Below are 72,089 nucleotides of genomic sequence, written 5' to 3'. Positions count from 1 at the left end.
ATTCCTTTATAGCCTGTTTCATCGATGTGTCCCATTCTTTCTTCATCTTCATATATTTGATTTCTTCTTGATTTCTTGATGTATGGTTTTGGTGGTTCTAGAAAGTTATTGGTGACGTACTGATGTAACAAGTACGATTTTCCATCTCTGTTACTGTAACTTATATTAAATAATATCCATAAAATAAATATATTAAATAACAATTCCTTTATAGCCTGTTTCATCGATGTGTCCCATTCTTTCTTCATCTTCATATATTTGATTTCTTCTTCGTTTGCTTCCATATTGTCTATGTACAGTCGACCTGAAAGCAAAAATCCAAATAATCGCAAGATGTAATAACGTGATGCAATAATGGATTTAAAGGATCGGGGCATTGGGACTTAACCATCAACTTATTATTCTAAAGTTATGTAACGTTCAAAGTAAATTCGATATTTAATATGGTGAATCCGTTGTGCTGTATGCGGGAGTAGATTTTACTAATTCCTTTACACTGAGGAATGCCAGGGGCGGATCCGGGGGGGGGGGGGCATCGCCCTTCTCCTTCTCATGCTCAATTTAGGGAGTCCGGGGCCCGAAATAGTCGGAATGTTTATCTACCATGTCTTGAATAACCAGTGATTCGTCTAGTCTACGGCTTAGCTCAATCTGACGTTGGGCAAATTTAGGTATCCAAGATGGTGGTAGCTTTTGTTCACTAGGTGTGTTTAGATTACGTTTGGATACCACACGGGATTTCCTAAATAACGTTACGATAACTATAACCGGAACTGTTGAGAGAACTACGCTTACGAATGCAATGTAGATTTGATTAAAACTGAAACGGATTGGACCAACTTCAACAAAATCTTGCTGAATTCTTCCTTTCTGTTCGTTACTTTGAAAAAACATGGCCTTAGCTATCATCGCGAGCACCAACAGTGTAAAGCAGGTGGCTATTCTCTGGACTCTTGTAAAATGGCTTTTCACTGGTCTGAAGAAAACGGATAACCACAGATGGTCATCTGTAAAATGTGTTCTCATGTTTTCTGAAAACACAATCTTGAAAGATTTTAAATTTGATATACCGCAGATCGGCATAATTTTATTCAAACAACCTTCATCCACAGACAACCACTGATCACACAGGAAATCAAATCTAAAATTAAAAAAACACACTGATATATGACCATTGTTCTGGACAGGTATGCTATTCCGCGAATAGTTAAAAGTAAACAGCCAACATGATGAACTGAAAACGGCAAACATCTAACCTCCACTCAACCATTAGATGAATTACATGGATTTATTTTTCTTAGAAAAAAGGCACATCGACTAGAATGTAGAAGGTTTGAATCCCCGTGTGGGTTCAAAAGAAACTTAGGACCTTTTAAGTCGGTTTCGCACTTGTAATTGGCGCGCAGTTAACAGAATACGGAATTCGAATTAGGGTAGATACAATCGCCACTATCCATATAACGTAACCCCTAAAGCTCGTCGTATTGTACTATCATAATTCTTACAATTTTACTTTGAAACCTATAATTAAAGCAAATCTGAGCATTACAAGCTGTATTAAATACCATAGTTTCTATAATATTTATTCAAGAAACAATGACACGGTTGAGGAAAATATTGTACTAGAACCAATTGTCTTTTTGTGTGGCATCCTGGCAATTTAATATAATACACATCTTCCCCTACCTCTCAATTGTTTGTATATCATGGACTTCAACTCTGTTTAGATACCAAGACGCATCGGTTCCCTTTCCAGAATTATCATGCCAGATTTTCATGCATTGCAAAATACCCAGGCACCGTGATGTAGACATCAAGAAGTGGAGAACACTGCCAGACTTAAATTCCTTTAAATAAAAAATGTGTTAGTTTTAATAACTCAAATTAGATTAAATGACAATAAGAGTGGTGGTATGGAGGTACATTTCAAAAGTTTCGTATGTGGATTTTAAAAGAATTAAATTTAACGTTATTTCTAGTTTTTTTTAGGCAAATATACCAGTGAAAGTTTAGTAAAATTATTCATTTCAAACGATATATTAGAAATAAACATGGAAATACTCCCAAGACTTTTAATATATCGCAATTCCTGGCTATTATTACAGAATGAATCATATATTCGTTCTATTAAATGAATGAATAACTGGTACAGATACTTCTGTATCTACATCTCTGGTATTTTCATACAGTGAATCAGCTAGTCTCGATAACATTGTATCCATACCCTAGTATTAAAATATAATGAACTATAATTTCCTCAATATGCATTGAAATGGATATTTAACTTCCTATTTTTCCACAAACCTGGCTAATGAAGACGGGTAAATGCCACGAGGAAAATTGTGCCCGTACCGCAAAGTCATCATCGAATGAGATTATAAATGATTATACTTCCTCCATAATGTATTATCACCACATAGCCTAGTAATGGGAAAACTAATGTTTCAATTTACATAATAAACACACGTGTCTGTTTATTGATAAAACACAAAAACAACTCGAGAGAACTTAAGGGAGGGCCGGATTTAGCTCGAATGGTGCCGTCGGCTGAAAATGTCTCTGGAGCCATTGTATAAACAGTGCAAAGAAGGCATATTCTTGACATTGTCAGTAACACTCGCGCAAATGCATTTTATATGTCAGTAAGGAATATATATTTACCACAAACATATACATCATAATAAATACTGGGACCACCGGTTAATATGGGGGCCCTTGGATATAGTCAAGTCAGCACCACACTTAATCCGGGTCTCCTGAAAGCAAACTTTTTTGAGGGGATCATTTATTTAAATTAAATATCAGATATGATTTTTGAAACAGACGACTGTAGTCATAATATAAATATTGTAAATAAATAATAATAAACCTTTGTTAACAGTTCTTGAACCGGGTCAACATTCTTAAAAGCATCTTTGAGTATTTTGGAACCCAATTCGGCATCATTGTCTGGAACTAATTCCACATTATCTATAGCTGTTTCTTTAAATGGCTGTTAATCCGAAAAGTTCATAATAATATATTTAGCAGCTGACAACAGCGCCATTTACAAATATTAAATATTTATAACTCAGCTTGACCATGCAAACAATGTCAGCTTTCAACTTATGCAAGCACAAACAAAAAAGAAAGGTTTTTGACTAAAATGGATTAATCTAACACTTCCAATCGGATAGTTAGTAAAATCTCACTTCTTTATAATAATACTGCAATTTATCGATCAATCTAGAAACTGTTTGTCTAAAATATTTTATTTCTCAGTTGTAAATGGTCAATGCGCGTATTGGAACAATTTTTCGACGCGCCTCATATGACAAAACGTTTTCCAAACGAGCTAATATAAAATCTTATGTTTATGTGTTCAGTCGTAATCTTACCGTTTAATAGACAAGTAGTGAAATTTGAACACTGAACAACATTTACTGGTCTAAATATATAATAATAATAATAATAATAATAATAAGAGAGTTCGATATTATGAACTAAGAAAACTACTCTATATTACCGTTTATCATGGTCGTAACAGGGAGACAAATAAAAACTTTCTTTAAATACTTACTATACTGTTAAATACAGAAGCCACGGATGTAGTAATTTGGGTTGTTTTTCCAGCGTCACCTAATTGTATTGTTACATCCATTGTTAGTTTCGATTCTTCAACGTACTCAGACAACTGCTGTAGAAACATTGCTTGATTTTCTTCGGTGTTTCCATACTTTCCCACTGACTCGGTAGTACTATTACTCAACACTGACATGTAATCTAAGAGATCTTGCACTGGGGACCTTACCTGTTTACGGAATAATATAAGAGAAACTATAGCACGAATCGTAACAGCTTCACCAGATTGGAACTCGGTTTCCAAAGACGCGAACCTAATGGCTTTCACACTCCACTTCCATGTAGGAGTTAGCAACATTTCTACTATATTGCAAGAGGACCACACGTTTATGATAGCAATACAAAATAATCCACAACTAGCCAGGAGCTGTTTCAGAAAATATTATTTAGAGATCAAATTTAATTCCTATTCCGTTTTTTTAATATATATAACAAGCCCATATCTGTAAATAAAAACCCGTGAAGGGTCGTGGCTGAGGTAAAGATACATTATGGGAGATTAGATAAAAAAAACCCTGGCAGTTCTCACTATAATAGTTAAAAACTAGATTCTCTAAAGGGAATTTGCTGAAAATTTCAGTCAAATTGATCCACTATGAACTGAGATTTTAGCGATTGATTTTCGGCCTAGCCCCGAACATCATTACTAAAGTCGGTAGGATAAAAAACATAGCCTCAGTTAACCATTTCATGATTAAATTATGACTGGAAATCGAACAGCAAATAGGAACCTAATCCAATAAACATCGTAGGCTAGCGATGCCATCGAGAGTAGATTATGGTCTGGATAAGTTAATTAATGTCTACTTAATAATTTAGATAACATTTCAAGCCTATAGAGAAAGAGCTTCAATAGACAGATTTAGCTCTTGCATAATGTATGTTTAAGTGATTATTGTTATACACATCTATTAAAACTAATGCCAACTTCAAACGACCATAATGTATGTTTAAATTGGTCGATTTAAATACAAGTCCTTAGTGCGAAATTGCGCATGGTTATATACTGGACTATCATTTTGACAATTGCCCACCATTCCGACAAATTAAACTGCCAAATGGTCGCAATTTATGAATTTGTTGGTAACGTCACTTGAGGAAACTACAATATTAAGAAAGATGGTTAATTCTATATCATGTTTAATTATATACTTACTTTAACTGAAAATACAACTATGGCTCTACTCTTTAAATAATCGAATATCCTTACAGTCACATTACACACGAAATCTGTCGTTTCAGGACATAACATCAGTTTAAAGGGTGTTGTACTTTTCTCACCTAAAATAATGAAACATCAGTTTGAAGCAGTTTTGATGTCAGTAGTAAGCACTGATAAATTCTGCTATTAAATAGTTCGTCTAAGCCTTACCGGATCCAAGGGAACCCTGTGTATCGAATTCAAAAAGTCCACATTCTTTAGAACCCTCTTTACGAAATAGTATGCAATTGTCAAAATCCAGTTGTCAAATTAAATGTTCAATGGAAGAAGAACAAGTGGTTGTCATGAACATCTTTTGATCATGATCATATCTCGCAAGTCTTGTCAGGGGCTGACAAGGAAAGCTGTCTAGTCGTTCGGATGGGACGAAAAACCGAGGTCCCGTGTACACATTGGCGTGCACGTAAAAGATCCCTTGGCAGTTGGAATTCGATATAAGAGTAGGCCGTAGTGCCGCTGTCCGGGCAAAATTTCCCTCATAGCACACTGTATGGCGTATGCCCGTCTTCATTAGCCCAGGTTAGGAGCAGAAAAGTAGGACGTTAAACTCCATTTCATTTCATTTCATTTCATTTCGCAAGTCTTGTCAAAATCGGACGAAAATTGTGGCCTATCATTGAGGGTCCACATACTTTGTACATGTATAAAATTTTGCGAAAAAGCAGGGGGGGGGGGTGTCTTAACCCCAGAACAGAATATCTGAGGCACACCAAAATCGAACTCATCCAGACTGCTTTAAGTTTCATCTAAATCCAACAAAACTTTTTACTGGAAATTTCTCGTATATAGTATCAGGGGCAATAATCCATGAAGTACGGTCCGAGATCTCTGGGATATAGACATATCTTTTTTTTTTAAATTTTATCAAAATCGGATAAAAACCAGAAGAATGTTCACAAAAGAATGTAGGCGGGTGGTTGAACAGAGGCGACGACATAAAACGTTTGCGTTTAAAAATTGACTCACTGTGGATATTATATAAACTCATAAAGATATTACACTAAGATATTGGGCTGATAAAAAAAAGTTTAAGATTAATATCGAATTCCACGTGCATTTGAAACAAGCTTAGTGATCGTACATACCGCCTGTATAAACAACAAAAGAACTATTTCCAGACTGTTGCTCGACCTGGTATATTAAAGGCTCTCGTCCATCGTTATTATTGTTACGTTTAGTTCGTGTATACTCGTCTTTCCAGCCATCACAGAATACTTGGAAAGTGTCTAAGCCAGCCAAACCTAAGAACAAAAAAAAATATTTAACGCTTACTAATTATACATTAAAAGTGCGCTTATGTGTCGATCAGTCTTTGATCCCATCATGTTTGGGCCGATTTCAATATTCGTACGCAAACTAGTAGGCCTATTACATAGCAATACCTTGCAGTGGCGAAAGTTGACATGTTCCTCCGTGTGGGGTCCAATTAACATCTACATGAACTGCTGCAGATCCTTCAACCCGTCCAGGTATTGTTGCTCGAGCTTCTATTCTGTACCGCCCACCTTCTTCAAAATAATTGGCACCAGCTATGAAATCTCTGTCTCCTCGTCCTGAATTTTAAATCAAATGATGTTAGAAGATTCGCAATTCTTTGGATTCTTATCGCTATAGAAATTATTTATTTTGCTACCAAACACATGATTTTGGCGACACGAAGTAGCCCCAAAGGACATTTTGTCTTGCGCCTTTTATATATGTTTTATCTCCCTTTAATCAACTGTTCAAGGATTAGTGATAATTGAAAAGCGATCGTCATGAGTATATGACGCCACAATTGAACAATGGGATTTCTCATGAGTTAAACTACCAAGTCTATCGGTCACATATGTCATTTTTGCACATTCTGGCGTTTAGTTTGTCTACTCAAACGCAATTTTATCAACGAAGTACCCTGTGAAATCGTGGACTATACCTTTAAGATCAATGGATGTTAATTCAAAGATAGAAGCCAACTCTCATATGATCATTTAGTTCAAAAAAATTTTCACAGAGGTTTGTAATACATACCTGCCATTAACTTTTCATCGCTTCAATCAGGTGCATTATCTATAAAAACACCATCGACTACTTTCATCACTGACCATTTATAAACAGCGAACTCAAGCTGCTTATCTGAACAGGTATCACACAATATCTCCGTGAAGAAATGGCTGATATCTTGAGATAAAATTTTATCTAAACAATTTAATACACAACTGAAAAACAGGAAAAGTTATATTTAATACACTATGCTGTTTATTCTTTAACGCATAATTACATGTATTTTGCAGGATATATGTGTATATAAGGACAATGTCGCCACTGAGCGAGACATTTTAAAAATTGAGCGATATAAAATGTATAAGTACATTTAGTATAATACAAACTAAATCTAGAAGGGACAGTTATGTTACTAGCACCCCTACGCACGACGTACTTACGTTAATGCTAACTGTGGAGGTGGTAATTGATGAATTTTTTGTACTTGTACACCAACCGCCTCACGAACATCCTTTCTCACTATCACTTCCATCACAACCCACGTATCTTTTGTTAGTGGTTCTGCACTAAGTTCGACCAAACCAATTGGTGGTATAGTCAGTGAGCATTCTGGTTTCTGACGATACGTTGGTGATTCTATATCAGCAAGGTGGTTCAGGAGATCTATGTGATCCGTAAAGAGGTAACAAGACAACTCAAAGCCGAGTCCTGGGTCATTTACACCTTCTCCAATTTCTTCATCATAAGACAAACTTTTGGCATCAAGACGTAATATCCCTTCTCTCCATACTTCAATTTCTGTTCCTCCTTTTATTTTAGCAATAAGAGGCGGAGGTTGCAACTCTACGTAAATAAAGTGCACTACAAAATCACTTGGACTAAACGGAAAATACATGAGCAGCTCTAGTCTGTAGTGGCCTGTTGACAACAAAATCTTTTGGACTTTAATCGTGTTGGATTCCGGTTGAGGTATGACATATGGTTGAAAAGATAAACCGTCGCTCTTTAGGACAGTCCATACATAGGTCAGGTTTGTCATGTTGCGGCATTCGTCACTTACTCTCGCGCGGCCACTGATCGTTGTCGCAATATGTGTATAAAGATTCAGAGGTGTCAGCGGATCTCGGTAATCTCGATCGAATAGTTCGAAAGTATGAAAACATTGGCTGTAAACCAAGTAGGTCATGTTGATGATTTGATATGATAGGTAGTTGGAGCAGTTAGCAATGAGTGTATATTTATCAGGATACGGATACCTCAAAGTAGTTGAGATGTTAGAGGTCTCGATAATGTTTCCGAACTCAGTAAAGTTAGGTCGAAGTGTGAGATCGTCAATGTGTTCATAGAAGCAGGTGACGTTAATAACCGGAAGGCAATCTACTAGCCCCATTTTGATTATTGGCACAACATCATCCAGCATACCATACTCGGCATCAACTACTGCCTCCAGATTCCGTATCTCATTTTCTATATAAAGTGATTCCGACAAATCGAGCACCTCGACCCCTTGATCACTGGTGGAAATAATTTGTGGAATCACTCATCCGGCCTGTACGAATATATGGGATATCGTTTTAGGATCACCATTGATCATCATGTCATCTGTGTAAGCCGTTAGATGATTAAATATTAAAGAATCATGTGTACCATCCCCCCAATCGATATTTACTGATACTAACAAATTAACCAAATGATTTGTTATTTCAAATGTAAACTCGGTTGTATCTGTTTGTCCAATATAAAAATCGGACATTTTCTTGAAAGTTAAAGAACCAACCTTGATACTGGGTGTGTAGTGCCTGATGTCATCATAATACAAAAATGTTGTATTGATTGGCATTACTTTGCGTTCAGTGTATATTATTGAATCATTTAAATGCACCATTTGTGACAGGGTGTCATCTTCGGTAGGAAAGAACAGCATAGTGTAAAAGAGATCTGGTGGAGGAACTGTTAAGTTTATTATAGTATAAGAAATATCAAATCTTACAGGCACCGTGTTGTTCATCAGAAGAACTATTTCATGGTTAGGTTCGATGATTTCAACATTCATAAAACGAGCATCTAGCCAGGTTTGCATTGAAATGTTTGAGACAGAATTCGTACAAAATATATCCACATGCATAATATCCTCGGTGGTGTAGGTGTAATTAAAAGTCAAGCCTGGTCCTTGGGAATCAAAATTAAAGAGGACCATGGATATTTCAGTAGTGTTTCCGTCTCCCCAATCAAAAACACAACTAACGTTTGTTGGTTGAGGTACTGTAACTCCTCCAAGGGCGTATACACGGAATGTAACATCTCCGGGAGGGACCAACAACAAGCCATTGATGTTATGAGTTATGTAAGAATCTGGCAGCGCATACCGAACCGAAATATTAGAGGTTGAGCTCCAGGACGATAATGGGTTGCTAGCCTCTATAGTAATATAGTACACCCCAATATCGTTGTAATTTAGAAGAGGTGTGGGAATATCACTGCTGGTAAATTTTTGAAGGATTAGACTTCCATCCATAGATTCCATGCGTGTTCCTTCCCCGAAATTTATTTTGTAATTAAACCCGAAGTCAGGTAGGTTATGGAATTCCATGTTTGGTTGATGACCCACGATAAGATAGTCACTGGACGGTTTAAGGGTTATGTTTAATGTATCGTAAACACGGAAGGTGTGATTGTAAGTCTTACTTTCTGCACCGGTATCGAGGGTAAGGAATACGGTTATCTCTCCCGCATTTGGTAAAATGCATCTTAAATCAACCGTTTCTCCCTGGGTACTTGGCAAGAGGTTAAAGTTAGATTGTGTATTCCGGAACCAAAGGGGAAATCTGCACTGCTATCTGTTGATGCTGTTAAGAATACTTCGTCGCCTGGTTCAATCCTCCCATCCTTTGCCGTTATTATTACACCACGAATTGCATTAACCACATAAACCGCCACTTCCCTTTCCGAGATAATGCTGTGCATTCCATTAAGCATTACGAATTTTAACTCACCAGTTCTAGGAAAGGTTAAACGCATCAGTACACTCTCGGGCTTGTTACAGTTTGTAAAAACTATGTCGTTTGATGTAACCGGCTGTTCGGTAATGTCGATGTACAACCGATCATGATTTCTTGGAATATTTGAACCTCTAACGCCTCATTTTTCAAAACAAAAAATTCTCTTGTATAACCTTTAGGGTTATCGTATTTTCCTCAATTCAGGCTTCTTAACGTAGAAGACGAAAATGCTTTAAACAATCACACGTAAACCACTTGAGAAGTGCTTTGTACGATCCTCAAAGTATTTTGGGTATTGGTTCAACGCCGCAAGAATATTCCTTCACTCTGTTCGTTCGTTTGACACATCCCACTCTGTTCGGATAAGCTAGTGTGATATAATACATAACTCTTATTTATTAAAAAGATATTTTAATACTGGATAACATATTTACAGGTACATAATAACATCATTTGGTTGGGTAAAGTTACGTCTAGCTATAGCTGCTTCCCCTCGGCCTCACAGGACCCCTCTGCCTGGTGTCGAGGGCAGACCCTCTCCCGAGGTCCGGAAGACCTCCCAGCCTCTACGGGTCTCTCTTGTCCCTCCTTTTGTACCTCCTTTTGCCTGCTTGTAAACTAGGCTTTTTATATCGGTTAAGGCACGCCATAGTTAATACCATTAGTAATCAGAACAATGAAAAGTAATTATTAAGATTCACACATCTTATCTCTAGACAATATGTGTTAATGCTTGTTACCTAAACCTTATATCATAATATACTTGTCTAAGACAAGCCGGCTATACATTGTTTGGGTAACCCATTATATCTTACATAATACTATGAAATAATCCTCACACACCTGATGCAGATTACATTTTACAATTAATCTGTCACATGTCCAAAATGAGTTACAAATGAAAAATATAATTTAAAATATGAATTCAAAATACAATAATAAAATTTAGATCCCAAATGATATTGTATTACACTAGTGATTTGGCGCCAGGCAGTATCTGGTTAGCTCTATTTATCTCGACGACCAGTTTCTGAAATACTGCCAGGCTGAATTTCCGGCAGTCTATTTCTCAAAATATCGTGGCGAAAATATTCATTTCACTTTGATTCACTCACTCCGTTCGTTTGACACTTTCCCCTCTGGTCGGATAAACTAGTGATTTGGCGACAGGCGGTAAGCTCCAGTTATCTCGACGATCAGTGCCTGAAATGCTGCCAGACGGTAAATCCCTTCAAAATTTCTAGCAGATGATTGTGACATATTTAGGCGGTAAACCCGTTCAAACTTTCTAGCGTATAATTGTGGCATATTTAGGTGATAAATCCCTTCAAAATCTTTAGCAGATGATTGTCACATATTTAGGCAGTAAACTCCTTCAAAATTTCTAGCAGATGACTGTGACATATTTAGGTGGTAAACCTCTTCAAAATGTGTAGAAGATGATCGTGACATATTTATTCGTAAATCCTTCTACAAATTTTGTAGAAGATTTTTGTGGCTTATTTAGGCGGTAAATCCCTTCAAAAATTTCTAGCAGATGAGTATGGCATATTTGCGTTACGTCTAAATAACGTAAATACATGTATGTAATTTATATCCCATTTTTGTATTATATGTTTAATTTTTATCATATATATGTTCAAATATTTGTAGGTTAATTATAATTAAGATAGTAAGTTGGTGATGGCGACTGGGTATGAATATAACAGACGAAAAACGGACAATTATGTTCATTCGTTAATAAACCCAGTTCGAATAATTTTTACTTCATTCGTTAATAAACCCAGTTCGAATAATTATTACTTCATTCGTTAATAAACACAGTTCAAATAATTATTTGTTTTAATTGTGATTTTAATATCTTTATTGTATTTTGACGTTCATTCGTTAATAAACCAAGTTCGTTAAAAATTATTACTTATGTTTCTTATAGATTAATTTTTCTGGAATAATAAAGTTTTAATATTGTGAGCTGCATTGTGCTTCGACGTGTTAGAGCTACGCATCCCGAGCATAAAGAAGTCCTAATATACGTAAGGTTAATGATCCCAAAAGTTACCTTATTACAATTATAGTTTGATATACCATAATACAAATCGAGTTTCAAGTACTATGAACAATGCAGTCTCAAAAATTGTATACTGTTCCTTTTAAACATTTCCAATAAGAAAATGAATAATATTAATAATCGACTGTCGAAAACAATACCGTGTCCTAAACACAATTTTTATTCGTAATTTCCCAGGCGAATTTGTACACGTCATATTATTATGAAAACAATGAATAGAGATTCAAACTTGAGAAAGAATTCTAAGAAATATATACATCTTTCATGTTCATGCGCTCAGTTCAGGCCTTGGAGCTTAAACGTGCCACATCTATATGATATAATGTTAGATTAGTTGAACACTGCAAATGGTAATTGTGTAGATTGTCTTAACGACATCATGGCTCGGGTAGCCGTTATATTTCTCTTCTTATGGCTAATGTCCAGTAAGTATTGACAGGCTATGCGCCTAGCTACCCATTTAAGAAACATTTTTCGGGTAGATTTATTTTGCAATTTAGAAGGTCCGCGTATTTTTCTTGGAATATACTTACATTTGTTACATCAAAATACACCGTTCTTCGTATTGTATCTGAAACACACATTGCTTTAGAGTAAACTAAATTAAAATAAAATTGCACACTCCGAAGACAAATAATTTTGAGATTTGACTTTGCGGATTAACTTGGATGCATTCTTTTGCTATTTAAAGTCATTTTGTGTCATTTTTGGGACAATGTCTAATTTTTCGGGAAAATCCTTAATCCGGCAATGCTAAGACTCTGCACCAATAAAACGTATATATAGGCAAGTTTCATCATCTGGGAGTTCAGCCATTTAGGTAAAACATAAATTAACCATTAGATGTCAGAACTACTCAGAACTAAAGTGGGCGTCGTTTTCGTCCATACCTCAGGACGCACACGCTTGTTTCGGAACCATGGTGGCTCAGTGAGTAACCTGGAGGTGAGGTCACGAGTTCGATCACAATGTTGGCAGAGAAAGGGATTTTTCCAGACGTGTACACATTGGCATGCACGTAAAAGAAACCTTGACAGTTGGAATTCAAAAATAGCAGGACGTTGAGCCCCTATCCGGGAAGATTTTCCCTCATAACACTGCATGGCGTATGCCCGTCCTCATTAGCCCAGTCTGAGGAGAACTGTAGGACGTTAAACCCAGTTTCATTTCATTTTGTACGCGCTTATTTGTTTAGTTTTATAGATAATAATTTGTGTCTTTTATGTTAATGAGTAAGTACGATCAGGAATATTGTAGTATGTACTTAAAGCATCGACAACGTACTCAACATTATTCGCTTTATTTGTGCAATTTATACAATGATATAAATATGTATTTGTATAAGTTATGCAAATTTACATATCTATTTGGTATAGAAAGTTATCTAAACTGTTATATTTGGTGTATTCATAGTTTCATAAATTGTTATACATTATATTTGTACAATTCAGTCTCTGAGAAGGTTTTTTAATTGTAATTTCTAGATTTAGTAGATGCTGTATCCGTGGATCTAGGTACCGTGACATTTAGCGACGACTTGGATCAAAATGGAGTAGCGAACATCGTCCCTAATCTCAAGTATGAGTTGTTTTTCATTGAATATGGTACCGGCAATAAAATTGAAATAATTGACGGAAGCTTTACTATTAATTCATTTGGGGTAGTGGCTACGGGTACCTTTGATTATGGTTTCATCAGATTGGGCGTTGAAAGAGAAGGTACCCGGATTGAGAGCAATATCTAATAATAAAACACTAATGTAGACCGCTATTTCTTTTATATTTTTAGTTCAAATAAACACTAGATCTACTAAATGAACACATTATTCCACGTTATTAGTACAGCCTATCAAATCACAATCACTCTTGAAGCTTAGATTCCGTACATACATGAGCATTCTTAAATATTTAATAATAAACCAGATTATGAGTAATTAAATCATTCAAATTTCTTCTCTTTTTTGACAGGGGGGCGGGGGTAGTATATAAATCTGATCTTTATTACTTATTACTCGATGCCCGAATGTCTCATTTCACGGCCTTAATTTTGTACAAAAAATAAAATTTAAAATAATCAATACTTAAAACATGTATCGAGGCATTATATCATTTCATTGAGATTTTGTCTCAATGATTACTTTCGACACCTTCAAAGAAGAATCACCCTTGTAGCCTAGAATCTATGAAAATGAGCAGATTTTTTTTTTAACTTTTATATCTAACGACAATCATTCTTGTTTTCTAAGTATCACATCAGTTAAACCTTGTTGGTCAGTTCTTGTATAACATTCCAGGCAAATATCACGTGATCTATTGTCGTAGTTGAAGCACAAATGGCGAATCTTAGATAATATGTTCCTTTCATTGTTGAAGGTACAATATGTATTCTACCATCATCGTTTATCAATTTTAATAACATTTCATTCTTCTCATTTGTACCCTGTAATATACAAAAAATATTTTAGACTGAATGCTGGATAGGACGACTCGGTATATAGAAAATAAACACAGGCACTTGAAGGGATTAAAATAAAACTTCTTACTACTGCTTGGCTATATATTATAGTATATAAGAAGGTATTTCAGCCGCCATCTTTGTTTTCTCGTCTTCAAGGCATTTCATCTGCTAACATCTCGCAATACTCACTAGTTCTAACACTACCCGTTGTTTTTATTTCTTCGTAGGCTCGATCATTTACCGACCAAATTTCGAGTAACGGATAGGTTTATGAGGGACTGGGTGATACAGACTGCTACAAACTAAACTTATTTCCGGGCTGATGAAGACGAATTTCGGCAAGTGACAGCGCTTCACGTTTGATTTGTAATTAATAACGCTGTTAAATGGTCAATTTAATTACATCGGAAGCTGAATAATGATCAAATAAGGTCTCGCTGGCAATAAAAACGACGGGTAGTGTTAGAACTAGTGAGTATTGTGAGATGTTAGCAGACGTAATGCCTTGAAGACGTGAAAACAAAGATGGCGGCTGAAATACCTTCTTATATACTATAATATATAGTCAAGCAGTTGTAAGAAGTTTTATTTTAATCCCTTCAAGTGCCTGTGAAAATAAACTCTCGTCCTCTTGCTGTACTGCGATATCACACTATGTGGAAGCGGGTGTTAGCCCCGAACTAAACTAGTCTTTTCCACGCCTTTTTGAGAGTGACAACGTCTTGGCATGGCATGGCATTTGAATTTTTTAAAATATATTTTTGGTGATGGTGGGGGTGAGGGTGTTGTTGTTAATCCGCAATCCCACCCCTACAACCTTTCAGAATAAATTACCTTTAGTTTAAAACAAACAAGTGCCATCTTAACCTCTGACGTAACTTCAAACCTTGTGTCTGCTAGAACTAATTTTTCAAACTCTTTTGCTAAGTTGACATCCTGTAATTATAAACACATTTTATAAGATGATAGAAATACCTGTACAGTCACTTCCTGCTGCAGTGAGTATCTTTCAACCCATCGTTTATTTGAACTATTGCCTACCGTGTCTGCTGATTCATGCAATGGTTAGTAGACGTTCAGTAGACGCCTGTAGTGACGCCTATTTGTGAGCAAATGACAAAAATAATCTATGAGGTTGGAATAGTTCGGCAAAATGTTGTTTATTTTCTGGACTACTTTACGTTTGAATTGAAATGAGTTATATATCGACTGTCTGCTGAAGGAATATATATCTATAAATTAATTCCTATCTATATCCATGTAAACATGTTGAATCAAGCCTACATACATGGGTATCATCGTATTATGTTGTCTGAATATTGTATCGGATATTCTCTTGTCAGCAAGTAATTTTAGTAATATGTCACATCAATGTCAGAAAGAAAACCAGCGGTTGCCAGGCAGGATATGCTCACATTTTGCAAGAGATCGATAGAGAACAAGCTAAAAAAAAGGGCGATTTTTCGTATAATCAAGGGCCATTAACTAGGAAGTTACGGTCTGAAATGCGCAAATATCGAAAGAGACTGAGATATTTGGGATATACAGAGATATATTTTAAGTTTCAAAACCTTGGTATTACATACTTTTACATTATTTGCACACAAGGCGCAGCCATTTTGTTAGGCAGTTTCGTTCCAATTTTCACGAAATTCGAACTCAATCGTCATTGATATGTGACGGTAATACATTCAAACGTTTTTTTTAAAAATAGAATAAAAATTATGACCTCTAGCTAGAGGATCCACAAGCTAAAAGCCTGATTTTCCGTACAATCAGGGGCCATAATCCAGGAAGTTACGGTCGGACATGCGCAAATATCGAAAGGAACCAAGATCTTTGGATTATAAACATACATTTTAAGTTTCATCAAAATCGGATGAACGTTGTGACTTCTAGAGTGTCCACAACCTTGGTATTACATACTTTTACACTATTTGCGTACAAGGAGCGGCCATTTTGTCCGGCAGTTTAGGTCAGATTTTTATGAAATTCGAACTCAACCTTTATTGATATGTAACGGTGATATATTGAAACGTTTGTTAAAATTGAATACAAATTGTGACTTCTAGCGGGTCCACACGCTAAAAATGCGATTTTTCGAACAATCAGGGGTGGTCATAATCCAGGAAGTTACATTCGGATATGCACGATTATTGACAGGAACTGAGATCTTTGTGATATAAACATAAATTTAAAGTTTCATTAAAATCGGATCAAAATTGTGGCCTCTAGTGTGTCCACAACCTTGGTATTACATAATTTTACACTATTATTTTGCGTACAAGGAGCGGCCATTTTGTCCGGCAGTTTGGGTCTGATATTTACGAAATTCGAACACAACCTTCGTTGATATGTAACGGTGATATATTTAAACGTTTTGTTTTTTTTAAATTGAATACAAATTGTGACTTCTAGCGGGGTCACAAGCTAAAAATGCGATTTTTCGAACAATCAGTGGCCATAATCCAGGAAGTCACTTCGGATATGCGCCATTATCAAAAGGAACCGAGATCTTTGAGATATAAACATACATTTAAAGTTTCATCAAAATCGGATCAAAATTGTGACCTGTGAGTGTCCAAAAACAAATTGTGGACGGACGGACAGGGGCTACGGAATAATACGTTCACGTGAAAATATGGGCGTATAAAAACATTACCTTTACGATAGATTCTTGAAGTTTCCTTTGTCCAAATAATCTCAGAACAAACCAGAGCTTCAGAGACCGGAAACGTCGCCCCAATGGAATGTGCCAGTGCTAAAATAGAGTTAAACCTCACATGCAATTATGAAATATAAAACCGTCTACATATGAAAATAAACTCCTAATATAATACAATTAAAATGCGGGGTGTCATTGTATTTTAATAAATGGTAAAAATCCCCGGAAGTGGTCGGTGTGACGCATCACATAAAACGTGATTAAGGTATCAGGAACATATTGTTGTTCTTCCCATAGTGTGGCGTTTTGGACTATAGCTGATTACAAGCGATTATGCTATTTTGGGTTGTTGGGTTTTTTTTGGGTTTTTTTTTTTTACTTCAAACTATTTCATGAAATACCAGTACCCCATACAACCAAATCTAAAGAGGGTTGTGAGTGACCCCACCACAAATGACTAAAGGCATATTTAATAAAACTTACCCTGTAATCCGGCATAGCACCTTCATTTTCATGTTTTAGATAAAGAGGGTCAACTACAAAAGCTTCAGATAATAAACGACTGTCTTTTACCCTGAATATATAAATCATTTTTAAAACTGAAATTATTATCGCAATAAAATCAAATGATAAAAAAGATTAATGGAGAGACTTGTCGACCACTTGGCACACTTGCGTAACTTTGGGACTAAAATGGTATGATATCGCATTGTTTATACACGAGCTTGTAAAGTGGAAAATAGCTTTCAGAAGTCAAATCAAGCTATTTACGGACGAGGTTTTTTCTTCTTTTTTTTTAAATAACAAAATATGATTGGTTTATCGAAAAATCTGCACATGGAGGTGTCAATATTAAAAAATGAAATAGACCCTAATTGTTATCTTACACGTGACAATGTTAATGAAAAGCATTGCTTCGGGAATATGGACATCTCCAGAAACTATTAAACAATACTAACCAGAGAGTTGAACAATCAAAGTTGACTTGTAACCATTTATGAGGATTAAAATTAAACGACATTGCATACTGAAAAAAATGAAAAAAAAATGTAATGTATACATAATACTATAACCTATAAAGATTAAGTATCCTATAACTTTTACTTTGAAGATTTAGAATTTCTCAATTTTAAAGATAGCCTGTGTCTCCAGGACATTCGAAATCTTTAACTTATAACAATAGATTGGAAAATTTTAATCTAATCCGAACTATGAATTGTATAATCTACCCTTTAAGAATTGTGTAATTCTTTAATTGACTATGAGCTTAGTATCATTTAATTATTCCTGGCTATACCTGAGTTGTGTGAATCGAATAGGTAAAATTATCATGCTCGATGGAACATAGTTTTAAGATTTCTACGTTGATTGTAAATCTCATATTATATTTTTTATATACTTTTTTTTAATCCGCTTTTGAATTTGGGACTATAATGTGGCCATTAATATTTCAATAATGTACAATATTAAATACAGTAAAAAGTGGGATATTTATTACATTACACAATTTTTGAAATGAGGGATTGTCAATGTTGTCCTTGATAAACGCAAAATCTGCACATGCATATGGCAAAGGAAAGGGCGAGGACGCCGCAGATGGGTTTTATTTGCCATGGAGCAAAAGGCCCAGCTGAACAAAGGGGTCCATACGATGCATAGTATTGTAATAAATAATGGTAAGATTGGTAACATTGGTAACATTGGTAACATTTATCTAGTATTCTAATCCTTTAATTAATGGTAAGATTGGTAACATTGGTAACATTGGTACCATTGGTAATATTTATCTAGTATTCTTATCCTTTAATTAATGGTAACATTGGTACCATTGGTACCATTTATCTAGTATTCTAATCATTTAATTAATCGGTATTTGAATGAATTATCCAGGATTTTGCCACCAGTAAATAAGTTATTTGAATTTCAGAATACACGTAAGTAAGTTTTGTTTAATTTCAAAAGTTAAAAACATATTTAAGTGTTTGTTATCGTTATTATTGTCAATTCTGGCCCTGTTTCGGTGTCCTGTTTCCATAGCTCCTTATCGCAGTTATCCCACAATTATTATATAGTTTTCAGAATATGAAATTCTTCAAACCTCTACTCCATCTAACAGTGGTCTAAATTCAGGACAAATAAAAGAACTTCCAGCATAGGCAGCGTCTATATGCAACCATATACCTTCTCTTTCACCTGAAATGAAATAATTCTTTTTGTAGAAAATGCATTTTAAAGAATGTAACCTTGGCTCAGTGAGTAAGGGTTTGATCCCGGTTTTCGTCGAGAAAGTTCCTCGGGATTTTCCGGTTTGGCAGAGGTACAGGACAGAGCTCCTGGCATGGGACAATATCTAGAGGTTTGACTAAGAAAAAAATGTCCTCTTATAAATGATTCAGGAATGAGGTTGGGGAAAAAGAACGTTAAAGATCACGGGACAGTTCAAAATCGAAATAAGAATAAACAGTATTGCAAAATTACTATCAGAGCACACTGCATGGCGTATGTCCGTCTGTATCAGCCCATTTAATTCCGTTTTAGATTCCAGATTTTGAACTGATCTCGTGTCTTATTCCGTCTGGATAATTCATTAATGGTACATGGGTAGAAAGATCGTTCAGTCCAAATCTGTTTCAGTTAGGGCAGTAAACGACGAAATTACAAATCTCAGTGAGATCGGACGAGCTGTTTAATCGTTATTTGTGTTTACCGACATACAAAATCTGTAATGAAGGAGAAAATGCAAATACTTACAAATGGGTCCTAATTCTTTTATATTATCAAAAGCACAACATCCTGTCGTACCAAGAGTAGCACAAACCTAAAATTAATCATAAATATTACATAAACCTAAAATTAATCATAAATATTACATAAACCTAAAATAAATCATGGTTGCACAAACCTAAAATTAATCATACCAATTACACAAACCTAAAATCTAAAATTAATTATAACGGTTACACAAACCTGACATTAATCTTAGACATTACACAAAACTAAAATTAATGATAACGATTACACAAATCTAACATTATTATTAGAGATTACACATACCTAAAATGAATTATAAAGATTACACAAACCTAAAATAAATCATAAAGGTTATAAAAACCTAAAATTAACCATGTCACTAAGTCAAAAGCAAACATTAGATCACGTCACTATCTAGATTAGATGATACATACATGGGGGGGGGGGGGGTCATCGAGCTAAAAAAATTGTATTGTACTTATATAATTAGGAAACCTAGACGATGTTATTACGGCTGCTGGTCATAGAGATTACCTTATGACAAACTTCTGAAACCTAGCTATAAGTAGAGGTTGGTGTCATCAATAATAAAGGGTATGGCCCACCCACGAACATCCGACAGAAAATGTAAAAATCTTACGAAAAATGGCACTAGTCCGTTAGCCTTGTCAGTTTTTATTGCTGTTTCTAATGCGGCACCACGGAAAGAACCCTTTTCATCTGATTCTAATATTCTTAATTTAACAACACCGACTAATCCAGCCTTCTCTACTGAAGAATGAGCCTACAACAAAGAACACAAAAAAACATTGATAATAATTAACAGTATACATATAAGCATTTCCGAAAAGTAATCCGGTCTTCGCTACGGATAAATAGGTCTACAACAAAGACCACCAAGAACCCATAAAAACAATGATAACTAACAGTGTACTTACTGGGATTTCCAACAGTGGCAGATGTAGGGCATACATATCAAAAGGTCCTTTGAATGTACCGTAATGTAATATAGATTTGGCAAGACAGATAAGGATCTTGCTATAGCGTCATAATTAACTTTAATCAAAATATACTATTCAAAAAAAGTAGGGGATATTTGATTTTGGGGGCATAATACTAAAATATGCAAATGACTACGAAAAAAGTCACTATAGAACCTAACAGAAGAAACATTTCCAGTTACATGTGACGCCCAAACGCACCAATAGCTACCGCATGGAATGCAGGTGATGCTTGGGATCATCATGGGGGTCCAACCCAAGATTTGCACGACTCTGACTTTGAATGTTACAGTCATTGGAAACATCAGTTTAATTGTTTTAGTGACCAGAAAACAAATTTTGATATGCGTCGGCTTACCCAAAATGAAAGGTTACGTGCCCTTGGCATGCTACAGATCGGCACAACACAGGCGGTTGTGGCGCGGACGATGAATGTTTCTCAGTCTGTCATAAGCAGGCTATGGTCCAGATACCGTGATACACAATCTGTACAGGACAGACCACGCTCAGGTCGACCAAGGGCGACAACTCAAGCCCAGGATCGATTTATCCGTACCTTGGCCTTGAGAAATCGTGTCATCACAGCAAATCAGATCAGCGCTCGTCTTCAAACAGACACTGGTGTGAGAGTGAGTGGCCAGACGATTCGGAATCGACTGCATAGGGGTCACCTTCGCGCCCGACGTCCTCGCGTGATCCCTTGTTTGAGAGATCATCACATTCAGGCAAGCGTCGTTGGTGTAGGGATCGTCAACACTGGGATAATCGACGCTGGAGCAATGTGATGTTTTCAGATGAGTCAAGGTTCACTGTTGATTTTTTGGACAGACGTAGGAGGGTGTGGCGTCGTCGAAACGAGCGCTTCCAAGACGTTAACGTCATCAGACATGATCGATTTGGGGGTGGTTCTGTTATGGTGTGGGGAGGCATCACTGTTGCTGGAAGAACGGCTTTACATGTTGTTGCAGGGCGTGTTACAGGCCAGTAATACCGGGACAACATCTTGGCAGTCCATGTTGTGCCGTTCGCACGACGTCATGGCCGCCGTTTCATCTTCCAGGATGACAACGCAAGATGTCACAGGGCCAGGATCGTTACAGGTTACCTTCAACAACAGAACATCACCACATTACCTTGGCCAGCACTGAGTCCCGACCTCTCCCCCATCGAGCATGTCTGGGACATGCTTGGACAGAGGTTACGTCAACGTCAACAACGTCCTGCCAATGTCCAAGAACTTGCTGCTGCGTTGCAACAGGAATGGGACAATCTGGACCAAAATGACCTTAGACGTCTCATTAGGAGTATGCCACGTCGGATCAATGCTTGTTTGGCAAACAGAGGAGGATTTACCCGTTACTGACTTGGTTGTGATGCTGTGGTAACTTTGCTGTTTGACCCCGGGTATCATTTTACCCTTATAATGGTCAGTCTGTGCCTTACTTAGTCTAACGATCATTTGGAATAAATCGATGAATGTGAACTTCATTTCATTTTGTCATTTGTTTCTTCGTCAGTTTCATTAGGTGACTTTAATAACACTTAAAAATCAAATATCCCCTACTTTTTTTGAATAGTATAGTAACTTGTATTTTTCATAACTGGATAAACCTTACCTGATCTGAGCAATAACAGACTAATTTAGACATAATAACACCGTCCTCCATGTTAGGATCGTCTCCCTTTATTTGGCGTATAAACTTAGTTCTAGCTCCCAATAAACAAGTTAATGTTACTTCACTAGCAGTAGACTGAAAAAATAATCAAAATATGCGGTTGTATCTAAATAATCTGTATGATCTATCAACTCGTCTCCAGTTAGCATTTTATTTGTTGATATGCTGAGCACAGAGATTTCTAATCTTATAAAGAAATAGTTTCAAATAAAGCTGAGACTTGAATAAGCGCGAAACACTTTTATTTGAATGTAATTCATACGTTACCTGGATGACTCCACCACCGTGACCTTTTGAAGAGAAGAGAAATTCTGGAGGTAATGACACCATCTTTCCTAACCAATTCATCATAACGACCTCTAATTCTGTACACGATGGACTTGATGCCTGGAATATGCAATACACGACTATTATATTAATAAAATGTATCTATACATTTTCTAAGAAGTTTAAATGTTTTTTTACGTACTATCTTGTTTCGCCATTTTAGACCGGTTGTACGTGACAAGGAGTAGGGTCGCCTGTCCAACCTCGTGGGTTTTCTCCGTGTCCTCGGGTTTCCTCCCACTGCTAAAGACCCCTACGCGCAAGCGAATTATTGAAATAAAATTAAACCATATGTTAGTCCCGAAATGACCTAGTTTGTGTAGAGTGGACGTTAAACCCCATTTCTCTCTCTCTCTCTCTCTCTCTCTCTTTCGCCATTTTAGAACACTACACAAGAAATGTGCAATTTTAGAAATAACAAGTTGCCAATATATTGCCGAAAATGTTATGCAACCACAGAATGTACAATCAATATCCACCATTAAAATTTGATTGGATTAATCACTGGGGCCTAATGGAGAACTCTCTTGGGATTCAGAAAATTAGGACCGTACATTTTGAAGTTGTCTCCCCTAAAAGAGCTATCGAATTTCGAAAATTGCAAATTTTGAATGCGTACCTCATAAGGTAAAAAATAAAGACCTTTCGATCGCAAATCAAAGAGTTTAAGTTCCATTCGTTCCAAACATGGTGGGGTTTTTTTTTGGGGAGTTAACTTTTAAAAAGCATGTGGATGCGATACAGGAATTTCAAATAAAATTAGTTCGATTTTTGAAGACATCGATTTCAAAGCTAGCGGGTGGATTATGAGGTCTGACAAGCCTGCTATGTCTGTATTTCTCGTGCTTTATTTAATCATTTGAAGGAAAGAATACGGGCATAGCGACTACTAATTTTTATCAAATACAAATGAACCAAACTTTCTAAAATCTACTCGTCCAATTTCTGGTATCTTGTTGAGATTTCCATGTATATATGACAACAATGTTATAAACCAATAACATGTTTTCATTAGAGATCCTTTGAATTGAGGAGTTGGGGGGGGGGGGTCATTAGGTCTGTCATTAAGTCAACTGGCGAGGTTTCGATTCTCCGGTTGTACATGACAAGGTCGCCTGTCCAACCTCGTGGGGTTTTTCCGGGTCCTCCTTTTTCCTCCCACTGCTAAAGACCCCTACGTGCAAGAGAATTAGTGAAATAAAGTTTAACCATGTTAGTCCCGAAATGACCTAGTTTGTGTCGAGTGGACGTTAAATCCCATGGCTCCGCCCCCCTTTGAATTTGTAACGAAATGGAACTTAACTTGTCGTCGACATTCATGTCAGTTTGAGATTAACAAATATTCTATTTACTTTTGGTATGTCTGTAAGATTGGGTGAGTTTATTTTCAATTGAATACACGAGGTAGGGTATTATGAAAGAGGGGTGGCGGCTTTCATTTCTACATTTCAGGGTTATTTTATTGCTATACTTTTAAAGGATCTGAAGAAAGTAACATAGGGTATTTACTTTCTATATTTGCATAGGATATAAAGACAGTAGTATGGGGTATTTCATTTCTATATTTGCATAGGGCATATATAGGTGAAGACCCCAAAAAAGACCTCTTGATAAAAGGTGATAAAAGGGTTCTGTTATAGCAGGAATATAACAAATGTATACATGTCAACCCTACGGGAGTACCTATAAATTGTGTTTGAAAATGTTTGCGAAGATTTGTTTCGCTAAAAGCCTGGATTCAATTGAAGAATCCTGTTCCCTTGCTATTTATGGACTGACATTTCAAAGAAAATATCATCATGTAAAATTTCTTACCCATGAAAATCCTATACATCCTATAGCATCACTCAACATATCACCCAGTATACCAGGAAAAGAATTTCCTGACGGAAAATATGCGTGAAAATGTGGGCTGTGCCAATGTGTTGTCTCAAACAAAAATTAAAAACGAATATAGCTTTAAAAGTTGAAATTGACATGTATTATAGACTTTAATATATGTACTGCAGATAACCTTGACAGAAAAAACGGGATTATGCAAACAGATGACTATGCATAATATTATTTCTCATGTCAATCACGATAACTTGATAATAATGTGCTTTTAAAAAGCTTTCAACAACACTTAATGGAATAATGAAATCGGGTTTAGAGTCCTACTTTTCTGCACCGATTGAGCTAATAAAGACGTTCATACGCCATGCAGTGTCTGGTGAGGGACTATTTGCCCATACAGCAATTGACAAGGTGTAGCCTACACGCGGGACCTCAGTTTTCCGTCCCACCAAAAAGACGGAAACCACCCTGGACATTACCGGGATCGAAACCCGGACCGGCTGGTCAGGTAGCCTGATTCTTATTCACTGAGCCACAACGCCTCTCATACTCTAGGTTATGACTTAATATTGTCTGAAATAGAGGTAACGTTGTTGGTAGATTACCCCTTTCATTATAATTGGTTCAATATCCTTCATCAGATCTTCCCAGGAATCGGGTTCTATTGGTGCCTCGTTTCTAACTAGTTCCTTGATATAGCCTGGTTCCACGTCTGCCAGTGGTCGTCTTTTGTCAATGGAACTCAAATAATCAGCTATATAGTCTACCATTTCTTTACCTTTCTTTCTGAACTCCTCCGCGTCCATTTTGATTCAACCTGAAATATTGAATCAAAGATTATTTAACCTAGTGTTTTGACACCACATCCGGCACGTGACATAATACAGTGGAGTCGAGATATCATGATTGTGTGGAGGTGAGGGCACAGTCTTGCTTTCTTACCGATATGCCAAATAAAACTTTCTAGCTCTTTGAATCTTGATATATACAAATATACTACTACGTTTTTATATAATAAAGGACATGTTGATTAATATGCCTTGTGAGATTTTATAAGATTTTATATAATATAATATATTGACAAATCTGTAGTAAGCTAATAATGCATATATGCAACAGGTCAAGCCAAGTTAGTATATAAAAGCACATTGTACATGTATGTTTAGATTTATAAACGACTAGCCGAGCCGAGCGATACGAAACAATTTTCTTAAAACGGTTAAATTTTAATTTTCCAAATGATCATTCCACGCCCCGGGTTGTTTTTGAATCTTAAATAAAAATCCCTCAAACCCGAAATAAAATCCACTATTCCGACAGTCCAGATTAGTTAAGTAAGCGTAGTATTACGAGGACCCTAAATAAGAATAAATAAATGAAGAATATGCCATTATAGAGAATTGACAAATAAACTGATGTGGATAATATCGTAAACAGTATTAATCCCGAGAAGTGTTGGTTTCTTTTTATTATTATTATTTTATTGTAGTGAAGGTATATCAATAAAGTTGCATCTATTTACATCTAGTAGGTTGATGGTGTCATTTATTTATTTATTTATTTATTTATTAAATACCGATGAGGTTACTTATCTGGTTGACCCGAACAAAGAGCACTACATCCTTCAGAAATTAAAGAGATCGATCGAGTAGAGATTATAGACAAACTGACTTTGTCTTTTAAAGTATAAAAGACAAAATGATATTATATTTATTTTAACGATTATGATACACTTGTTTTTTTATAAATATATTACGTTTGTAAAAAAGCACAAATATATAAATTTTGTGCTTTTTTACAAACGTATAGCCTATGTTGAGATATGGTGCTATGACAAGAACAGTTGTTTATTAAAACAAAACACAACACAAGGTATATATGGATATAACTACAGTAGTAAAATACCGTACTTAAAGGGGTATTTCCGGTAGGGGTTATCTTCCCCTGTTTTGTTTACCTTAGCAACGTCTTATGGGCGTGGTTGTTGACCCTAGTTACGATAGAATCACGTGACAATGACGTAATATGAACACCTTGTCCGTTTAAATTTGAATTGTTGGGTGTGTGTGTTTGTAATGTTGTCCGCCTTTTTTTTAAAGGGGTGGGTGTTAACGGTTAATTGTAGTGCCGATGGAAACCCGTGGCAACTAGGTAATATGAAGTTGTGAGTTTAAATTTGAATTGTGGATGGGGGTGGGGGTCACCGTAATGAGCGTGCGTAGTTCACCTCGAACCCGCGCGACGCCCGCCCACCCAGTCCAGCCCGCCCGCGTCCGCCCGCGCCCGCTCAGCCCGCCCGCGGACGCTCTGATCATCTTTTTATTCAATATATTATTGGTGGTGTGAAACAAAATGTTTTATTTGTACCGCGCATGGGCTCCGCCTCGCCACGCCCCAACGTCTTTTTCGTCGTCGCTTCAACCCAAAGACCAAAACATATCCTAAAAGACATTCCCGTCAATTGTATGGTTAATTGTATTTGTTAATTGTATTTGTTTATTGTATTTGTTGATTGTATTTGTTAATTGTATTTGTTCATTTAGTCTTGTTATTTCCTCATTTAGTTGATTATTTATAATCTAATTACTTTTTTTTTTCATGAATTCTTTTTTATGAATTCCTTTTCATGAATTCTTTTTTATGAATTCCTTTTCATGAATTATTCATAATTCAATTATTTTTTTCATTATTTTTTTTTATTAATTAATTTCTTTTCATTAATTATTCATAATTCAATTATTTTTTCATTATTTTTTTTTTATTAATTAATTTCTTTTCATTAATTAATTTTTTTTCTCATTAATTCTTTTTTTTTTTTCATTAATTCTTTTTTTTTTCATTAATTCTTTTTTTTTCATTATTTTTTTTTTTAAATTTATTTTTATTTACTTAAATTTGGTGAAATTATTTACTGGTCTGGTGGTAGTTCTCAATTTGATCTTTTGAATTTCACGACGAAAATTTGGTTTTAAATAAGAGAAATGAAACGAGTTTTAACGCCCATACTGACTAATAGGGACTAGATTAATATTTTGGAACTTGAATATTCTCAGATGTCACCAATCAAATAATTGTAGTCATTTGTAGTATTAAGTAATATATTAATTAGTATATTAATTGTTTATATTAATTGAGGTTAATCAAACTCGTGTACTTGTTTAAATAAATACAAGCTGTAAATCGTTAAGGTATGAGAAATGTTTTAAAATGATAATTGTAGGCATTATCGCATTAATTAATATGTTAATTTGTATATTAATTGTTTTATATTAATTAAGGTTAGTCTAACCCTAACGTACTTAAATGTTTTTATTTTAGCATTTGAAATATATTTAAGAAAAATAAAAGTGGTTACTTCTTTAAAAACCAGGTTAATATTACATTATGTATTTAAAAGATGTTTTAACAGATGTTTTTCGGGGTAGTAGGTGAACTTTTGGCCGATATTCTAAAAAATGCCATGAACCTTTTTAAATAAGCCAATAACCTATATTCCTTCTATGCCAGTTTTTTTTTTGCCGAGTTGTTAAAACTGTAAGCTGTATGCTGTTAACGCGTAAGAAAATGGCTTTAAAAAAACAAATATGACCAGATAATTGTAGTAATTAACGTATTAATTAATATGCAAATTGGTATATTAATTGTTTTATATTAATCGAGGTTAATTAAACTCACGTACTTGTTAAAAGATTACAAGCTGTATGTCGTTAACAGATGACAAAATGTTTTAAAAGTAAAAGTAGTATTAAGTAATATTTTAATTGGTGTATTAATTGTTTATATTAATTGCGGTTAATTAAACTCGTGTACTTGTTTAAATAAATACAAGCTGTACATCGTTAAGGTATGAGAAATGTTTTAAAATGATAAATGTAGTCATTATCGTATTAATTAATATGTTAATTAGTATATTAATTGTTTTATATTAATTCGGGTTAGTCTAACCCTAACGTACTTAAATGTTTTTATTTTAGCATTTGAAATATATTTAAGAAAAATAAAATTGGTTTGTTTATTAAAAACCAGGTTAATAATATTAATATTATATTATGTATTTAACCTATGTTTCTCGGGGTAGTAGGTGAAATTTCGACCGATATTCTAAAAAATGCAATGGACCTTTTTAAATATGCCAATAACCTCTATATTCCTTCTAGGCCAGTTTTTTTTTTTTTTTTTTTTTTTTTTTTTTTTTGCCGAGTTGTTAAAAAATTACAATCTCTATCCTGTTGACGCGTAAGAAAATGTTTTTTTTTTAAAAAAATGACCAGATAATTGTAGTAATTAACGTAATAATTAATATGCGAATTAATTATATTGTTTTATATTGATTAAGGTTAGTTAAAACCGACATACCTCAGTAAGATTTTTATTTTTTTTTATTTTAGCCTTTGAAATATATTTAACAAAAAATATAAGAGGTGACCTCTTTTAAAACAAACTGACGGCTAACACTAGATAATGTACTTAACAGATGTTCTAACCGATGGCTTTTGATTTTAAACTAGATAAAACATAATATCTTGCTGTAAAACATTCCATCCACATATATGTGTGTTACATACAGATGTGACACTGTTATCTGTTTAAAAAAAGGAACGGCTTATTTAAAAGCTGATGACGAAGCACCATTCCTTTGTTCAATGCCAATCTTTCAGTCTTTCGCGTGGTGGGTGACCTTTGGACCGATATACTAAAACTTAATCTGGAACTATTTAAAATATGTCTATGAACTTTTGTAAACTTTTCCATTGACCTGAATTCATCTAAAATGCAAATGACTTGCGAAATACACAATTGTCATTGGTTTTCTAGGTCTTGAAATGGAAATTCACCGAACATGCAAATAATTTGTGACATACACTCCCGCATTGGTTCTGTTAGATGACCTTTATGCCGTCTGAACCGTATATGTAAATGACTTTGTTTCTGTGGTATATAACCACGATTCCATAAGACCTTCTTACCATTTTTCAAACTTGTGTATCAAAGGAATCCCCTCTATCCTTATAGATTTTTCATTCATTAGTTGTTGTTTTTTTCAATAAGTGATGTACATATGATTTATTTTAATTTGTTGAAATCATTTACCGATTATTTGTAGATATATTTTTTTTAATTTGATGGAAAGTTTGCTTCTGTAGTCAAATGTTTGAAATTTGAACAATATTTTATCTGTTGATAGTTTTATATTTAATGAAAGGTTTTAATAAAATGTGGTGGTATGATGAATCTGTTCCAATATTTGAATTATGAAAATAGTATGACCAAGTTTCCATGACCGAAATATGTTCTTTATATAAATGGGTTTTATTTTCGTTACACAGTATTTTAGATTCGATTTATATATTATAGCGGTGGTCACTGTTATCTTGTATGGAGTTATGACATGTTTTAGCACCATGTAATTTAATATCTTTGAGAACTAAAGAAAATGTCTTCTGTAAAGGCAATTTGGTGACTATGTTTAATTAACACCAGTCTTTTAGTTGTGACATATGTTTTAATCATCAAAATAAAAGTCAAGCACCTTGGTGTCATTTGATATTCTTGAGAACCAAAGAATATGTCTTTGGCGTGGGAAAGTTTGGCATGTGTTATATAATCAGTGTCTTAGCTGTGTCAGATGGTTTAGCTATCAAATTACAAGGCAACACGACTTTGGTGATATTCTTGAGAATTGAAGAATGCGTCTGTTGCGTGGCAAAGTTTGACAGGCGTTTTTATTGCCAATGCCTTAGCTGTGCCAGATGTTTAAAATGTTTTCAAAGTATTTGCTTTTTTGACAAAAGATTTTGGACAAAGAAAAAATTTGATTTTGCTTAAGTAAATCCATCTTAATAAATGATAACTCCCAACACACACACACATGCACAAACACACACTCGGTTCCCAACATGCACACATACACAGATTCGCCAACCACACTCATAGGCTGCCACACCCACACACAACCCTCCCAACACACACAGTGCTCAACATGCACACATACACAGACACACCCACTACACACAACCCTCCCATCACACACGCTCTAATTGACTGGGACACCGACACAATCACCCACAAATCATCTTATCTGTCAAACATATAGAATGTAATTCAATGTTAAAAAAACGTACTTACCTATAGGTGGCACGAATTATATACCCGTCATAAAATTTACATATTTCCCAGCGCTTGGAAATATATGACACCATACTATAACAGATGTGCTTTAACTTTTTCCTTTTTTTTATTTTATTATTATTTTTTTTTTTTTTTTGCTGTGTTCGAACTGTTAAAAAATTATGCAGTTAACGTATAAGAAACGTTATTTAAAATAAAAAGATAATTATAGCCAATTTTGTATTAAATAATATGTTAGCGTATTAATTGTTTTATGTTACTCGAGGTTAGTACAACCCCAACTTACCAACTTACTTGAATAAGGATGTTTCTATTCTAGTATTTTAAATATATATATTTAAGAAAAACAAAAGTGGTTAGCTCTTTGAAAACAAGGCTGACATTGCATTATGTACTTAACAAGATGTTTTAACTGATGTTTTTATCGTGTCGTGGGTGATCTTTTGAATGATATACTTAAAATATCTGTGACCTATTTGAATATGTCAATATGAACTGTATATTCATACTCGACAGCTCCCATGCACACACACCCACACACTGCCATACCAACGCACAGATGTTGGCACAGCATTTTTATAGTGAAATATAGAGGACGTAATTCTAATTGAGCAAAATGTAATAACTTTTGCTTTCTTTTCTATCGTCGTTTTACAGGTCGAATATATTTCCTCAAATACATACATATACATTTACGGAACGGAACAATGTATGCTGAACCCAACATGTAACACTCATCTAGAGTGTCTACCGGTGGTATAATCATGTTATAAGGGAGCACGAATCTTTACCAAATGACCCCACTACAACACATGGCGCGAATTATATCGTTTAAAATTACACGTCACAAAATTTACACATTTTTCTTTGCTTTGAAAAATCTAACCAATCATAAACATGTATCCTACACGCATTATACGGATTATATGTTATCTCTTAAAATATGTAACCAATCATACATTTTTCTTGTAAATATGAATAAATCAATCAATAAATAAAATATACAAATTAGTTCAAGTCGGCAATTAGTATATTCAAAAAGTTAGATGCCTTTCAGGACTTACATACTTAATTGATGATGACAGGTAGATTATAGATTTGCTTAAACGTAACATAGTTCGTATCATCAAATCGACTAATGATGACACACGCCCCTTTCACACACACACACACACACCAATCAACCAAAATATGCAGTCTCACAAACATCCACCCACATCGCAGTGCACTTATTCACACAATCCCTTTGGCTGTATTACATTTTAACATATTCAATATCACAACAACGTTAACATGCGGAATATTAACTAATATAAGTTGCGTTGAATTAACAAGTAAATTGTTAATTAATGTATTCTTTCACACAAAATAGTCTGAATTTTAATGTATTGATATCTTTAAAAGGTGGTCGGGTATCCAACCATTTACATCCCCAGATACTATAGATTTACATTGGTTCAAGCGAATTATTATTCGTTAACTCTTAACTGACTCATGGTACCATTACCGTTCAGTGCGAATTATTATTCGTTAACTCTTAACTGACTCATGGTACCATTACCGTTCAGTGCCAATGATATGTCAATGTGAAGATGTTCTGCTAATGACGGATTGCCGTCCATATTGAAGGACAGTGGTGCAGATGTTATTGAGGGTATAGATTGTGATGGTTTTGTGTTAGAACGTCGTAGAAATAGGCCTACGCATTATGTGGTTGTACTTTTGTAGTCTAGATAATTAAAAGGTGTTCACGATGAATGATTTTTAGTTAAACAATAAATGGAAACCACCATTACAGAAACCCCACAGGCTTCCAGTTCGAGCGAGGAATCAATTTAAAAGCCTTGTAAATGTGTTAATTCGATTTCTCCTGACACCGTACCCGAGTATTTAAAAGAACTTTGCTTTCTACGCTCCCCGCAGTTCCAACCTGTGTACTTCAAGTGATGGCAGCTTATTGAGGATTTCGAAATATAATACGCTTTCTGGTGAATATGTTTTTAATGTCAGTGCCGCTAAGATATGGAATTATCTTTCAAAATCTCTTCCATCCAGGGCTTTAACATTCACCTAAAAGCATATTTATTTCAAAAATGTTTTTGAACGGTTTTGTTGCGAATGCTCTTAGAAACAGTCGTGTGTAATGAAGCTCTATAAACATCGAACAATAATAATACTAATGATATACACCACATTTCCATGAAATATCTGAATTAGAGTATTTGGCACAGTAATCTATGAAAATACCATTAAATCGAGATCATTTTATCCATTTACATGAAGGGTCTATCAACAGCTGTCTTTTTGTTTTAAATGAGATGACTTTGAAATGCATATCTATATTTTAACACTATTGATCATTTTGACGTTGGTGTTTTTAATAAAGTCAAACCTCTTAGACACTTATGAGACAACAATAATTCTGATGTAGCTTAAATCTAAAAAATGTGATTGACGAGGGTTTTGCTTTTTTCACTGTAACGGAAATGGTACAGCAAGCTTGTCCAGAGTGTTGATCGACCATAGAATTTGTATCTGACCGGGATCAATTTCCACGACTAAATCACAAAAACATACAGGAAGAGAAATCTACCACGATAATTGGTTTTATTGCTTATCTTTTGTAGTCACCGCTGCAGTTTACGTGATCTACTAACATTTTTTTCAATTTCAATTCTGTAATAAGACGAGAGAAAGTGCGACAGACACTTAGTCTGTGTCGTTTTACTAGTAACAGTGTGTGGATTCGGAGGTATAAAAAACTAACACAATATATATTTTCAAAGATATCTTTATATTATTCTATACATTACAGTCCCAGAAATATAATGATAATAATGTACATTTGTAGAGCGCCTAATCCATCCAAAAGTACGCTGAAAGCGCAATGAGACAAAATGAGACAATAATTATATACACAGTGAACAGAGAGTTCAATTCTCATCGCATTCTCGAAAGAAGTGAGTCTTCAGCTGTGATTTAAAAGTAGTCAAAATATCACTGTTTGTGAGGTTTTCAGTGGTAAATCAACAAATATACAAAGAAAGAAGTCGTTAAAATGTTGAAACACAAATGATCATCGAATTAAAATTAAATTTAAAATAATATATATTTCGAAAACATCACAAAGAATACAGAATGGCAAAGTGTTTTTGTTATTTATAAGTATTCTAAAACGATATATTTAGTTCGTTTTACAAAACTGATTTAATCAAATGTGTTTTTGAGACATTCTATCGATGTACATCCATTAAATCTACTTTTTTGAGATTCAAGTTTGAATATCGAAAAACAAGCTACACGTTTTTCGACATTCGCCAATATCAAAAAACAAGTAGAAAGAGTAATTTTTATGTGAATCCACTGCTCAGACATCCTCATTAATGATATCTTTAGTTCGTTTTACAAAACTGATTTAATCAAATGCTATTTTGAGATTAAAGTTTGAATATCGCCAATATCGAAAAACACGGAGAAATATCAGTTTTATGTGAATCCACTGCTCAGGCATCCTCATTAATGATATCTTTAGTTCGTTTTAGAAAACGTATTTAATCAAATGTGTTTTGGAGACATTCTGTAGCAAAATGTGTTCAGGTTATTATATTTTAAGCATGCGTTTTAACAATTCGTATGTTAATTGAGGTTTTAAACCTTCAAACTATATTCAAACTACCAAATGAAAATCAGGTATGTTTCGACTATGGCGTGATCACTGAGTTGTTGTCACTTAAGGGGGGGGGGGCATTAGGGAATGTAACAAGACCAAACTTTTTTATTTGAGAGGAAGGGTTGGGATATTTGGCTGTGAAATTGATTCTAAGGAACTGGGTATAACATCAAGTTTAGTGATAAGGATCATAGAATCCGATTTATACTGTAGATGGCTCGGACAGTAACGATTAAACATTACCTTAAATGGATCTACAACGAATACAGACTGCGCAAAAGACAGAAAGAACGTCGTCAGCCATTCTTCAGATACACTTTGACCCCATTCCATACTATAAAGAATAATGAGAGTAAACAGATTATGAACATCAATATCCAGGCTACATAAATACACCAATATGGTAGAACACCTTCATGTTTATCTACCATGTCTTGAATAACCAGTGATTCGTCTAGTCTACGGCTTAGCTCAATCTGACGTTGCGCAAATTTAGGTAACCATGATGGTGGTAGCTTTTGTTCACTAGGTGTGTTCAGATTGCGTTTGGATACCACACGGGATTTCCTAAATAACGTTACGATAACTATAACCGGAACTGTTGAGAGAACTACGCTTACGAATGTAATGTAGATTTGATTAAAACTGAAACGGATTGGACCAACTTCAACAAAATCTTGCTGAATTCTTCCTTTCTGTTCGTTACTTTGAAAAAACATGGCGTTAGCTATCATCGCGAGCACCAACAGTGTAAAGCAGGTGGCTATTCTCTGGACTCTAGTAAAATGGCTTTTCACTGGTCTGAAGAAAACGGATAACCACAGATGGTCATCTGTAAAATGTGTTCTCATGTTTTCAGAAAACACAATCTTGAAAGATTTTAAATTTGAAATACCACAGATCGGCATATTTCTATTCACACGACCTTCATCCACCGACAACCACTGATCACATAGGAAATCAAACCTAAAATTAAAAAAGCACTGATATATATGACCATTGTTCTGGACAGGTATGCAGTTCGGCGAATAGTTAAACTTAAACAGCAAACATGATAAACTGAAAACGGCAAACATTTAACCTCCACTCAACCATTAGATGAATTACATGGATTTATTTTTTTTTTAGAAAAAGGCCCATCGACTAGAATGTAGAAGGTTCGAATCCCCGTGTGAGGCCAGAAAAAACTAAGGACTTTTTTAGTTGGTTTCGCACTTGTAATTGGCGCGCACGTAACAGAATATGAAATTCGAATTAGGGTAGACAGAAACGCCACTATCCATATAACGTAAGCCCTAAAGCTCGTCGTATTGCACTTGTAACAATAGAATAAAAATTCACCAGCTCCTGGTTCGAAAAGTACTATCATAATTCTTACAATTTTACTTTGAAACCTATAATTAAAGCAAATCTGATCATTACAAGCTGTGTTAAATACCATAGTTTCTATAATATTTATTCAAGAAACAATGACACGCTTGAGGAAAATATTGCACTAGAACCAATCCTCTTTTTGTGTGGCATCCTGGCAATTTAATATAATACACATCTTCCTCTACCTCTCCATTGTTTGTATGTCATGGACTTCAACTCTGTTCAGATACCAAGACGCATCGGTTCCCTTTCAAGAATTATCATGCCAGATTTTCATTCATTGCAAAATACCCAGGCACCGTGATGTAGACATCAAGAAGTGCAGAACACTGCCAGACTTAAATTCCTTTAAATAAAAAATGTGTTAGTTTTAATAACTCAAATTAGATTAAATGTATGCTTGATAACGACCAGTGAATTCTTGTCGAAACGTCGTGTGTATATAATATAGTGATTGTTATCCATAGAACTGTGTTGTGTTATATTATGTTCAATCGCTAAATGCTATTCAAAGATTATAGATTAAATGACAATAAGAGTGGTGGTATGGAGGTACATTTCAAAAGTTTCGTACGTAGATTTTAAAAGAATTAAATTTAACGTTATATCTAGTTTTATTTAGGCAAATATACCAGTGAAAGTTTAGTAAAATTATTCATTTCAAACGATATATTAGAAATAAACATGGAAATACTCCCAAAACTTTTAATATATCGCAATTCCTGGCTATTATTACACAATGAATCATATATTTGTTCTATCAAACTCAATTTATAAACGATGTCCAAACTATTGGTTGGGAAGCTTTTCCGGGAAAATGAAACAACATATAAACATACCTTCCTAATACCATCTGACAAAACACGAATTCCCGTATCTCCCTGTTCACCAGCTAAATCAAAACTGATATTAGAAGTTGTCCCTCCTCCATGGACCAGCCCGGTATAAATAGACAGGATATAAAAATAATCTTCATCATTATAATTATCTTCCAGTAACGTTACCCCCCACTAAAATACAAAATAAAATTAAATTGGGACAATGTAATGATAGGCCTATAGAGTACACACCGATCCACAAATCCATAATCCATAACACAAACTGAAAAAATAGTACCGCCGACACGTGACGGACAAGTCAATAGCAAAATAATATACTATGCCTTAAACATGCCACATCTTAATTAACATTGTCCAAGTGACGACCATAAAAATATTTAATTTCAAAATGATGCTAGTGTACTAGGTTTTACCGATGTCCCCCTACAAACCATCTGATATATACTCTTCAAAAAAAAAAGTAGGGGATATTCAGAAACAATACAAAACTATGGAAATGCACTGCTGTTTTTATTAGAGGTAATCAGTGTATGTTAATAACAGGCCAATTGCATACACATGAAAATAAACAGTTTATATGGGCGGCTTATCTGACGGCCCCATTTCACCCGCGCAAAGAGATACACTGTCAAAAGTGAAACTGGACGTTTTTGATTTTTGTCGTGAAGGACCACACGATTTATGGTAGCAATACAAAATAATGGCACAACTAGCCAGATGCTGTTTCAGAAAATATTATTTAGAGATCAAATTAAATTCCTATTCTGTTTTTTAATATATATAACAAGCCCATATCTGTAAATAAAAACCCGTGAGGGGTCGTGGCTGAGTTACAGATACATTATGGAAGATTAGATAAAAAAAAACTGGCAGTTCTCACTATAATAGTTAAGAACTAGATACTGTAAAGGGAATTTGCTGAAAATTTCAGTCAAATCGATCCACTATGAACCGAGATTTTAGCGCTTGAATTTTCGGCCTAGCCTCGATCATCATTACTAAAGTCGATATGATAAAAACATAGCCTCAGTTATCCATTTCATGATTAAATTATGAATGGAAGTCGAACAGCAAATCGGAACCTAATCCAATAAACATCGCAGGCTAGCGATGCCAGCGAGAGTTGATTATGGTCTGGATAAGTTATTTTATGTCTAATTAATAATTTAGATATCGTGGCGAAAATATTCATTTCACTTTGATTCACTCACTCCGTTCGTTTGACACTTTCCCCTCTGGTCGGATAAACTAGTGATTTGGCGACAGACGGTAAGCTCCAGTTATCTCGACGATCAGTGCCTGAAATGCTGCCAGACGGTAAATCCCTTCAAAATTTCTAGCAGATGATTGTGACATATTTAGGCGGTAAACCCGTTCAAACTTTCTAGCGTATAATTGTGGCATATTTAGGTGATAAATCCCTTCAAAATCTTTAGCAGATGATTGTGACATATTTAGGCAGTAAACTCCTTCAAAATTTCTAGCAGATGACTGTGACATATTTAGGTGGTAAACCTCTTCAAAATGTGTAGAAGATGATCGTGACATATTTATTCGTAAATCCTTCAAAATTTCTAACAGATGATTGTATTAGGCAGCAAACCCCTACAAATTTTGTAGAAGATTTTTGTGGCTTATTTAGGCGGTAAATCCCTTCAAAAATTTCTAGCAGATGAGTATGGCATATTTGCGTTACGTCTAAATAACGTAAATACATGTATGTAATTTATATCCCATTTTTGTATTATATGTTTAATTTTTATCATATATATGTTCAAATATTTGTAGGTTAATTATAATTAAGATAGTAAGTTGGTGATGGCGACTGGGTATGAATATAACAGACGAAAAACGGACAATTATGTTCATTCGTTAATAAACCCAGTTCGAATAATTATTACTTCATTCGTTAATAAACCCAGTTCGAATAATTATTACTTCATTCGTTAATAAACACAGTTCAAATAATTATTTGTTTTAATTGTGATTTTAATATCTTTATTGTATTTTGACGTTCATTCGTTAATAAACCAAGTTCGTTAAAAATTATTACTTATGTTTCTTATAGATTAATTTTTCTGGAATAATAAAGTTTTAATATTGTGAGCTGCATTGTGCTTCGACGTGTTAGAGCTACGCATCCCGAGCATAAAGAAGTCCTAATATACGTAAGGTTAATGATCCCAAAAGTTACCTTATTACAATTATAGTTTGATATACCATAATACAAATCGAGTTTCAAGTACTATGAACAATGCAGTCTCAAAAATTGTATACTGTTCCTTTTAAACATTTCCAATAAGAAAATGAATAATATTAATAATCGACTGTCGAAAACAATACCGTAATTTCCCAGGCGAATTTGTACACGTCATATTATTATGAAAACAATGAATAGAGATTCAAACTTGAGAAAGAATTCTAAGAAATATATACATCTTCCATGTTCATGCGCTCAGTTCAGGCCTTGGAGCTTAAACGTGCCACATCTATATGATATAATGTTAGATTAGTTGAACACTGCAAATGGTAATTGTGTAGATTGTCTTAACGACATCATGGCTCGGGTAGCCGTTATATTTCTCTTCTTATGGCTAATGTCCAGTAAGTATTGACAGGCTATGCGCCTAGCTACCCATTTAAGAAACATTTTTCGGGTAGATTTATTTTGCAATTTAGAAGGTCCGCGTATTTTTCTTGGGATATACTTACATTTGTTACATCAAAATACACCGTTCTTCGTATTGTATCTGAAACACATATTGCTTTAGAGTAAACTAAATTAAAATTAAATTGCACACTCCGAAGATATATAATTTTGAGATTTGACTTTGCGGATTAACTTGGATGCATTCTTTTGCTATTTAAAGTCATTTTGTGTCATTTTTGGGACAATGTCTAATTTTTCGGGAAAATCCTTAATCCGGCAATGCTAAGACTCTGCACCAATAAAACGTATATATAGGCAAGTTTCATCATCTGGGAGTTCAGCCATTTAGGTAAAACATAAATTAACCATTAGATGTCAGAACTACTCAGAACTAAAGTGGGCGTCGTTTTCGTCCATACCTCAGGACGCACACGCTTGTTTCGGAACCATGGTGGCTCAGTGAGTAACCTGGAGGTGAGGTCACGAGTTCGATCACAGTGTTGGCAGAGAAAGGGATTTTTCCAGACGTGTACACATTGGCATGCACGTAAAAGAAACCTTGAAGGTTGGAATTCAAAAATAGCAGGACGTTGAGCCCCTATCCGGGAAGATTTTCCCTCATAACACTGCATGGCGTATGCCCGTCCTCATTAGCCCAGTCTGAGGAGAACTGTAGGACGTTAAATCCAGTTTTATTTCATTTTGTACGCGCTTATTTGTTTAGTTTTATAGATAATAATTTTTGTCTTTTATGTTAATGAGTATTGTAGGAATATTGTAGTATGTACTTAAAGCATCGACAACGTACTCAACATTATTCGCTTTATTTGTGCAATTTATACAATGATATAAATATGTATTTGTATAAGTTATGCAAATTTACATATCTATTTGGTATAGAAAGTTATCTAAACTGTTATATTTGGTGTATTCATAGTTTCATAAATTGTTATACATTATATTTGTACAATTCAGTCTCTGAGAAGGTTTTTTAATTGTAATTTCTAGATTTAGTAGATGCTGTATCCGTGGATCTAGGTACCGTGACATTTAGCGACGACTTGAATCAAAATGGAGTAGCGAACATCGTCCCTAATCTCAAGTATGAGTTGTTTTTCATTGAATATGGTACCGGCAATAAAATTGGAATAATTGACGGAAGCTTTACTATTAATTCATTTGGGGTAGTGGCTACGGGTACCTTTGATTATGGTTTCATCAGATTGGGCGTTGAAAGAGAAGGTACCCGGATTGAGAGCAATATCTAATAATAAAACATTAATGTAGACCGCTATTTCTTTTATATTTTTAGTTCAAATAAACACTAGATCTACTAAATGAACACATTATTCCACGTTATTAGTACAGCCTATCAAATCACAATCACTCTTGAAGCTTAGATTCCGTACATACATGAGTATTCTTAAATATTTAATAATAAACCAGATTATGAGTAATTAAATCATTCAAATTTATTCTCTTTTTTGACAGGGGGGCGGGGGTAGTATATAAATCTGATCTTTATTACTTATTACTCGATGCCCGAATGTCTCATTTCACGGCCTTAATTTTGTACAAAAAATAAAATTTAAAATAATCAATACTTAAAACATGTATCGAGGCATTATATCATTTCATTGAGATTTTGTCTCAATGATTACTTTCGACACCTTCAAAGAAGAATCACCCTTGTAGCCTTGAATCTATGAAATTGAGCAGATTTTTTTTTTAACTTTTATATCTAACGACAATCATTCTTGTTTTCTAAGTATCACATCAGTTAAACCTTGTTGGTCAGTTCTTGTATAACATTCCAGGCAAATATCACGTGATCTATTGTCGTAGTTGAAGCACAAATGGCGAATCTTAGATAATATGTTCCTTTCATTGTTGAAGGTACAATATGTATTCTACCATCATCGTTTATCAATTTTAATAACATTTCATTCTTCTCATTTGTACCCTGTAATATACAAAAAATATTTTAGACTGAATGCTGGATAGGACGACTCGGCATATAGACAATAAACACAGGCACTTGAAGGGATTAAAATAAAACTTCTTACTACTGCTTGGCTATATATTATAGTATATAAGAAGGTATTTCAGCCGCCATCTTTGTTTTCTCGTCTTCAAGGCATTTCATCTGCTAACATCTCGCAATACTCACTAGTTCTAACACTACCCGTTGTTTTTATTTCTTCGTAGGCTCGATCATTTACCGACCAAATTTCGAGTAACGGATAGGTTTATGAGGGACTGGGTGATACAGACTGCTACAAACTAAACTTATTTCCGGGCTGATGAAGACGAATTTCGGCAAGTGACAGCGCTTCACGTTTGATTTGTAATTAATAACGCTGTTAAATGGCCAATTTAATTACATCGGAAGCTGAATAATGATCAAATAAGGTCTCGTTGGCAATAAAAACGACGGGTAGTGTTAGAACTAGTGAGTATTGTGAGATGTTAGCAGACGTAATGCCTTGAAGACGTGAAAACAAAGATGGCGGCTGAAATACCTTCTTATATACTATAATATATAGTCAAGCAGTAGTAAGAAGTTTTATTTTAATCCCTTCAAGTGCCTGTGAAAATAAACTCTCGTCCTCTTGCTGTACTGCGATATCACACTATGTGGAAGCGGGTGTTAGCCCCGAACTAAACTAGTCTTTTCCACGCCTTTTTGAGAGTGACAACGTCTAGGCATGGCATGTCATTTGAATTTTTTAAAATATATTTTTGGTGATGGTGGGGGTGAGGGTGTTGTTGTTAATCCGCAATCCCACCCCTACAACCTTTCAGAATAAATTACCTTTAGTTTAAAACAAACAAGTGCCATCTTAACCTCTGACGTAACTTCAAACCTTGTGTCTGCTAGAACTAATTTTTCAAACTCTTTTGCTAAGTTGACATCCTGTAATTATAAACACATTTTATAAGATGATAGAAATACCTGTACAGTCACTTCCTGCTGCAGTGAGTATCTTTCAACCCATCGTTTATTTGAACTATTGCCTACCGTGTCTGCTGATTCATGCAATGGTTAGTAGACGTTCAGTAGATGCCTGTAGTGACGCCTATTTGTGAGCAAATGACAAAAATAATCTATGAGGTTTGAATAGTTCGGCAAAATGTTGTTTATTTTCTGGACTACTTTAGGTTTGAATTTAAATGAGTTATATATCGACTGTCTGCTGAAGGAATATATTATCTATAAATTAATTCCTATCTATATCCATGTAAACATGTTGAATCAAGCCTATATACAGGGGTATCATCGTATTATGTTGTCTGAATATTGTATCGGATATTCTTTTGTCAGCAAGTAATTTTAATAATATGTCACATCAATGTCAGAAAGAAAACCAGCGGTTGCCAGACAGGATACGCTCACATTTTGCAAGAGATCGATAGAGAACAAGCTAAAAAAGGGCGATTTTTCGTATAATCAAGGGCCATTAACTAGGAAGTTACGGTCTGAAATGCGCAAATATCGAAAGAGACTGAGATATTTGGGATATACAGAGATATATTTTAAGTTTCAAAACCTTGGTATTACTGTTATATAGTGATAAGTCTAGTTACATAAGTAGTTAATTGTGGTCTGAATCTTAGTTAAGCTTGAAAGAGTTACCTTCCTTTAACTGTCTTTGCCTTTGATTTATAAAAAGAATTATTGATGTTTCTACTTTGTATGAGTGATCTGCCCTTGGGAGAAGAGAATAAACATGTGGATCATAGAATGGTGTTTTCTTTATTGAGAGTTAAAGATTGAGAAATAGTGACACCCCCAGTGGGATTAAACCCACATAACATGGTGGAGACGCCAGATCTTTCCCTGAAGTAACTTTATAGTCATTGAATTTGAGTGGATGGCATGACTTTTCTTCGATTGAATTGGATTTGATTTTTATTTTGAGCCAGCCAAACTCGCCTGGTTTGAGTCAAGCCCAGCTTTAACTCTTCAGGCTGCTTAGGCCTATCACTGTGAATATTCGCATTGTCATTGTGTGAAAAGACAATTATTGTGCCTATTTGTGGTTGCAGTTTGACTTTGTTCAAGAACATTTTTATCAGTTTCATTGTGAAATTTTGGTGAGGTATCCTAATTCACCATAGGCCTAGTTCGTTTGTAGATTCCACTTCATTCAATTATTAGCCTAGATCTAGACATGAACACTGCCAAGAATCAGTTAGACCTAATTTAGCCTGTCATGCAGTAATATGATGATGAATAAACATTAAAGCAAAGATGCAGTAATATGAATGATGACGAATGAAAATGATTACAAACTTTTGTGTAGATGAGCTCAGATCAGATCTTATTTACAAGCTGAACAATTTCAACTTCCAGTTTTTAAAATCATTGAATGTGTGCTGTGTCCAGTGAGGTTTGATTCATTTTCAACTCTCTAGCGATTCCTGTTACATGTGCTGTTTCGAAAGGAGTGCAGTGACATTTTCATCCATTTTAGCTTTTATAACAACATTAGTTTTATATTCTGTGTTTTATAAAACTATTAATTTAATTTACAGAACTGTTAAGTAATATTTAGTCAATTTGTACAAAATTATATTGTCAACTTCTTGATATGTAATATTTGTTTTCTTGTAGGAATCAATTGCATGTTACTAATCAAAATTTCTTTTCAGGTTTATGTTTTATGATTTATGTGTAGGCCTATTCTTTTATTACCAGAAATTGATCAGTGTCAGTGTGTGTAAAGTCCTAGGTACCGTAACTTTAAATGTTATTTTTTGGCCTAATATTTCTCTTCTTATTATCTGCAATGGAGAAAATGATTGATCGGTTCGATGGGTCTGTTATTGATAGGGATACTGCAAGAGCCCACATTCTTAGCTTTGAGGATTACCTCAACCATCAAGATATTGCTATTGACGATGAAGAATTTGAGCACATATCACAACTATTTAAGCAATCGCTCAAGGGCAAGGCTCGTCTTTGGATAGAGGACATTGAATTTGATTCTTACGCTAGTTTGAAAGACCAGTTCATTGACAAGTATTCCTCAACTAAAACTAAACTTGGATTGTATAGCCAATATTCCAATATTCAATATGATTGTTCATTGTCACCTAGTGACAATTTAGATAAAATCAAGAAATTAGCCAATCAGCTAGGTTATAATTTGTCACAAGTTAGGGATAAATTTATATCTATTTTACCAACCAACTGTAAACAGGCTGTTATTATGGCAAGTTCAGATGACACAACTGTACAAGCACTTGCGTTTCAAGCTCAACGCTATTTTGATGTGGGTAGTAATTCATCACCAACTACAGCTGTTAAAGAGGTTTCCTTTAATTTGTCTGAGAATTTGTCCAGTTTACGATTGCAATCCCAGAATTCCCATAGTCCCCAAAGGAGAACCCCAGCACATTCTGATTCCAGCAGAGACACATCTCATTCACCTTTCCGGGTTCAACGACCTAAAAGTCCCTCAAATTCTAGGCTGCGCAATTCACAGTCACCCTTTAGAGATAACAGTCCAATACGTCAGTCGAGGCGTGTTATATTTTGCGATTATTGCCTCAATCCGGGTCACACATGGAGATCCTGTTTTGCTCGGCAAGATGATCTTATGAGTAGGCGTAGACATTTGTCACACTCTTTCAACCCTACTAGTTATCAGTCACCTTATACGTCAGATTTTCAGTCGCAGCCTTCTGCTGTTGACAGACAGGGTTTTCGACAACCTGGTGGATCATCTAGGCCACAACGCTCAGATCAACGCACACATAGTTCTCGCAAGGATTTTTGAATAGGGGAATATTTGATAATAATGCTCCACAAATATTCCCCCAACTCAATCATCTAGCCAAACATGTTTCAAAGGACATTAACTCTGATGTCATTCTTCAGTTAAGTCCCTTTAATTACTGTAAGGGTAGTTTATCAGATAGAAAATCTGTGCTTATTTTATTTGATAGTGGTGCTTCTAAATCACTTATTTCACAATCCGTTGTTAATTCTTCTCCTTATTTGTCAAGTTTACCTGTACATAAGTTAGAAAAATGTTTGGAATTTCGTATGGGTAATGGTCAAATGTTAAGTTGTTCAACTTTCATGTTTATACAAGTCTTTATTCAAGGTTATTCGTTTCGTTTAAAGGTTTATGTTGCCCCACATTTAGTGGGCATTGATCTTATTTTTGGTCAGGATACCTTATCAGAGTTACAAGGTTCCTTACATTTTGAGGATAATGTATTTCGGTGTAAGCCTAAAAGAGTCAACTTTTCCCCAACACACAATGTGTACATTAAGCCAGGTCATACACGCTATGTCGCCTTATATGGTCATGTCCCAGGTCTTTATAGGAATCGTGAGGTCCTTCTTCAGAAGAGATCAGATAACACATGTTCATCGTTTATACTCGCTACTTTACAGCGTAACAGAGCTGTTGTTCCCATATCAAACCCTGGTAGTAAAACTCTTCACCTTAGGCAATCTCATCCTTTGTTCTATTTCAACACAGGTACTGTTTTTGTGTGTGATTCCTCAGATTTTGTTCAACGTGCAGAACAATATTCCCACCTTAAGAAGGATGATCCTTTATTGCAGTTATCAGAAGATGAGATTTTACAACAGCAAATTAACTTGTATGATAATTGTATTTTGTCACCTAATGAGAAGAAAGATTTTCAAAGACAACTATCCCAAAGCAGAGAAGCATTCAGTCTTTATGGTGAGATTGGCCATTGTTCTAACATTGAAGTTGACATTAATGTTAATGACCCTCGTCCATTTTATATTCGCCCATATCATACCACTGAATCAGATAAAGAGGTTATCGATGCTGAACTTGATAAATTAGTAAAATTGGGTATTATCGCCGAGGGTCACCAATCGTACACCTCTCCTGTTTTAATTCTCCCTAAAAAGGGAACTACAGATAAACGTGTTGTAGTTGACTTTCGTCACTTAAATAAGCGCATTAAGAGGTATAACCATCCATTCCCTTTATTATCATCTACCTTGCAAAGAATTGGTCATGCTAAACCCACAGTTATCAGCTGCCTTGACCTTAAGTCTGCTTTCTTTTCTATGCCCCTTTCACAAAATGCTCAACAATACACGGGTATATCGTCCTATCACGGAGGTCGCCACTTTTACTTCAAGCGCTTAACACAAGGCTTAAGTGTATCCCCTGCTATTTTTCAAGCCGAAATTGATAGGATTCTCTCTCAAGTACCTGACAGCCGTCATTACTGTATTGCTCATCACGACGATATCATTGTATTTAGTAAGGATGTCCAGTCACACAGTAGTCACTTACAGGCTGTCTTTCAAGCACTTATTGATAATGGACTGAAGATTTCTCCTCGTAAATGTTCGTTCTTCAGAAATCAAGTTGTGTACATGGGTCATTTAATTAAGATTAATAACGAAGGACTTGTTACCCTCCAACCATTGGCAAATCGTTGCCAGGCAATTCAACATCTTGTTCGTCCTAAGTCTAGTAAAGAAGTTCGTAGGTTTATAGGAGCCGTTAACTATGTCTCAAACTTTCTGCCAAGGCTACAAGAAGTTATGCAGCCCCTTCATCAGATTTCTTCCAAGAGATCTAAATTTTCATGGACCGAAGAACATGAAAAGGCTTTTCAAGATGTAAAATATCTTCTTACTAACCCACCTGTTTTGTACCTCCCGACTGCAAATGGTCCCTTGAGTCTCTATAGCGATACATCTCGATCAGCTACTGGATCGTACATTACACAAATCATAAATGGCAAGGAGCGCATATTGGGTTATTATTCTAAGAAGTTACCTCCGGCATGTAAGAATTACAGTGTTACCGAGTTGGAAATGTTTGGTCTTCTCATAAACATCACAAATTTCCAGTACTTACTCAAAGGAGTTGAGTTTACTGCTTATGTTGACCACTCTGCAATAGTTCAACTTCTGTACTCCAAGAAAGAGCCTTGTTCTCAACGTCTCACTAAGTTAATTGTCAAACTATCCCAATATTCATTCAAAATCTTCTATAAAAAGGGAACTGAATTAGTCTTAGCAGATTTCCTGTTACTCAGTCAGCAAGTCGCCCGGTTACACGGCAATATGCAAAACAGAAGCAAATCGCCATTCCCGAACTCTTCCCCAAACCTTCCACACGCACTACTACCGTTAGTCAACCAACTTCTAGTACTTCAACTGAAATCCCTTTTTCCATTGTGTCTTCCAATAATATCTCTTCACAGTCAAGGAATTCTAGAACTCACCAGTCAAAATCTCAACAGAACTCTTCCATTCCCCTTCCCTATATACGCCAACCAAGCCAGAATGCTGTCCCACCTAAACCACCACCAGTTCTCGCCGACACACAAGTATCTTCCTCTAATGATTCTATACCTGAATCTCGTCTGGTCGATAAATCAGTAGACATTGATATAGATGGTGATACAGCCATTGATCTCTGTATTCCTCCCAAACCCCTCATCCACAATTGTGAACGGCTGGTCACTAATCATTTCCCAAGACAAGCTGAATTGGATAAGTTGTACAATGTTATTAAGCGTAAAATCATCAGAGACTATAATTTGACATTCGATCAAAATAAGCTTCGGCTTGAACAAGCGTCTTCTCCCCAATTTAAGCCTATCTATGATTATTTGTCTCACAATATATTGCCCAGTGATCGCAAAGCTGCGAAACGTCTCAAACTCCAAGCAGAAGAGTACATTTTAGCAGAGCATATTTTATTTCGTCTTCTCCTACCCAAGGATGATCGCTTTACTCTTCAACTTGTCATTCCTGAGTCAATGTGCACAAATTTGATACATCAGTATCATGATAGCCAGTTGTGTAATCATCAGGGAATAGTTCGGACTTATTTGACTATGCGAAAGCTCTTCTACTTTCCCAACATGTTTCAGAGGATCGCACAGTACATTAATACATGTTCTACTTGCCAGAAATTCAAACCCAAGACAGATAAAACCAGAACATTTCATCCTAGGATACCTGAAGAATACAATGTTTTTGACAAACTTAGTATTGATTTCAAAAGCATGCCTGCATCCATCTCTGGTTTTAAGCATCTTCTAGTTATATGTGATGAGATTACTCGCTTCATCATTTGCGTCCCAACTAAGTCAGTTGACGCCGAAACAGTGTGTGAAGCTTTAATCCAGAAAGTAGTCTGTCTCTTTGGTCCCCCATCTGTCATAGTAACAGATGCAGCTGCAAGTTTCATCGGAAAATTGGTTACCTCTCTTTGTACAACACTTGGTATTAGTCAAAAAGTAATTAGTGTTGCAAATCATGGTAGTCTTCTGGCAGAACGCCACATTAGATCAATCTCTGATTTTCTCAAGGAAAACTTAAATCAGTATGGAACTGATTGGGTCAGATATGTGTCTCCCTGTTGCTATGCTTACAATTCTTTTGTTTCACCACAGTTAGGTGACTTTTGCCCTTACGAGTTGGTATTTGGTAAGAAGCCCAAAAACCTTACCCATCTTCGTTGGCAATTCGATGGAGTTTGTCGTTCATATTTCGAGTATGTTTCCCATTTAAAGGACAAGTTTGATCATATTTCTAAGACTATGCTTGAATTACAAAGATGTCAACAGGAATCTCAGAATATCAGTATTGCACACACCCTCAGTAAGAATCCTATTTACGGATTGGGCCAGTTAGTTTATGTACTCAAACCGTCATCATCAAGCCTTACTTCAAATTCACGTAAAATCAAAGCTGATTGGTGTGGTCCTTTGGTTGTGCATCAAATTCTTGATCGAACCCATTACGTTCTCTCTACGTTGGATGGTAAGGTCCTACAGGACGTCTATTCGATTAATCGGTTAAAACCATGTTTTGTTAGGTCTCCTAATTTTGAGACAAAAATTACCCACATTGATCAACTTCAGAAAGAGTTAGGTAATATTCCTAACAATGACAATCTTAATGTTTTAACTGAAACTAATCAATGTTTCATTACGGATGAATGTGATGTTATCTTACCTATATTTGATGAGAGTGATATTGTTTCTAATAGGTCTACAAATCCTATTAATATTTGTCATTATCTCCCAAATAGTACAAATAATCATAATATTGCTTATGTAGATAAGTTATCACACTATCAGTTATCAGAACAATGTAAGATGTTACAGGAAATGTCTAATGTGTCTTCTATGGAACTGCATAAAGCTAGGTTCAAATGTGGTTCATTGCAAGTTTTGATAACTACCTCTAATGTCAAGAAAGGTCAAACTTCTTCCTGGATACCAGTTAACTCATCTCCTGTTTTGTTTAATGTAGCCAATGGACTTATCAATGATAATAAACTACAAGTAACTGGTAGCCTAAGGAAATATCAAACCTTGTTATAATAATTATTGTTTTACATTCATTTGGGGATTATAACATAAGTGTTATTCTAACATCTCTGAATCTTGTTTATTCATAGACCCACCTGTATAGCATATTTTAAAGCAATCTATTCTTGGTAATATATACTACACGCTTTTGGGGGTTTTGGAGCATTTGAATAAACCTATTCTGATTTGTTTACTCATTTTTTTATGATGTCTTTGATTTGTTCAAAGTTTCATGCCTTGTAATATATGTTACACATTAGTATTTTTAAGCACTTATACAAACATAGATGATATGTATTGTCAAACTAGTTTTTCCAAAAACTGTGTTTTTGACTTAGGAGGGAGGGATGTTATATAGTGATAAGTCTAGTTACATAAGTAGTTAATTGTGGTCTGAATCTTAGTTAAGCTTGAAAGAGTTACCTTCCTTTAACTGTCTTTGCCTTTGATTTATAAAAAGAATTATTGATGTTTCTACTTTGTATGAGTGATCTGCCCTTGGGAGAAGAGAATAAACATGTGGATCATAGAATGGTGTTTTCTTTATTGAGAGTTAGAGATTGAGAAATAGTGACACCCCCAGTGGGATTAAACCCACATAACATTACATACTTTTACATTATTTGCACACAAGGCGCAGCCATTTTGTTAGGCAGTTTCGTTCCAATTTTCACGAAATTCGAACTCAATCGTCATTGATATGTAACGGTAATACATTCAAACGTTTTTTTTAAAAATAGAATAAAAATTATGACCTCTAGCTAGAGGATCCACAAGCTAAAAGCCTGATTTTCCGTACAATCAGGGGCCATAATCCAGGAAGTTACGGTCGGACATGCGCAAATATCGAAAGGAACCAAGATCTTTGGATTATAAACATACATTTTAAGTTTCATCAAAATCGGATGAACGTTGTGACTTCTAGGGTGTCCACAACCTTGGTATTACATACTTTTACACTATTTGCGTACAAGGAGCGGCCATTTTGTTTGGCAGTTTAGGTCAGATTTTTACGAAATTCGAACTCAACCTTTATTGATATGTAACGGTGATATATTGAAACGTTTGTTAAAATTGAATACAAATTGTGACTTCTAGCGGGTCCACACGCTAAAAATGCGATTTTTCGAACAATCAGGGGTGGTCATAATCCAGGAAGTTACATTCGGATATGCACGATTATTGACAGGAACTGAGTTCTTTGTGATATAAACATAAATTTAAAGTTTCATTAAAATCGGATCAAAATTGTGGCCTCTAGTGTGTCCACAACCTTGGTATTACATAATTTTACACTATTATTTTGCATACAAGGAGCGGCCATTTTGTCCGGCAGTTTGGGTCTGATATTTACGAAATTCGAACACAACCTTCGTTGATATGTAACGGTGATATATTTAAACGTTTTGGTTTTTTTAAATTGAATACAAATTGTGACTTCTAGCGGGGTCACAAGCTAAAAATGCGATTTTTCGAACAATCAGTGGCCATAATCCAGGAAGTCACTTCGGATATGCGCCATTATCAAAAGGAACCGAGATCTTTGAGATATAAACATACATTTAAAGTTTCATCAAAATCGGATCAAAATTGTGACCTGTAAGTGTCCAAAAACAAATTGTGGACGGACGGACAGGGGCTACGGAATAATACGTTCACGTGAAAATATGGGCGTATAAAAACATTACCTTTACGATAGATTCTTGAAGTTTCCTTTGTCCAAATAATCTCAGAACAAACCAGAGCTTCAGAGACCGGAAACGTCGCCCCAATGGAATGTGCCAGTGCTAAAATAGAGTTAAACCTCACATGCAATTATGAAATATAAAACCGTCTACATATGAAAATAAACTCCTAATATAATACAATTAAAATGCGGGGTGTCATTGTATTTTAATAAATGGTAAAAATCCCCGGAAGTGGTCGGTGTGACGCATCACATAAAACGTGATTAAGGTATCAGGAACATATTGTTGTTCTTCCCATAGTGTGGCGTTTTGGACTATAGCTGATTACAAGCGATTATGCTCTTTTGGGTTGTTGGGGTTTTTTTGGGGTTTTTTTTTTACTTCAAACTATTTCATGAAATACCAGTACCCCATACAACCAAATCTAAAGAGGGTTGTGAGTGACCCCACCACAAATGACTAAAGGCATATTTAATAAAACTTACCCTGTAATCCGGCATAGCACCTTCATTTTCATGTTTTAGATAAAGAGGGTCAACTACAAAAGCTTCAGCTAATAAACGACTGTCTTTTACCCTGAATATATAAATCATTTTTAAAACTGAAATTATTATCGCAATAACATCAAATGATAAAAAAGATTAATGGAGAGACTTGTCGACCACTTGGCACACTGGCGTAACTTTGGGACTAAAATGGTATGATATCGCATTGTTTATACACGAGCTTGTAAAGTGGAAAATAGCTTTCAGAAGTCAAATCAAGCTATTTACGGACGAGGTTTTTTCTTCTTTTTTTTTAAATAACAAAATATGATTGGTTTATCGAAAAATCTGCACATGGAGGTGTCAATATTAAAAAATGAAAAAAATAATAAACGACCGTCCTTGATATTCTTTTTCACACAATAAAATCCAACGCAAGTTGATACAGCAAGTTCGCTTGGCAGGAGAAAAGAAAAGTCCGCCAAAAGGTGTTGATTGACAAGTGCGTTCCTTGTTTGATGAATCAATGGACCCTAATTGTTATCTTACACGTGACAATGTTAATGAAAAGCATTGCTTCGGGAATATGGACATCTCCAGAAACTATTAAACAATACTAACCAGAGAGTTGAACAATCAAAGTTGACTTGTAACCATTTATGAGGATTAAAATTAAACGACATTGCATACTGAAAAAAATGAAAAAAAAATGTAATGTATACATAATACTATAACCTATAAAGATTACGTATCCTATAACTTTTACTTTGAAGATTTAGAATTTCTCAATTTTAAAGATAGCCTGTGTCTCCAGGACATTCGAAATCTTTAACTTATAACAATAGATTGGAAAATTTTAATCTAATCCGAACTATGAATTGTATAATCTACCCTTTAAGAATTGTGTAATTCTTTAATTGACTATGAGCTTAGTATCATTTAATTATTCCTGGCTATACCTGAGTTGTGTGAATCGAATAGGTAAAATTATCATGCTCGATGGAACATAGTTTTAAGATTTCTACGTTGATTGTAAATCTCATATTATATTTTTTATATACTTTTTTTTAATCCGCTTTTGAATTTGGGACTATAATGTGGCCATTAATATTTCAATAATGTACAATATTAAATACAGTAAAAAGTGGGATATTTATTACATTACACAATTTTTGAAATGAGGGATTGTCAATGTTGTCCTTGATAAACGCAAAATCTGCACATGCATATGGCAAAGGAAAGGGCGAGGACGCCGCAGATGGGTTTTATTTGCCATGGAGCAAAAGGCCCAGCTGAACAAAGGGGTCCATACGATGCATAGTATTGTAATAAATAATGGTAAGATTGGTAACATTGGTAACATTGGTAACATTTATCTAGTATTCTAATCCTTTAATTAATGGTAAGATTGGTACCATTGGTACCATTGGTACCATTGGTAATATTTATCTAGTATTCTAATCCTTTAATTAATGGTAACATTGGTACCATTTATCTAGTATTCTAATCATTTAATTAATCGGTATTTGAATGAAATTATCCAGGATTTTGCCACCAGTAAATACGTTATTTGAATTTCAGAATACATGTAAGTAAGTTTTGTTTAATTTCAAAAGTTAAAAACATATTTAAGTGTTTGTTATCGTTATTATTGTCAATTCTGGCCCTGTTTCGGTGTCCTGTTTCCATAGCTCCTTATCGCAGTTATCCCACAATTATTATATAGTTTTCAGAATACGAAATTCTTCAAACCTCTACTCCATCTAACAGTGGTCTAAATTCAGGACAAATAAAAGAACTTCCAGCATAGGCAGCGTCTATATGCAACCATATACCTTCTCTTTCACCTGAAATGAAATAATTCTTTTTGTAGAAAATGCATTTTAAAGAATGTAACCTTGGCTCAGTGAGTAAGGGTTTGATCCCGGTTTTCGTCGAGAAAGTTCCTCGGGATTTTCCGGTTTGACAGAGGTACAGGACAGAGCTCCTGGCATGGGACAATATCTAGAGGTTTGACTGAGAAAAAAATGTCCTCTTATATATGATTCAGGAATGAGGGTGGGGAAAAAGATCACGGGACAGTTCAAAATCGAAATAAGAATAGACAGTATTGCAAAATTACTATCAGAGCACACTGCATGGCGTATGTCCGTCTGTATCAGCCCATTTAATTCCGTTTTAGATTCCAGATTTTGAACTGATCTCGTGTCTTATTCCGTCTGGATAATTCATTAATGGTACATGGGTAGAAAGATCGTTCAGTCCAAATCTGTTTCAGTTAGGGCAGTAAACGACGAAATTACAAATATCAGTGAGATCGGACGAGCTGTTAAATCGTTATTTGTGTTTACCGACATACAAAATCTGTAATGATGGAGAAAATGCAAATACTTACAAATGGGTCCTAATTCTTTTATATTATCAAAAGCACAACATCCTGTCGTACCAAGAGTAGCACAAACCTAAAATTAATCATAAATATTACATAAACCTAAAATTAATCATAAATATTACATAAACCTAAAATTAATCATAAATATTACATAAACCTAAAATAAATCATGGTTGCACAAACCTAAAATTAATCATACCAATTACACAAACCTAAAATCTAAAATTAATTATAACGGTTACACAAACCTGACATTAATCTTAGACATTACACAAAACTAAAATTAATGATAACGATTACACAAATCTAACATTATTCTTAGAGATTACACATACCTAAAATGAATTATAAAGATTACACAAACCTAAAATAAATCATAAAGGTTATAAAAACCTAAAATTAACCATGTCACTAAGTCAAAAGCAAACATTAGATCACGTCATTATCTAGATTAGATGATACATACATGGGTGGGGGGGGGGGGGTCATCGAGCTAAAAAATTGTATTGTACTTATATAATTAGGAAACCTAGACGATGTTATTACGGCCGCTGGTCATAGAGATTACCTTATGACAAACTTCTGAAACCTAGCTATAAGTAGAGGTTGGTGTCATCAATAATAAAGGGTATGGCCCACCCACGAACATCCGACAGAAAATGTAAAAATCTTACGAAAAATGGCACTAGTCCGTTAGCCTTGTCAGTTTTTATTGCTGTTTCTAATGCGGCACCACGGAAAGAACCCTTTTCATCTGATTCTAATATTCTTAATTTAACAGCACCGACTAATCCAGCCTTCTCTACTGAAGAATGAGCCTACAACAAAGAACACAAAAAAAACATTGATAATAATTAACAGTATACATATACGCATTTCCGAAAAGTAATCCGGTCTTCGCTACGGATAAATAGGTCTACAACAAAGACCACCAAGAACCCATAAAAAAAATGATAACTAACAGTGTACTTACTGGGATTTCCAAAAGGGGCAGATGTAGGGCATACATATCAAAAGGTCCTTTGAATGTACCGTAATGTAATATAGATTTGGCAAGAGAGATAAGGATCTTGCTATAGCGTCATAATTAACTTTAATCAAAATAGTAACTTGTATTTTTTATAACTGGATAAACCTTACCTGATCTGAGCAATAACAGACTAATTTAGACATAATAACACCGTCCTCCATGTTAGGATCGTCTCCCTTTATTTGGCGTATAAACTTAGTTCTAGCTCCCAATAAACAAGTTAATGTTACTTCACTAGCAGTAGACTGAAAAAATAATCAAAATATGCGGTTGTATCTAAATAATCTGTATGATCTATCAACTCGTCTCCAGTTAGCATTTTATTTGTTGATATGCTGAGCACAGAGATTTGTAATCTGAATGCTACATGTTCAAGGTCATTATTGACCGAACTTATAAAGAAATAGTTTCAAATAAAGCTGGGACTTGAATAAGCGCGAAACACTTTTATTTGAATGTAATTCATACGTTACCTGGATGACTCCACCACCGTGACCTTTTGAAGAGAAGAGAAATTCTGGAGGTAATGACACCATCTTTCCTAACCAATTCATCACAACAACCTCTAATTCTGTACACGATGGACTTGATGCCTGGAATATGCAATACACGACTATTATATTAATAAAATGTATCTATACATTTTCTAAGAAGTTTAAATGTTTCTTTACGTACTATCTTGTTTCGCCATTTTAGACCGGTTGTACGTGACAAGGAGTAGGGTCGCCTGTCCAACCTCGTGGGTTTTCTCCGTGTCCTCCGGTTTCCTCCCACTGCTAAAGACCCCTACGCGCAAACGAATTATTGAAATAAAATTAAACCATATGTTAGTCCCGAAATGACCTAGTTTGTGTCGAGTGGACGTTAAACCCCATTTCTATCTCTCTCTCTCTCTCTCTCTCTCTCTCTCTCTCTCTCTCTCTCTTTCGCCATTTTAGAACACTACACAAGAAATGTGCAATTTTAGAAATAACAAGGTGCCAATATATTGCCGAAAATGTTATGCAACCACAGAATGTACAATCAATATCCACCATTAAAATTTGGTTGGATTAATCACTGGGGCCTAATGGAGAACTCTCTTGGGATTCAGAAAATTAGGACCGTACATTTTGAAGTTGTCTCCCCTAAAAGAGCTATCGAATTTCGAAAATTGCAAATTTCGAATGCGTTCCTCATAAGGTAAAAAAATAAAGACCTTTCGATCGCAAATCAAAGAGTTTATGTTCCATTCGTTCCAAACATGGTGGGGTTTTTTTGGGGGGAGTTAACTTTTAAAAAGCATGTGGATGCGATACAGGAATTTCAAATAAAATAAGTTCGATTTTTGAAGACATCGATTTCAAAGCTAGCGGGTGGATTATGAGGTCTGACAAGCCTGCTATGTCTGTATTTCTCGTGCTTTATTTAATCATTTGAAGGAAAGAATACGGGCATAGCGACTACTAATTTTTATCAAATACAAATGAACCAGACTTTCTAAAATCTACTCGTCCAATTTCTGGTATCTTGTTGAGATTTCCATGTATATATGACAATAATGTTATAAACCAATAACATGTTTTCATTAGAGATCCTTTGAATTGAGGAGTTGGGGGGGGGGGGTCATTAGGTCTGTCATTAAGTCAACTGGCGAGGTTTCGATTCTCCGGTTGTACATGACAAGGTCCACTGCTAAAGACCCCTCCGCGCAAGAGAATTAATGAAATAAAGTTTAACCATGTTAGTCCCGAAATGACCTAGTTTGTGTCGACTGGACGTTAAATCCCATGTCTCCGCCCCCCTTTGAATTTGTAACGAAATGGAACTTAACTTGTCGTCGACATTCATGTCAGTTTGAGACTAACAAATATTCTATTTACTTTTGGTATGTCTGTAAGATTGGGTGAGTTTATTTTCAATTGAATACACGAGGTAGGGTATTATGAAAGAGGGGTGGCGGCTTTCATTTCTACATTTCAGGGTTATTTTATTGCTATACTTTTAAAGGATCTGTAGAAAGTAGCATAGGGTATTTACTTTCTACATTTGCATAGGATATAAAGACAGTAGTATGGGGTATTTCATTTCTATATTTGCATAGGGCATATATAGGTGAAGACCCCAAAAAAGACCTCTTGATAAAAGGTGAAATTCAATGTAGGTATTCCGGGTTTTTTTTAGGGTTCTGTTATAGCAGGAATATAACAAATGTATACATGTCAACCCTACGGGAGTACCTATAAATTGTGTTTGAAAATGTTTGCGAAGATTTGTTTCGCTAAAAGCCTGGATTCAATTGAAGAATCCTGTTCCCTTGCTATTTATGGACTGACATTTCAAAGAAAATATCATCATGTAAAATTTCTTACCCATGAAAATCCTATACATCCTATAGCATCACTCAACATATCACCCAGTATACCAGGAAAAGAATTTCCTGTCGGAAAATATGCGTGAAAATGTGGGCTGTGCCAATGTGTTGTCTGAAACAAAAATTAAAAACAAATATAGCTTTAAAAGTTGTAATTGACATGTATTATTCAATTTAAACTTCAAATATGTACTGCAGATAACCTTGACAGAAAAAACGGGGTTAAGCAAAAAGATGACAATGCATAATGTCATATACTCCCTTTACTAAACCAACTTATTCATATTATTAAGTAATAGTGGTCTGACGCCTTCTTGAGTTCTTTGTGTTAATAGAGTTACTTCCCTTGATTAATAAAAGGCTTTGATCTTAGATGGAATTCTGGGATGGAGTGAAATGGAAGATGGCTGTTTTTAATTAGCTCTTCTGATTGTCATAAACAATCCAGGCCATCTTGTGGCCTATACACCCCAATACCACAATAATATTATGTCTCATGTCAATCACGATAACTTGATAATAATGTGCTTTTAAAAAGCTTTCAACAACACTTAATGGAATAATGAAATCGGGTTTAGAGTCCTACTTTTCTGCACCGATTGAGCTAATAAGGACGTTCATACGCCATGCAGTGTCTGGTGAGGGACTATTTGCCCATACAGCAATTGACAAGGTGTAGCCTACACGCGGGACCTCAGTTTTTCGTCCCACCAAAAAGACGGAAACCACCCTGGACATTACCGGGATCGAAACCCGGACCGGCTGGTCAGGTAGCCTGATTCTTATTCACTGAGCCACAACGCCTCTCATACTCTAGGTTATGACTTAATATTGTCTGAAATAGAGGTAACGTTGTTGGTAGATTACCCCTTTCATTATAATTGGTTCAATATCCTTCATCAGATCTTCCCAGGAATCGGGTTCTATTGGTGCCTCGTTTCTAACTAGTTCCTTGATATAGCCTGGTTCCACGTCTGCCAGTGGTCGTCTTTTGTCAATGGAACTCAAATAATCAGCTATATAGTCCACCATTTCTTTACCTTTCTTTCTGAACTCCTCCGCGTCCATTTTGATTCAACCTGAAATATTGAATCAAAGATTATTTAACCTAGTGTTTTGACACCACATCCGGCACGTGACATAATACAGTGGAGTCGAGATATCATGATTGTGTGGAGGTGAGGGCACAGTCTTGCTTTCTTACCGATATGCCAAATAAAACTTTCTAGCTCTTTGAATCTTGATATATACAAATATACTACTATGTTTTTATATAATAAAGGACATGTTGATTAATATGCCTTGTGAGATTTTATAAAATTTTATATAATATAATATATTGACAAATCTGTAGTAAGCTAATAATGCATATATGCAACAGGTCAAGCCAAGTTAGTATATAAAAGCACATTGTACATGTATGTTTAGATTTATAAACGACTAGCCGAGCCGAGCGATACGAAACAATTTTCTTAAAACGGTTAAATTTTAATTTTCCAAATGATCATTCCACGCCCCGGGTTGTTTTTGAATCTTAAATAAAAATCCCTCAAACCCGAAATAAAATCCACTATTCCGACAGTCCAGATTAGTTAAGTAAGCGTAGTATTACGAGGACCCTAAATAAGAATAAATAAATGAAGAATATGCCATTATAGAGAATTGACAAATAAACTGATGTGGATAATATCGTAAACAGTATTAATCCCGAGAAGTGTTGGTTTCTTTTTATTATTATTATTTTATTGTAGTGAAGGTATATCAATAAAGTTGCACCCTCCACCCCATCCCACCCCACCCCACCCCACCCCCTGTGTATCCGTCCCGGTGGTATTTCAGCATGGTATTTACATCTAGTAGGTTGATGGTGTCATTTATTTATTTATTTATTAAATACCGATGAGGTTACTTATCTGGTTGACCCGAACAAAGAGCACTACATCCTTCAGAAATTAAAGAGATCGATCGAGTAGAGATTATAGACAAACTGACTTTGTCTTTTAAAGTATAAAAGACAAAATGATATTATATTTATTTTAACGATTATGATACACTTGTTTTTTTTATATATATTATACGTTTGTAAAAAAGCACAAATATATAAATTTTGTGCTTTTTTACAAACGTATAGCCTATGTTGAGATATGGTGCTATGACAAGAACAGTTGTTTATTCATAACAAAACACAACACAAGGTACATATGGATATAACTACTTCTCTATTATTTAATAACGACGTTTCGTAACACATACAGGTCACGTTTTCAAGTTAATGATAAATATCCATCTAGTCAGCCTATTTATAAATATGTTAGCTTACACCAACTTAATTAATAATCAAACAGTTGTTTGACGACGGTGTATAATCGGATGCTGTTTATCTCTGTGAAAGAACTTACGACAAACTTGTCCATTTCTGTGATTCAATTAAACTATGTCCTATAAATAACACAAGGTACAATTTATGGATACACAATAAATTACTGTGTTTAATACTAAGCGACGTTTCGACGAGTAAACTCTCGTATTTATTAAGCAAATGATAAAGACGAGGGTATCCTCGTCGAAACGTCGCTTATAGTATTAAACTCAGTAATATCCATAAAATTGTACCTTGTGTTAATATGTTCAATTACTAAATGTCAATCAAAAAAGATATGTCCTGTAAATAGTCTTGTATATATAATTCGAACTATTGGATCTTAAAAATAGAACCGATCATTCCAGTAAAAGGTATACAAGGAAAGGGGCATTGCAAACGATATAGAGAATATGATATATTTTGCATTTTCTTTTTATTGAAAGTGAGCTTTCTTAAAAGTCAAATATAGCTTTGAAACAATTTCCTGAACTGCGTTCATATCCTTTTTTCTCTACGAATGTCATTTATTGTTTTATTAGAAAGATATCCACTAAAGACAAACCATCAAACATAGCTGCTAAAAGTAGAACTATGGCCTTTTCCAACAGTTAACATAAAGTGTAATTAAAAGTTGAATTGATTCAATATAATTATTTGTTTCACATATTAAAACACAGAAAATAATTTATGTATAGGCCCGATGCATTCGTTGAACGTGCATGTACCTGCCATATTGGCCCTATAACAAACAAGCCATTATTTTTGGACACGCCACGTGGCATTAATTGTGATGGGTGATATGTTTATATTTGTTATGCTTTCTTACAATGATTACCATATACGCATATTTTAGAACTCCAAGCAAGATCGCAAATTTAGATAGCTAGCGGCAAGGTAAAAGATAATTAAATCATAAAATTTTTGTAAACAGATAAATAAATAAGTCAATAATGGAACATTCCAACAATTTAGGAATGCAAAAACGTAAACTTTCAGCGACCTTTGGTAAAGGTAAATACTTTATTAAAAGTATAAATATGTGGGGAAAAAATATCGAATTAATTTAACAGAAAGGGTTGGTTCGAAGATATTGACTCAGGAGAATTCAGATTTCTGCAACAGGTAAATTTCAGTTTAGCATCATGTATATTATTATTTTTTTTCGTAAAAATTATTAATTTTGTGATTCGTAACTTTTCCATTCCATTATCACAAATCGCATTTTGTTTCAATTTAAGTTAAATTCATAACATCGAGGTAAAGTCCAGAATATTCTGTCATACATCAATATTATCGTTTAATTTGAACAATAATTTTCCTTGAATATATCATTTATTATTAACAATGAAAAGAGACAATTAAGTAGTTTACCTTGTCCTATACCTGTTTTCCCATTTTTATATCAATCTAAAGTGGTTTTGGAATTTTCATTTTATTTCCATCTACATGTATAAGTGTAAACTATAGCTTGCTTTAATTTCATCATATTATGGCAGAATTATTATAACTTTCCATCATCTCTTTAGGGAACTGTTGAGATTGCAATATACAGTGTAATAGATATATAATTCCAAACGATAATTTCAGAGAAGTAAAGATGGCTACCATTTGCAATACAATCCTTTTCATCGTGGCTATTATTTCTGTTATTCAGGGTAAGATCGTTTTGAATTATTTTGTTAAACCATATCTGCTTATTAAGAAACAAAGTTGATAGGTGTGCAGATTATTTCAGCCCGTGTCAGCTGAATTCAGCCGATAACTGTAACAATACTGAGGTTGTTAAAGTAATTTTGCAATGCATCATAATCCGCTTGCTCATAATGGTTTGATTTGGTTTGGCTCCTTGTCCATGAAACTCTAGTGAAATAGCTTGCTCAATTAAATCATCTACTGAACTTATTTATCATGCTGTGGTTCACTTTGTTTCATTGTTTTATGAACTACTCAACTTGAGTGGCTTTTAACAGGCCAAGGTCTATTGGGTACTTTATTGTATACTAGTATGAGTAATGCCATTCCACACGCAAACATATCAAGGATAAGGTAGCTTTTCTGTTACCAAAAGGGGCACCGAATTGATCATATATTAGATTCTGCTTTTGACTCCCCTTATACATATTAACGGAAATTGCGCATAATACGGCAGTACAATGTTGATGTGACATTTTGGCTTGAAACGCATGCCTATCACTAAGAATTAAGCACCTGGTCGAATTTCCCTTATTTAGATACGTTACCCAGTTGACCAATTGTGAGGCTCATTATTTGGGGCAGCATCTCCAAGTTATTCCATTGTATTCCATATTGGCGTTAGGTTACGGAATCCACTCCCTTTACTTTATGAAAGAGGTTAAAACGGATTAGAACCACTCATATTTCAATATGGCAGTAGGATTCGTCAACCATTGCATACACTGATACATTGTGTAATCTGGGATTAATGTAGTAATTTACTATTTTTTTTTTTTTCATTTTATCAGCTGACGACTTCTATGGTTACCCAAATAGCTTCTACAATTTCAATTACAATCCCAACTTTGGGTTCAATCCTTATTTTAATCCCTACCAACAAAACTATGGCTCATTCAATCCGTTCTTCAACAATTTCAACCCATATTATGGGTATTACGATTAGTATTGTATCTGAGATTATTATCCACTGTAATTCACAAACTATTGTATTTGATTTTAATGTCAATTTTATGTATTTAAACTTTATACTTTTCCTTTCTTTTATTCACAATAAAATAAAATCGTTATAATATACGGTCTGTGGGTTATAATTAATATTGTCTGCACCCCATCATGTATATGCTAATGAATATTAATTACTACATCTTCAACCCCGTCACTATCAAATATTGAACATATTGAATTAAATAATTATCAAAGATGAAAACCGGGTCGGAGGGGCGGGGCATATGTCGCGGGTCCCGCAAATTTAAGGTTGAGTACAAGATCAAAAGTTCCATTGGATGACCGAGATATTCTAATTTAGATTTGGAAATATCAAGGTCGTGTCCACAATCACGGGCCCCGTTTTAACTCCTTACTGTCACCTTCGATCAACACCCTTCCCCCCCCCCTCCCTTCCCGCAAAAAAAGTTGCCGACCATAGTTCTAAAATACCTATACTGTAATAGACAGCAGTCAGGTATCACCATGTGAAGTATTGATTTTGGGAGTTATTATACATTACATATTATTGGTTATGCTCTGACATCTATCTGCGATATATTATGTACTGACTTGCCCAATGGCCCACTGTCGTGTGGGCCTCTGTCTTGTCACTATGTTCATTGGTCAGAGTTGGCTAGAGAACGATTTTCTGGGTTGGAAAACACGTTTGCAGTCGTCCAATTTTCTGGGGTGAGAGAACCCCCTGCCCCCCCCCCCCGCCAACCAAAAAAAAGTTCTCTGCCCCTCCGCAGCCAGCAGGGTGGCTACGGGCCTGTCTTTGATAAGACCCCTTTTACACCAAAAAGGACTACGTGGGTAATTTTGACTTTGGTTTGAACACCGCTGGTAGACATCTGTATGTTTGCAGTGCCACCAGTTCGTCAGAACATGTGAGATTATTCATACATTAATGCGGATACAATAGGTTTTGAGATTTCCAAAATGATTAATATTGTGTTACTGGCCCAGAATATACCTCAGAATGCATCAAATCAAATCTATTTTCAACATTTTCTGGAGAAGGACGCCCACACCTACCGCCGGGTTGCGGGTCGCCACAGTAGCCCTTACAGTTCTTTCTTAATTATGCCGCCACCGCCACCCCTTGACTTGCCCCCCCCCCCCTTATTCCCCGGTACCCACCTACAAGGTTAATCCGGCCCTGTCGACGATAGATCAAATCTAGACCAAAACGTATGTAATGACTTAGTAAGCACGAATTTAAATACAAGGCACTCAGTAGAATAGTAATAATAATGAAATAGGGTTTAACAGGTTATAGTCGTTCGGTTGGTACAACAAAAAGCAAGGTTCACCAATGTACACATTTGTTGGGTACCAGTTAGAATCGATGCCATTGTCTGTGCAAATACCGAACGACATATTAAACCCGGTTCCTTTTCGTTCTTAGTCTGAGTTATGGTTACTTAACGAGAAAGCCATGTTTTTGCATGTTTTTAAAAGTTTGGAGGTTCCAAGTTGTTTTTTAAAATAATGTTTACACAGCCCAAAAGAATGGGCAACATATTCTTACTCTCTGCTTTCCGCCATTAAAAGGGTTTGGAAAAGAGTCAGACATATCCTAATTGGGGGTGGATAGCGTCATAAAGATAATAATAAACCCCTCATTTACATACATAAATGTGTGCCTATATCAAATCCAACCTTATTCTAACATCTACAAATTATAGTATTATATCTTACCACAACAATAAATATATCCAAATTCCCACTGGCGTAAGAGATAATCCAAGTGGTATTAATACTGTCCTCCCCTCTGTTATAGAACTATGATATCAAAGTCAAAGATGAAACAGCTATGTAACGAAATGATGGTTAGAACATGAATAAAGATTGGAACATATCGATTCCAGCCGTTATTTATATTGCCTATTCTTCAGACCACTATACGCTAATGCATATTTGATGTCATTCGATTTAGCTATTGTTTGTCCCTCAATTTCGTGATCTGCCATTTAGTGTACATTACAAATCTTTATTGACACTTTTGGTGGTTAATTATCGCCTGAGAATGATCTCCCTTCCCAAATTGTCACGTAATAAAGACACCGTTGATATTTGTACTCATTCATTAACAAACATCCTTCATTAATGATCCAAATTATTTAGTACATTTGTCATTGATTGGATATTTCTATCAGATTAGCTACAAGAATTCGTACAAATACAAAGAGATGGAGCGGATGTTAAACCGCACTTAGCCAAACGTTCCAATGTTAGATATCTTACGGCAAGCGCTTTCTTGGTTAGACCTGAGATTAAGCATTGTATTTACACCTTGTTTGCCTTTAATTACCACTGATTTTAAAGGATGGGTGGCTCTATTGTTTAATCATAAATGGGCCTTAGGCACATATGAATGTGATATAAGTGTATATAAAGTGATTTATTTCTAATCAAGTAAGTTCGATGAAATACGTGAACAGTCCAAGCTGAACGACAGCCGTTTACGCCATTACTATATACTGTCGCATTGTAATTTAGGATATGTTCTTCTTTGTTCATAGATTGTGCGCCCGAAACGATATGGTACACGACTTGTGTACCATATTTAAAAAAGTTCATTGTGTCTTAAATATTGTGGGTAAGACGCTGGCTCGCTAGCCTGGAGATCGGGTGTCCGGTTTCCTCCCACTGCTAAAGACCCCTACGCGCAAGCGAATTATTGAAATAAAATTAAACCATATGTTAGTCCCGAAATGACAGAGTTTGTGTCGAGTGGACGTTAAACCCCCTCTCTCTCTCTCTCTCTCTCTCTCTCTCTCTCTATTGATAGATGACAACATCGACAAAGGAATCCCCCAGTAGGGATTAACCGGCAGGTTTCGTCAATGAGGACAAATCTTCTGAACGTGAAATTTAATGTAGGCAGGGCCTGATTAAACTCGCACGAGGCTCTTGCCTGAAATGTCACTGGGGCCCTTATGAAAGTGCAGAGATAACTCAAAAATCTGTAAACGGTTCAATCTCCACTATGATCCGAAGGTAGTATAATGTTAACAAAGAAAGGTTAAAATTTAACGTAACGTAATATGACATATTTATTTATGGTACAAAGTTTTTTTTATAACTAATTTGAGGTCCCCTTTCTCTTAATCTGGTCCTGAAGGTGTGTTATTGCCTTGGGAATCATCAATAAAGGAATACACACCGTTATGTTTTGCCGATCGGAACACTTCTTCTGAAAACGCGTGCGCTTTAGCCCATAAGGTCTGTTATTGAATCAAGTGACGTGGTTTTGCACGTGACAAGTAGGATTGCCTGCCCAACCACTGCCATGTATCTGGTATGTTAATCTATGTTGTTTAGATTTCGCTGCATTAGAATTTAACAAATTCGTTATATTTTATTGATAAAGTAAAGTCTACAGAGTATTACGACATTTAAATCTCACAATCATTGCAATACAAACTAAAATGAAGGCGTATAATATCGTATTTAATAATGGAGCAATATTTGATATTGATTTCTACATTAGAATAATTGACATTTCTATAGTAGTCAAATATTGTTCATGGTATAGTTATTGCTAAACATAGTTGTATTCTCAGTTGGAAAACTAATCGATTAATCAAACACAGTCTTGATTTATCGCCATTTATCACGTTTGGATGAAATCCAATGAACATCAAAATATGAAAAATATATTGACAAATTTAACGGTAAAGACGATAGCAGCTGCTTTTCTGGTATGGTACTATATGCTAGATCAACAGCAAGAACGAAGTCAGGCAATACAGACTTCTTCCAATTGGCCAAGGAAACAAATAAGAGAAATGGGGTTTAGCGTCAACTCGAAAAAATATATGGGTCATTTCAGGACTAAACATATAGTTCATTTGTATTTCAAAAGTTTGCTTGCGCGCAGTGGTCTTTAGCAATGAGGGAAAACCGGAGGATCCTGAGAAAACCTGTAAGGTTGAAAAGTCGACCCTACTTCTTGGCATATACAAGTGTGGGATCGAAACCACACCACCTTAATCAATGACAGATCTTATGGTCTGAATCGCACGCGTTAGATCGTTCGTCCCCCCCCCCTCCACCGAACAAAAGGATAAATAAAATCCTATACTATAGCAAGTTATCATAACTAACTTATAGCACGTTTTTACATAGAACGGGCTTTAGTCTATGGAAACTATGCATTGATAGGATAAATTTTTTCATAGACTGGACCTATTCTTAACAAAGAGGGCTACCTGGTAGTTAGCTGTATTTTATTTCTCCGTATTCTCTATCGTAGGTGGAGGGGGAGGGGAGGGTGGATGGTTAGCACGCGCGCGCTGTATCATACGGTCTGTCATTGAGTCAACTGGCGTGGTTTCGTTTCCCCGGTTGTACGTGACAAGGAGTAGGGTCGCCTGTCCAACCTCGTGGGTTTTCTCTGGGTCCTCCGGTTTCCTCCCACTGCTAAAGGCCCCTACAAGCAAGCTAATTATTGAAATAAAATTGAGCCATGTGTTAGTCCCGAAATGACCTAGTTTGTGTCGAGTGGGCGTTAAACCCCATTTCTCTCTCTCTCTCTGGGGGGTTGGATGGCTGAATGGTTAGCGTGCGCGCGCTGTATCATAAAGTCTGTCATTGAGTCGACTGGCGTGATTTCGAATCCCCGGTTGTACGTGGCAAGGAGTAGGGTCGCCTGTCCAACCTCGTGGGTTTTCTCCGGGTCCTCCGGTTTCCTCCCACTGCTAAAGACCCCTACGCGCAAGCGAATTATGTAAATAAAATTAAACCATATGTTAGTCCCGAAATGACATAGTTTGTGTCGAGTGGACGTTAAACCCCATTTCTCTCTCTCTCTCCCTCCCTCTCTCCCTCTCTCTCTCTATCGTAGGTATAGCGTGTCTCAGTTCTGAATGCATTCGTATGACAGCAGTACTCGATTTGAGTCTCCATATTATAAAAGCCGTACATCATTGTTAGAGGCTGTGGCTTTTCACCAAACGGACGGACTGCTTAGGTTCTCCGAAAACGTGTGTATCAACCAGACAAGAAACAAAGAAAACGTGAATTTTTGTTTTTGGCTTATAACGTTTCAGTAAATTTTCTGCTTGTATAAATATGTATAAATTTCAAGCATGGTTTGCATGATGGTATGCTTGATTTCTTTTCGGCATCGTTACCATCGTCTAGGTGGTAGTTTCAAAAATTACTTCCATTGCGTGCGTGTCTGTTAGTAATACAAAATCAATTGACAGCATAATTTCGAACAAATTTGAACTGTAGATTTCACCACTACGCAAACATTAGAGTCTAGTTTTTGCATGGTTTTGATGATAAGGTTCATCAGTAACAATTTCGATAAATGAAGTAATTTTAGTGACAACAACTCCACAAAGAAATCCATTGAATTTCAATATGTTATATTCGTATAATATGCAATAATCTACTAAAATCAGCCAATTCAAAAATGATGTTATCCGCACAAGGGTATTCATTTCGTGGAAAGGTGATACGCGATATTATATGCGAAATGGGGAGGAATCCAAACGACAATATAAGAAGAAATGCATTATAAAATGTTCGTAAAGATATATTGATAAAAAGAAGGGGGAATTTTTTGGTGTTCCCTGACATTTTAAACTGTCGAAAGAAGAGAGAGAGAGAGAAATGGGATTTAACGTCCACTTGACACAAACTAGGTCATTTCGGGACTAACATATGGTTTAATTTTATTTACACAATTCGCTTGCGCGTAGGGGTCTTTAGCAATGGGAGGAAACCGGAGGACCCGGAGAAAACCCACGAGGTTGGACAGGCGACCCTACTCCTTGCCACGTACAACCGGGGATTCGAAACCACGCCAGTCGACTCAATGACAGACTTTATGATACAGCGCGCGCACGCTAACCATTCAGCCATCCAACCCCCCTGTCGAAAAAAGCAATTTCAATAATTCTCAATATTTCTTCTTCTTTGTTTTCTAAAAGCAGAAATACCCATAAGACTTACCTTAATGCCGTTATTCCAAACTAAAAATTGTCAACTTATGGTCTGTCGACTTCCATTGATCTCACGCCACTTTATTCGCGTCTGCTAAAATAAACAGTTACGGCATGATTCCCCATTGATCCTTAATTTGTTAACTCGCTTCTGATTGGTTAAAATTAATTGCTTGATTGGCAGCGGGTCGACAAGGTGAGCCTCTAAAGACTTAAATAATGGGAGCGACATTCATCGAAGTCGCTTCCGTAGACCGGAAGCTTTATTGCCATCAGATATAGAAACAGAATTCAACTTCATATCGATTGATGGCCACCGATCGATTCTATGAAAAAGTTACTTGCTTTAAATAAGTAGAAAATCATGTTATAACCGCTATTAAGATAGCCATGAATGATGTAATAATTAAGACTTTATCGCAAGGTCGCGTCACATAATATTGACTAGGCCAAACAAATATGTGTCGGTGTCATTCTAAAACCTCGTAAATCCGATCAACAAAATTTTACAGGAGGAACAAAAAACTTCATAACTTTTCAGATACTTGTCGGAGTTGCGTAACATTTTCTTTATGTGAATTTGAAAATAAACCCTATTAGATGTTATGTCAAATATAAGCTGACACCTGTTCGTGTTTAAGATTGGTTGTTTTCCTACGACATAACGAGGTTTCTGAACGTTTTCGTATAAGAACTGTGATTTGGTGTTTATATACTTTTGCAGTGTAGCCCCCGCCCACCCTCACCCCCTGTGTCAATATAGGAGGAAATCCAATTAGGGATTTATATTTCCGATTAAGGATTGGGGATTAATGACACTCATGCTTTAGACCTAATACGATGACATGATTATGAAAATTAATGAAAATGGTAAGAACAATATTTTCAATATAAAGAATAATTTGAAATGCAGAGAAAAGAAAACTGATTAAAATGATATGAAAAATATGTTCAATTTAAAGATTAATTTGAAATGCGGTGAAATGAAAATTAAAGAGCACAAAGAAAAGACCAAGCAAAATTATATGTACTTAAAGCGTGTGTATATAATCATCTTTACAACAATTCCACACCAATCTGATTAATTTGTTTTGATATATAGTCGGGGCAAGTTAATCTCAAAAATGGAGTGACCCCAAAGAAATTGCAAAAGAATCCAATGCAATTTGGTTCAGTCATACTTATGTTAGACAGCATCATACTCAAATTCGACGGAAGTCTGCAAAGGCGAAATGACGTAATTAACATATTTCACATGGCGGTCTCCAGGATGTTTCTGAGAGTGATATTTCGTGATCAGTGCGTTTCAGTGGTGGGACAATATATTTTTATTAAAATCTTACAATACAAAGTGGTAATAGGGGCGAAATGTTCCGAATATAACAAATTTGATTTTTAAAAAAAATATATTTTTCACATGGTACCGGCCATTTTATCAAAATGGCTGCCAAATTTGATCATAAAATGGCACTGTCCCCGTATATAACTATGACGTTTACTATAGATCTATGTCTTCACTATGTTTTTCAATGTCTGGATTTAAAAATGAATTTTGAATATCCAACATGGTAGACATTCAATATTGCTGCCAATATGGCGGATTTTAAGTTAATCGTTATTTTTCCCTTTCGGATACGACCTGTAACATGTCTCACATGGTTTTAAATGTCATGGGCGTGTGTGTGGCTATGTGCCCTCCCTTCCGCAAAATCCCCCACCCCCACTTTCCGTAATAGTGCCTTTATTTCGAAAAGAAATGCCCTCTAATTTCGAAAGAGTTACGTCAAATACTCACGGAATCAGTTTCCCATTTCCCCAGTGACAACACTGTGCCCCTTTTTCATGCTGTCCTTTCCGTTTTACCAAACAGATCCAGGGATACTAAAAACCAATCACGCTCTAAGTGCATACACGCACCATTGACCAATCCTCATTGGTTGTTGGCTCTCAGACTCAGAGGGACATGAAACCAGTTAACGCTGCTGGTGGTCGACTGATTGTGGCTGGTCGACTGATTGTGGCTGGTGGTATCCAATTTTCTCTGATTTTGTTGCCGATTTTAAAAAGGTCACAGTTTGCAACCATTTATAATCACTATTCTGAATTTAGCCCCATATTAGAATTGTTAGGGTCGGACTTGATAGCTCTGACCCTCAGACAAGCCGGTTTCGTTGGGCCCCTCAATGCGGTTAAGGATACGTGATATGACGAGAAAAGGAAACTAGTTTGATTCACCTTTTTGGCACATCACTCAGAGGTCATTTTGCTCCTCGGATTGAGACCATTATATTTTTCAGTGGATATGAAGAGAAGGTGAATTTTAGTTATTTTGAAAAAAAATATTTGTCAAATTGTGTTTTCCAATCGGGGCCGATGGACACTCGAACCAAGGTAGGCGGTCCGAGACTTAGTCCGCCCCTGAAAACAGATGGCAAAACGAGGCGGCGAATAATGTGAGAGATTTCTATATCATTTTGGGATCCAACATCCAAACATTGTCACTAGACCCGTGTTTAAGCGGGATGCATACCTTGTTGCAACCACGGGCCCCAATATTAAAGGAGTCCCCAAATTAGTTCTAGATTAATTTATGATTTGATTTATTATGTAGTTCCAAATAAATCTATCAACTATGCAGTTGTGTGTGTGTGACGGACAAGGACCAGAGTATGCTTGTGGAGACATTTTCGGCCAAGGGCCCCATGCAATCTTATCCATAAATCAATTAATCTGTCTTTGTTTTATTAAGCAACATTGCAACACGGACGACGGGGATGTTTTTTGCTGTTAGCATACGCAAAGTCAATACCCTAACCGTTACCACAAACCCAAGTGAATTTTATTCTGTCACTAGTAACTTCTTTGAGCAGGCTTAAAAGTGAACTTATTACACCAGTGCCACGCTCGGTGCCAAATCTAATCTGCCCCCTCCCCCTACCCAAAGTGCCCCAAATTTGGTCTTCCTACCCTCCTTCGGAGGCCCCGGTACGCCGTTGATAATATATTGAAACATATTAAATAATTACATCAGCTGTATTGCATAATTATTTATAAGCCTATAATTCTTAGAGTAACTTGGAAAGGAATTCCAGGCGGCGTGACCTGTCTTCGACCGGTGCAGTGCTGATAATAAAATGATGTTCCGTTCAGTTGCTAATTCGTGTTTGATATTTAAGTTATTAGGAATATATTATAATCTAAATACGTACACTTTTCTAGTCAATATTGACGATTGAGCCCAGGGGCGTCTCAACCGGGGTGGGGTAGGGGTGGCAATAATTTGTTTATGTCAGTTCGTTAGTGTGAGGTTTGGATCAATAAGTATTTAATAAATGCTTTTCTTCAACATCTCGAGTGGTTACTTGTTGAACCATAAGATGCATGTGTGTTATTAAAAAATATTGATTGATCACTATAGTCTTCCCCGATTCAGTTCCAGGTGTTGGTGAACTATCAGCGGTACGAAAGTCTGTGTGCTTCACTCTCTATGACTGAAGCTGTCTACTTTTAGGACAATGT

The 72,089-nt window shown here is 35.5% G+C and overlaps 2 protein-coding genes across 2 annotated transcripts; both read right to left on the bottom strand.

Moving 5' to 3' along the window:
* Window positions 1–13,653: 13,653 nt before the first annotated feature.
* On the bottom strand, window positions 13,654–25,412 carry LOC130010397 (aromatic-L-amino-acid decarboxylase-like). The gene is made up of 12 exons (XM_050540149.1): window positions 25,212–25,412; window positions 24,586–24,699; window positions 22,711–22,830; window positions 22,384–22,518; window positions 20,407–20,550; window positions 19,767–19,833; window positions 19,114–19,208; window positions 17,975–18,042; window positions 17,499–17,589; window positions 17,013–17,111; window positions 15,185–15,286; window positions 13,654–14,332 (listed from the first exon to the last, which is right to left on the bottom strand). Exons 1-12 carry the CDS (start codon window positions 25,410–25,412, stop codon window positions 14,150–14,152), a joined length of 1,419 nt encoding a protein of 472 aa, XP_050396106.1. The 3' UTR covers window positions 13,654–14,149.
* Window positions 25,413–40,142: 14,730 nt separating this feature from the next.
* LOC126814770 (aromatic-L-amino-acid decarboxylase) lies at window positions 40,143–68,710 on the bottom strand. Its single transcript, XM_050540141.2, has 13 exons — window positions 68,581–68,710; window positions 58,431–58,642; window positions 57,562–57,675; window positions 55,684–55,803; window positions 55,321–55,455; window positions 54,855–54,998; window positions 54,184–54,250; window positions 53,541–53,635; window positions 52,410–52,477; window positions 51,789–51,879; window positions 51,304–51,402; window positions 42,084–42,185; window positions 40,143–41,231 (listed from the first exon to the last, which is right to left on the bottom strand). The coding sequence occupies exons 2-13, from the start codon at window positions 58,629–58,631 to the stop codon at window positions 41,049–41,051; spliced, it is 1,419 nt and encodes a 472-aa protein (XP_050396098.1). The 5' UTR covers window positions 58,632–58,642; window positions 68,581–68,710; the 3' UTR covers window positions 40,143–41,048.
* Between the last annotated feature and the right edge of the window lie 3,379 nt (window positions 68,711–72,089).

The sequence above is a fragment of the Patella vulgata genome, chromosome 1 (genome assembly GCF_932274485.2).
Source record: "Patella vulgata chromosome 1, xgPatVulg1.2, whole genome shotgun sequence".
NCBI classification, from domain to species: domain Eukaryota; kingdom Metazoa; phylum Mollusca; class Gastropoda; family Patellidae; genus Patella; species Patella vulgata.
Note: the sequence above shows the minus strand (reverse complement) of the source record. Positions and strands in the feature narration are given on the sequence as shown.

Bases quoted from the DNA above. Each gene is read 5' to 3' on its own strand.
- LOC130010397 (XM_050540149.1), bottom strand. From the start codon at position 25,412: ATGGACGCGGAGGAGTTCAGAAAGAAAGGTAAAGAAATGGTAGACTAT. The intron at 22,519-22,710 runs GTAACGTATGAA...TTATTTTTTCAG, and splicing joins ACGGTGGTGGAGTCATCCAG to TCTACTGCTAGTGAAGTAAC. The intron at 17,112-17,498 runs GTAAGTTTTATT...ACTCTATTTTAG, and splicing joins GTGCTATGCCGGATTACAGG to CACTGGCACATTCCATTGGG.
- LOC126814770 (XM_050540141.2), bottom strand. From the start codon at position 58,631: ATGGACGCGGAGGAGTTCAGAAAGAAAGGTAAAGAAATGGTGGACTAT. The intron at 42,186-51,303 runs GTAATGTTTTTA...TTATAATTACAG, and splicing joins TTCAAGAATCTATCGTAAAG to GATGTCAACTTAGCAAAAGA. The intron at 41,232-42,083 runs GTAATTTATTCT...TGTATATTACAG, and splicing joins TTGTTTGTTTTAAACTAAAG to GGTACAAATGAGAAGAATGA.